The 71,372-nt window shown below is 33.6% G+C and overlaps 7 protein-coding genes, 1 long non-coding RNA gene and 1 pseudogene across 8 annotated transcripts in view; 4 read left to right on the forward strand and 5 right to left on the reverse strand.

Moving 5' to 3' along the window:
• Positions 1-1,801: 1,801 nt before the first annotated feature.
• Positions 1,802-5,204, reverse strand: LOC106400679 (uncharacterized protein At3g49140-like). Its single transcript, XM_013841043.3, has 11 exons — positions 5,012-5,204; positions 4,826-4,925; positions 4,022-4,241; positions 3,625-3,727; positions 3,472-3,539; positions 3,223-3,372; positions 2,959-3,120; positions 2,590-2,880; positions 2,365-2,517; positions 2,177-2,272; positions 1,802-2,060 (listed from the first exon to the last, which is right to left on the reverse strand). The coding sequence occupies exons 1-11, from the start codon at positions 5,073-5,075 to the stop codon at positions 1,947-1,949; spliced, it is 1,521 nt and encodes a 506-aa protein (XP_013696497.1). The 5' UTR covers positions 5,076-5,204; the 3' UTR covers positions 1,802-1,946.
• Positions 5,205-5,939: 735 nt separating this feature from the next.
• LOC106399880 (probable polygalacturonase) lies at positions 5,940-8,163 on the reverse strand. The gene is made up of 5 exons (XM_013840322.3): positions 8,020-8,163; positions 7,586-7,924; positions 7,346-7,448; positions 6,997-7,245; positions 5,940-6,773 (listed from the first exon to the last, which is right to left on the reverse strand). The coding sequence occupies exons 2-5, from the start codon at positions 7,922-7,924 to the stop codon at positions 6,088-6,090; spliced, it is 1,377 nt and encodes a 458-aa protein (XP_013695776.1). The 5' UTR covers positions 8,020-8,163; the 3' UTR covers positions 5,940-6,087.
• A 145-nt stretch (positions 8,164-8,308) lies between these two features.
• Positions 8,309-11,047, reverse strand: LOC106397067 (pentatricopeptide repeat-containing protein At3g49170, chloroplastic). Its single transcript, XM_013837614.3, has 2 exons — positions 8,954-11,047; positions 8,309-8,878 (listed from the first exon to the last, which is right to left on the reverse strand). Exons 1-2 carry the CDS (start codon positions 11,031-11,033, stop codon positions 8,397-8,399), a joined length of 2,562 nt encoding a protein of 853 aa, XP_013693068.2. The 5' UTR covers positions 11,034-11,047; the 3' UTR covers positions 8,309-8,396.
• A 1,039-nt stretch (positions 11,048-12,086) lies between these two features.
• Positions 12,087-14,718, forward strand: LOC106397229 (protein ROOT INITIATION DEFECTIVE 3). The gene is made up of 8 exons (XM_013837815.3): positions 12,087-12,351; positions 12,436-12,549; positions 12,621-12,754; positions 12,838-12,988; positions 13,079-13,266; positions 13,865-13,998; positions 14,088-14,326; positions 14,397-14,718. The coding sequence occupies exons 1-8, from the start codon at positions 12,142-12,144 to the stop codon at positions 14,544-14,546; spliced, it is 1,320 nt and encodes a 439-aa protein (XP_013693269.1). The 5' UTR covers positions 12,087-12,141; the 3' UTR covers positions 14,547-14,718.
• LOC106397228 (wax ester synthase/diacylglycerol acyltransferase 6) lies at positions 14,716-18,102 on the reverse strand. Its single transcript, XM_013837814.3, has 7 exons — positions 17,706-18,102; positions 15,971-16,588; positions 15,815-15,881; positions 15,606-15,727; positions 15,309-15,518; positions 15,073-15,210; positions 14,716-14,978 (listed from the first exon to the last, which is right to left on the reverse strand). Exons 1-7 carry the CDS (start codon positions 18,030-18,032, stop codon positions 14,817-14,819), a joined length of 1,644 nt encoding a protein of 547 aa, XP_013693268.1. The 5' UTR covers positions 18,033-18,102; the 3' UTR covers positions 14,716-14,816.
• Positions 18,103-32,347: 14,245 nt separating this feature from the next.
• Positions 32,348-38,584, forward strand: LOC111211292. Its single transcript, XR_007327687.1, has 5 exons — positions 32,348-34,099; positions 34,199-34,564; positions 34,645-34,722; positions 34,798-34,848; positions 34,911-38,584. It is a non-coding gene; the product is annotated as an uncharacterized LOC111211292 (long non-coding RNA).
• Positions 38,585-49,085: 10,501 nt separating this feature from the next.
• LOC106400992 (probable pectinesterase/pectinesterase inhibitor 34) lies at positions 49,086-52,913 on the forward strand. The gene is made up of 3 exons (XM_013841409.3): positions 49,086-50,286; positions 50,437-50,573; positions 52,026-52,913. Exons 1-3 carry the CDS (start codon positions 49,310-49,312, stop codon positions 52,721-52,723), a joined length of 1,812 nt encoding a protein of 603 aa, XP_013696863.1. The 5' UTR covers positions 49,086-49,309; the 3' UTR covers positions 52,724-52,913.
• A 220-nt stretch (positions 52,914-53,133) lies between these two features.
• LOC125591602 lies at positions 53,134-56,895 on the forward strand (annotated as a pseudogene).
• Positions 56,896-69,997: 13,102 nt separating this feature from the next.
• Positions 69,998-71,372, reverse strand: part of LOC106383217 — a 3,296-nt gene continuing 1,921 nt past the window's right edge. Inside the window, exons 3-5 of the mRNA XM_048766929.1 lie at positions 70,664-71,372; positions 70,540-70,577; positions 69,998-70,126 (exon numbers count right to left, since the gene is read on the reverse strand). The exon at positions 70,664-71,372 is cut by the window's right edge and continues 215 nt beyond it. Of these exons, the coding sequence (XP_048622886.1) occupies positions 69,998-70,126; positions 70,540-70,577; positions 70,664-71,372 (876 nt within the window). The remainder of the gene's footprint in view (positions 70,127-70,539; positions 70,578-70,663) is intronic.

A 71,372-nucleotide genomic window follows, 5' to 3' on the forward strand; every position in this document is an offset into this window, starting at 1 on the left:
CTTCCACCAGTGACGAGATTCGGCGACTCATTGAGATTTGGAGTTCGATTAGCCTGGGAAGTGTCACCGGGAAGAAGATGAGACTTAGGAGAAGCTGATTCTGGTGATTGAGGAGGAACGGAACGATACTTCGATTTGCAACCGCGTTTTCCCATTGAGAATCGATCCACGGAGAAATCGCACAGGAAAACTGATGATTGGAGCAACGAAGAAGATGAAATGGGAGGCGGAAGACGATGAGATGATGGATGAAAGTCGATGATCCAAGAAAACGATGATGAATTTTCTCGAGAAAGTGTTTTCTCGGGAAAGTTTGTTAGCTAGAGAAAGAGATATTTTTGCTCTGATACCATTTCAGTAAATAATCTCATTCTCTTTAATTAATGAAAATGTACATGTGGGGGTTTATATACAGACTCGACTAAAGGCATAAACCGAGCCTTAAACCAGAGATGAGATTACTTATGTACCGGTTTATACTATACTAGTATGTAACAGACTGATCCAACTACACTATATACACTAATAGGGTTGTTTCGTTAATATATATTCCCACTGTTCTTTAAAGATGGTTGTTTTAGTGTTTTTACAAATATTAAAAAACACATTGATAATGCATTGTTTTTAAAAATTATCAAATTCTAATGTTTTTTTAACTAATATTCTTTCAATAGATTTAATTAATTTTATTAAACAAAAAAAATATATCTTTGTCAAACGATTTTTTTTTCTAAAATTTCTATTTTAGGGCCCGACTGGTTTAAACGTAGCGGTTGCGGTTGCGGGTGCGGGAGTTTGCGGATGCGGGTGGTTGCGGTTTCAAGCGTTATTAAGCGTTTTGTATGACTGGTACAATGTTTGAAAATTGTTGCGTTTGCGGGATATTTGTGACTGGTTGATTATAAGATATTGCAGCGGTTTAATATATAAAATATGTATATATTGTTATAAAGCAAATTATGATACTGTTTGTGAATTTTAATTAATATATAAAATATGTATATATTTTTATTTATAATATTTCCATTTTAAAATTTTAATTTTAAAATTTTAAAATATTTTTGAAAATAATTTATATTTATTTTTTCATCCGCTACCCCCGGCAATCGCAAACGCTATCTGGAACCAGCTTTTGATTTTAAGAGGTTCGAAGCGATTTGTAGCGGTTTGTATGATTGTTTCAAAACGCTGTCAACCGCTACCAACCGCAAAAGCTGCGTTTGCGGGTCGCAGCGGAAAAACCAGTTAGGCCCTTAATGGAACTAGAGAGTACATAAAGAGGTTGAACAAGAAATAGATAGATTGTGGAAGCACCGTAGCATAATGGTTAAGGTTTAAAGGCTTCTACACCCAGGTATGGGGTTCGAATCCCAGACTATGCAATTTATTGCAGAATACAGGAAATTCAGGTTTCAAGTCCCGGAGACAGCGATTTATCACTGCAGACTATGGAAGAAAGACTTACAAGGAATCTTCAACATGGTACAAGTAAATCCAGTCAGACGTGGATCTTCATAGGACGGCTCAGGTGATGCAGTTAGGTGTAGATCTTCATAAGGCATGTAGTATTGTCGGTTGTCAAATCGTCTATGTAATTTTTCTCATAATTGTAATGCCATAATAAATCAGCATTAAAAAAAAAAAGATAGATTTGTCAAGTCACTGTCCGTCCACTCTCACAATTTTAAGATGGATTTATTTTGGGGTACGTCAATCTTGATGCAATAGATTTGCTAACGAATGAGTTGAAACTACGATGCTCAATTTGTGCAGAGTAAAACCCACAAACTTGAAACCACAATCACAGCGTAGAAAATCAATTGAATGCTTTATCCCAAAGATCCTACCCTTGTTCATGTTTGTCCCACAGAAAATGCATTTGCAGTTTGGATTTTGATTCATGGGACTGTTTCCTACATGCATCTTCATTAAAGATCACTACAGCATTAAGAAGACTCCGTCTGACTTGTTCCCTTGGGTTCTTCCAGTGGCTTCGACTGGTTTGTTGTCGGGAATAATAGTTCTTTTATTTGTTCCTCTGCGTCCTCTTCTGATGTTGCCTGCGCAAGAATTTTCATTGGCTTGAAATGTTATAAACTTATAATAAACATCACCTGTTTAGTTAGCACGGTTACTTAAACATCAAGAACAAAAACCAAGTAGAGAACTGACTTACTCTTGTCGAGAATGCAAACCGCAATGACTCAATCTTTGCTCCTGCGCAAAGCCTCAGGTCAAAACCAAGGGAATCTAACCCTATCATCTTCACTTCCTGCAAAACAAATATTCATTAAAATACTATTTACTGAAACTTCCTGTCAAACTTCAACTTCTAAAGTCTAAGGGTTTCAGCTAATTAGTTACCTCTGCTTGAATACCGTAGTATCTCCAGCACAAAGACCTAAGGGCTTCAGCTAGTTTATCACCAGACTCTTCTAAACGGCTTATGATTCCAGCTGATCCATTAGCAATAACATCAGGTTGTGCTTTTCTGACATCTTCCACTTCAACTTCAGTCTGTTCCAAAAGAGTAAAAGACACTACTAAGCATAAGACAGACAAAAGGGAACCATGAGGTTTACTGCATACCTGATCCCCTTGTGCTGTAATAAGCTGAATTCTTATCATCTCCAGCTTGTAAAACGCCACCACTTTTCTCGTCTTCTCAGATTCATCATCACCATCTGCCTTATTAGTGTCTTCAAGCTTCTCCTCTAAGTTTTCAGCATTCTTGTCTCCCTTGGTACTTGTAGATTTTATGTCAGCAAGTTTCTGTTGGATATCTGAATAATCTTCCACTAAGATATGACTCAACAGTCCCTGGATGGCAAGGCCAGCAGACGGCTGATCCATCCAATCTACAGGATCATTTGCAGCAACCTAAAATTGCCAAATGCATTAAGTTTGTAAAATAAAATCACAACACATTTTGTTCAGAAGATGAGACTGAACTTTAACCTCAGACATTCTCTTTGCGAAAAACATGGGATGACAGCTCCTCATTGTTTCCAATTTTGCCCAGTCACCAAGCGATTCATCGTCATCTTCATCATCATCATCATAGTCATCATCATCATCACTTTCGTCTTCATCTTCATCCTCTAGAACTGCAACCCATTCCTGAAGTCAAGAACACAGTTGCTAAGTGAAGCATGCTAAGGAATGGCAAACGGGTTCCTCGCATAGACTTAATCTAAAGGGTGAAATGAAAGTAGTTAAAACCTCCGCATCATCTTCTCCTTCATCCCCATCTTCCTCACTGTCATCTTCTCCTCCACTTTCATCGTCTTCGGTGTCAAAGTCACTATCAGATAGACCCATCAGCTCCATTTCCTTGATCATCTCCATCGTATCAAAGCCTACTATTACTTGCTGCAATGCAATGTAAGTAAGATATTCATCATTTCATTAAAAGATGATGAGATGCATGTGATATAAGTAGGATATGCATGTCATGAGGCAGCAACATACCACATAGTTGTTTTCAGAGGTAACAGACTGCATGACGTCCTCATCTTCCTTAACTTGAAAGTATAAATCTGCAGAGCATTAGGGTAATTAGACTCAATGTTACGTCGATTATATAATTAAAGGGAACTAAAGATTGACTAAACGTCCTCTTACTTCCATTCTGATCTGTAATATAAGGAATATCAGGCCAGAGAATATTCTCAAGAACTCCATCACCAGTTGAACCAGTAAGCATCAAGGTTCCTTTATTGTTCACCTGAACACGACACACTACGGGAAATGTCAGATGCACAAAACGAATCTTGGACAAATAATACAAGAAAACTGTGAATGAATAATGTACATATGCGATGCAGGCTTACACAATTAATCAAAATAAAATGATTATCGCTAAACAAGAGGGTTTCTACAGAGCAAGCAAATGTACTAAACGGGCTAACATGTGACTGCAACAATGCATTATGCATATACTATAAGGCATTGGCCCCTACAATGTTTCTTTACCAAAAAAAGAGGTAGCTAATACAGATTGAGAGACGCAGTATAACACCTCAATGATGGTTCTAGTAGTTTCTGCAGGGGAAAGCCTGGAATCTCCAGCATTCTGTGGCAGAGAGGCTCTAATATCTTCTGAAGGATGATACCTCGACTTGCCAGTTTGCTTTTCTGGGTCAGAAGCTGAATCTACATACTCGGCTGTGGCTTGAGTTCGATTCTTCCTAGGGTGTTTCTTTGTTAAATAGTCACTGTTGTGCTTCAGATATCCACTCCTAGAAAAAGTGCATATCAGTCAATTCATTTGTTTCCCACAGAAGGTAATAAGAATGTGTGCGCAAATACATAGAAAACAAAAAGAGATGACTAGTCTCCAAAAGTCTTAACAATCTCATGCATTTCATTACAAGTATCTCAGACATGAAGGATGAAACACACTTTCATGTATACTCACAAAACTCAAACGACAAGATATTCAGTCTCAAGTTATAGCATTAGGAAGTGTAAACAAGCACCTTAACATCAGCTAACAACCCAGGACCAAACACATCGTTCCTACAAGCCAGTATCCGAACAATAACTCAAAAGAAATGAACTTTAACTGGTTCCAAGGTCTAAAATGACAAGTTATCTAACCAATTAACTCTATACAGTAAAGAAATAGCCACTACGCACTACAGTTACCATTCGCATTGACAAGAAACATACTGCATGCGCATGGTAGTACAAGACTAAGAACTAGTCGCACTATAGATATGCTATTCAAAAAACACTATAATCGAACATCTTGATAAAAAGCCAAAACTCTCAGTATTACGTTGGTAATTGGATGAAGAAAGTAAAAGGAAAAGTAAAGTACCAAGAAGCAGTATTGTTGAGACGTTGAGGCTGAAAAACGCGGCGGGACGCGTAATGGAAGCAGCTCACTCCCTCCTCCGTGCTCGGTGCCGGACGATACTCTGCATATTACGAATAAGAGAGCATTTTCAGGAATTTTTTTTTTTAAAAAAAAGAGGAAACTTGAAAGAAGGGAAACAGATATTACGGAGTAACGCCGCCGGAGAGGAGAATCCGGTGGAGAGACGGACGGCCATGACCGACTCAATCATCGGTTAAGATATTTTCTCTCTGAGCTCAGAAGCTAGCGAGCGAGAGGGATTTGCAGATTAGGCTATCTAGTTTGGGGAGCTTTCCTTACACTTGATGACGTGTTATTTTATCATTGGTTTTCACGCAAGAAGATATTATAAAGCTGGTGTACTTTCATCTTGTCAAAACGCTGCGTTTTCTTTATCATGTCTTAGTGCTGGTCACGAATACTCGTTACTTGCCTTATACCCGCTACTTGATCCGTACTCGCCTCGTTTTTTCAAGTACTCGTCGTTGCCAAGTCAAGTATCAAGTCGTTGAGTTTTGCTACTTGCAAGTACAAGGCAAGTAACAAGTATCACAAAAAAAGTTACGACTCGCCTTGATATTACTCGTTACTTGTTTTACGACTAAAAAAATGATAACTAAACCATAAAAACCAAAACCCTAAACAAATATTTATTTATTGTAAGAAGTAAATAATATTTCCTTATTGAATTGCATCTTTTTTTTATATTAGGTGCAAATATTTTATTTAAAATAACTCTCGTGTTTTTACCAAGTCGAGTAAATAAAACAAACTTTCATAACTTTCTCTCGTAAAATATTATCTATCAAGTAATTTTTTAAAACTTGGAAATATATCCAAGTAATTAATAAATACTTGCAAGTAGCAAGTAATCGAACAAGGCAAGTAACTTGCAAGTAACATATTTTCGGACAAGTACTCGAAATAACAAATACTCGTTTCCGACAAATCAAGTACAAGTCAAAAAATTCATTACTCGTTCAAAGCAAGCCAAGTATCAAGTATACGTAAAAAAACAAGTAACCGCTTTGCGTCACCCCTATCTTATCTTTTAACATATAACCCACATAATATGTTTATTTGTGTATGTCATCATACAAATTTATTTATTAATATACATATAAATACATTATCGAAGTTACATATATGATAGATTATATTTGGTGTAATTACCAATCATTTTTTCTATTAGTTATTCCCTTAATGAACCTATGACACATTTACTAAGCAGTACATTTGTTCAACACAACACTCTCAATAGGGATCTTATCCGTCGGAAAATGACAGTCCATCGCAGGTCCCTTACTCGGTAACAAACTGCACGGCTCCGGCTTAACCCTGCTCGTAACTCCGGCCACATCAGTACAGTTCCACTGCAGCTTCTTCGTGGTGGGAGACAAAGCCATAGTCACATTCGACATACATATCCCCGTAAAAGGATCCTTCTTAATCCCTTCTAACTTAGCAGAGATCGTAACGTTGTCAGCCGTCATGTCACGGTAGTTGATATTTCTAATCTCTGGCAACGCATTAGGATCGAAGCCTATGGGATGAAGTTTATACGAACCGGTTATCCAGAACACGTACTTCATATTCTTCATCGTGAACCTCCTAGCGAAAATGTCTTTGACGTAACCTCCACGTCCTATGGCGGTTTTGATTCTGATCGCTGATTGTGTGTTGATCAGCGTCACGTCTTCGATTCTAACGTCTTTGATTCCTCCAGACATTTCGCTTCCTATGGCTATGCCTGCGCTGTCGGGTGAAACGCAAGTGAGACGTCGGATGGAGAGCTGTTGTGTTGGGATTGAGGTCGCGATTCCATATTGGTCGATACCGCTTTTGACAGCGATGCAGTCGTCACCGGAAGTAACGGAACAGTCTTCTATTAATGTGTTGGTGCAAGAATCTACGTAAAACCAAATCAAAAACATGAGCGTTTGTTTAAAACCAAATCAAGAACAGGAGCTAGTGTTTAAAAATAAATCAAGAACATGAGCGTGTGTTTATAAACCAAATCAAGAACATGAATATTTAAAGCAAATGCTTTTTATTCTCAGCTAGAACGTTTTGATTGGAAAATCAAAGAGATTTTTGGTATATGTTTTATAAACTAAAGTATAAAGACGTACCTGGATTGATTCCATCAGTGTTAGGAGAATCGATAGGAGCATCGATTTTAATATTTTTGATGATGACGTTCTTGCAATACACAGGATGAATGTTCCACATGGGAGAATCGACTAAATTGATATCTGAGATTTGTATGTTTTCAGAGTAGAGGATTTCGATCAACAAAGGTCTTGATATCAAATTGAAACCACCACTTCGATACTTTAACCACCATGACTTCCCTTGTCCATTGATCGTTCCTTTGTTACCTATCAAAAAAAACATTGAAATCATATAAACTAATGCATATTTTGATTCAGTCTCATATAGACCATTTGATGGAATAATGATTTTTCATGTTGTGCTTACCGGTGATAACAACATCTGTTAGGTTAGTTCCGTAGATTAAACTAGCAAACCTTGCATCACCATATGACGGCAAACGTGGAATCATAGGATATTCAGATTCAACCTGTTTGTTTTAAAACCAAACTATGATTATTCGTACACAACTTATTCATCTCAAATCAAATTAGTAATTTTTAGCACATTCATTCCTATGTAGGCTATAAATAACACTAGCTAACATTTTAAAGGTGGATATATTACCTGAGAAGCAAGAATAGTTGCACCTTGTTGGATAAACAAAGTAAAATGGCTTGTAAGGTTGAAACTTCCGGTGAGCCAGTTCCCCGGCGGAACAATGAGTTGTACACCACCGTCAGCTGCCTGCGGCGTAAGCTTGGCGATGGCATCTCTAAACGCTTTTGTGTTGGAGGTTTTCCCATCACCAACAGCTCCAAAATCTGTCAAAACTGCTTTGTGTTTCCGACATTGCATCGCCATGTACTCTATACCTTTCTTGCTTTCAACGCGTGATTCCATCATCGGGAAACCGGATACTGTTAATACCACTAGTATACACAAACTTGTCTGAATCATCTTCATCTATAAGAAAATGAATATATCAGAATTCTCTCTTTCTTTGTTTAAAAATGAGAAACGAATCACTATCAAGAAAGAAGTGAATCAAGAAAAATTACCTTTAGAATTTGAGAGATCAAGGGCGATTTACTCGATGAAGAACATATAGTTGAGAGTAGTTTTATATAAAATGATAGTCAATATAAGAAAAATAAAAGGAAAAAATAACAACAAAAAAAGAGACTAAGATGGCAAAATCTGATCTTCATACACAGCCAATCTCATGTATTTATAACATCGTGATTGTGTATTCTTGATTTACCAAATAAGCAATGGTGTTGACTTCCCTAAAAATAACTTATCTTCTTTGATTGTTTTTAGATATTCAATAACCTCCTTTGCTTCAAATGCAAAATAAAATCAATTCATTGGTAAAGGATCTACAAGCTGTCAAATCTTGCGATAGCCTCATGTGTCTAAATCTCAAAGTAACCACTCACCAATAGTCATTACAAGAACATTTTCCATCTTTAAAATGATGAAAACGATTCAAATCTCTCAACACAATCTCTCTACCAGAGACCACTGTTATATACTTCATTGCGTTATGGCAATCTCCGCATACTCGTAAGTTCTTGAACACTCTAACCGGTCTCGACTTACTCGTGCTTATAAGCCCAAATGCAACCGCAATTTTCTCGCTGTGCTGAAACAATAACCTCTCCTTCTCTACTACATCATCTTCCTCCTCTAGCTTGTGAAGAACAAGATCCGTATCCGGAACATATCCACAACGTTTAATCTCTCTGATCAATCGGTCCAGTTCATTATATATATGATGAGTATTCGGGTGAGATGTATCGCCTACGTAGAATTTATGAACCTTATCTCCCACCTCTATCCAACTGCAACCTCCTTCTTTAACCAAGTTTCTCTCTTTCATCTTCTTCCTCATCTCTGCAGATTCTTCCCATTTCCCTACATCAAAAGTCAAAACATTCAGCATAGTTTAACTTCACACCAGTTTTTTCATTGTCTGAATAGTATATATACCTGTACTAGCGTATATGTTTGAGAGCTGTATATAAGCCGCAGGCTCATTTGGGTCGAGTTCTAGGATCTTTCTTGAAGCAATCTCCCCAAGCTCTGTGTTACTGTGAACTCTGCACGCTCCAAGAAACGTACGCCACACGAGAACATCAGCCTGAAAGGGCATTGTGTTAATGAACTCAAATGCGTCAGTGAGAAGCCCGGATCGACATAGAAGATCAACCATACAAGCATAATGCTCCATTTTAGGTTTGATCTTGTGGTCTTCATACATTGATTTGAAATGTCTCCATCCTTCGGCGACCAAACCAACGTGGCTGCATGCAGACAAGATTGCAACGTAAGTGACCTCATTAGGCTTCACCACTGCCTCCATCATTTGGTTGAATGTTTCCAGTACCCTTTTAGCGAATCCATGTTTCGCAAAACCTGTGATCATTGAAGTCCAGGAGATGACATTACGATCTTCCATTAGATTGAAGACTCGTGAAGCTGTGTCAATGCTTCCACATTTGGAATACATAGAGATCAAAGCGTTGCAGACAGGTTGATTGCAGGAGAGCCCGAGTTTAACCACCTGGGAATGAATTTGCTCCCCTTTTCTTATCGAACCAACACTTGCAACTCCACTCAACAAGCTAGCAAAAGTGAAAGCGCTAACACCAAACTCTCTCTCAGCGATCTCATGGAAAAGCTCAAAAGCTTCCTCAAAATCCAAGCTCCTGCAGGCTCCGTCAAGAAATGTGTTATACGAGACCAAGTTCTTCTCAGAAAGCGATTCAAAAGCTCTCCGGGCGTCTTCCATCATATCAGATTTAACAAACATGCTGATAACCGAGTTCGCAACAGAGTTATTCGAAGCAAGCCCTCTTTTAAACGCATGACCAAGAACCTGTTTACCCAACCGTGGATCCGAAAGATTCCCGCACGCCTTAAACGCACTAGAGAAAGTGAAATGATTTGGCTGGACACGACCTTGATCCAACATTTCGCAAAAGAGCTTAATAGCCTCTGTATCTAGATCACCGCTTTGCATATAACCAGTGATCAATGCCGTCCACGACATCACACTATGATCCTCCATTCTATCAAACACCTTCCTGCAATCATCTAACGAACCATCCATAGAACATTTCGCATACATGTCAACTAAACTACACCCAACATCATCCGCCATCCCCGACCTAATCGCCCAAGAATGCAACTGCTTTCCCAAGGACAGATTCTCCAACTCAGCACACGCAGAGAAAACAGAGCTAAGCGTGAACTTATCAGCTTCAAATCCGCTTAAAACCATCTCCAAAAACAACCTAACCGCTTCATTAGGGAAGCCCATTTGCATACACCTAGTAATCATCAATGTCCAAGTAACAACATTTAGCTCAGACATTTGATCGAACACCTTATACGCATTCTCGAGATTATTCTCTCCTTTCACAAACATATCAATCAAAGAACAACCCACACATACATCTGATTCAAAGTACCCAGTCTTCATCAAAAACCCTAGAATCACTCTCCCGACGGCAACATTCTCCGGATTCGAGCAAGCTCTGATCACCGCCGTGTAACAATAATCGTTCGGCACTAAACCCAATTCCAGAAACCCAACGAAAAGCTTAATCGCGTCGAGTTCCTTCCCATTGTTACCGTAACAAGCCATCATCGCACTCCACGAAACATTGTCTCGCTTACCGATTCTACCCATGGTCTCGAACACATCCTCTGCTCGCGCCAAGTCGCCGGATTTGGAGTACAAGCTGATGAGTGAGTTGTAGAGAACCGAGTCAGGCTCGATATCGGACTCAGCTAACCGGGAGTGAACGAGTTTCCCGAGTCGAAAGTCGCGTGCTCGGATACAAGACTTGAGGAGGGTGGAGAAAGTGGCGGAGTCTGTGGGGCGGATCCCGTCGCGAGCCATGAGATCGAGAGAAGAGATCGCTCCTCGGAGATCTCCGGCATTGAGGTGGCGGAGGATCAAACGGTCGGCGATGTTGATACGGTTTGGAACGGACGGTGGAGATGTAATCGGGAGTTTGGCGGGAGATGGAAGCGAGAAGCTTATCATCGCCATCGTTCCCATCTAAACGATTCCGTTACCGTATTAAAATGATAAATCTTTTTATATTTTCATTTAACCCCTTTAGGTTTATAAAACATCTAATACTCCGCAAAACTACTAAATTGTTTCAATTAAACCCTTTTGCGAAGTTTTTTTGTTTTGTTTTGTCAGCACCCGTTTGCGAAATCATAGTGTCATTTTACAAACCCTAATTAATTAAAACATCTAATACTCCGTATCTCAATAAAATGTTTATTTATCAAAATTTTCACTTTAACCCTTTACATTTCGATAAAACTCCTAATACTCCGCAAAACTATTATTTGTTTCATCATGCCCTATTGAGAAGTAATTATCTCATTTTATAAACCCTAATTGATTTCATAATATAAAGCCCAAGCACCTAAATCTAGGAAAAAAAACGAAACCCAGCCGAAATATATGAAACCAAAACCCCAACGAATCTTTAAATACCTGAAGTTCATATATTTATATATCTGAAGTAACCGAACCGAGAACCAAATGTGCACCCGAATATGTAAAATTAATTATGTATACATATAAAATAACGAAATATATATTTATAATTCAAAATCTAATAAATAGTATCCGAATATATTTTCTTTAAAAACTACTTTACTATAAAGTATCCTACATGAGATAGTTTTATCTGAAATATCTAAAGTAATCCAAAACATCTGAGATTTTAATCCAATTCATTTTAATTATTCGATATTTTACGTGAATTACCCGATATTTTATCTAAATTATCTGAACTACCCAAAATAACCGAACCGGAACCAGAACCATGTGAGAACCTAATTTTTTTCTGGATATTTTCGGTTCCTAGTTTTACTATCTGAACCGAACCTGAAACTATCCGAACCGAACTCAAAACTATCTGAATTGAACCCCTAAGTAAGCTACCTGATACTGAAACACCTGAACCGAACGGATATCCGAAATGTACATCCAAATATCAATTATCTGATATATGCCTACCTATATCGAATGAAATATCAATTATCTGATATTTATACTATAGCCCCTTACTTTTTTATAAACCCTAATTGAAATCATAAAACCCAAACACTTCCCTCTTTCTCCGAAGAAAAGAGAGGAACTTCCTATGGAGGAGACTACTGTTATTGCTTCATCGTCATTCGACTGCGGAATCGGAAGCTGGGATCTCAAAACCGGGAACGAGCAGCTTCGGTTCAAGCAATGCGCCTCTCCCTCACACGGCCTCACCGCTGTCGGAGAGAAATTCCTCGCCGCCTCTCAGCTCCGTAACGCATCCGGCTCATCTGGCTCGGTTTTCTTCTGGTCTTGGAACAAGGTTCTTCCGACACAAACCCACTTTTGTTTCGTCTGAAGCCTTTATGTTTTTTTTGGGATTAAAAAGATGCCTTTTTGAGTGTAGCCTCAAGCGGAAGTTAAGAGCTTCCCTGTGGAGTCAATAACGGCTCTTACAGCTAACAGTGAAGGCACTTATATAGTTGGTGGTGGAGCCTCCGGAGATATATTCATTTGGGAGGTAAAGATTCTATATCTTGAGAGAGATTAAGCGTATTCGAAGTTTCAATGGTCATAACTTGGTGTGATCAGGTTGCGACTGGGAAGCTGCTAAAGAAGTGGCATGCTCATTACGTTTCAGTAACGTGCTTGGTGTTCTCTGGAGACGATTCTTTGTTGGTTTCTGGATCTCAAGATGGGTCTGTTAGAGTCTGGTCTCTTATAAGGTTAAGCATTTTTTTTTAGTACTTCTCTTTAAGTTAAGGTGTTGCCTTTATTCTTAACCTTACTCTTGTTGTTGGTTAGTTAGACTATTTGATGATCAACAAAGGCAGCACCAAGAAAGAACTCTCTATGAACACAAATTTGATGAGCATACAATGGCTGTAAACGATATTGTTATAGACTATGGTGGCTGCAATGCTTTGATAGTTTCTGCTTCAAAAGACCAGACTTGCAAGGTACATTTTTTGGACTAGTAATCTATATGCCTTCGTAAAATGTGTAGCATAAAGCCCTGATATAGCTTTTTTTTTATTTCATGTCAATAGGTTTGGAGCCTGTCGCAGGGGAAATTGCTGAGAAGTATAATATTTCCTTCAAAAATCAATGCACTTGCATTGGACCCTGGCGGCTCTGTGTTCTATGCTGGTGGCGGAGATGGCAAAATTTATATCGGTGCCTTGAATTCCAAAAGTGACTATGCGACACAGTTTCTTGGTTCAGTATCAGACCCAAGGTACTTCCTGTTCCTTACTATCTTCTTCTCTTTCGTTAGCATCTTGTATAACATAATATCTAACTTAAACAGAATGCTATACTAGTTTTATTTTTTTTACTCTGGGATGGGTTTTGTGTGATTTCTTTTAAAATAGGAATAATAGCGTGTAGTAGTTCTTGGTTCAAAACTTCAAATGATGGTGTTTATGGGATCTCTTATATAAATGAACATTAGCTTGTAGTAGTAGTTCTTGATTCTAAGATCTCATAAGATTGTTTCTAGTAGATCTCTTAACATTTTGCATCTGATTTTTCTGTTTCAATGGATCATGTAATGGACTTTGTTCACCAGTAAAAGATCTTTGTGCACAAAAGTACCTTTAGAATGTTTTGCTAAAGAGAAAAAAAAATATATATCGGGTTTTAAGTCTAGTATGATGACTACGGGTCTAAGTTCTTGTAAATATTCATTCACATAACAATATACAAACCCTACATAGTTGTTTTGCTCTTTTAAGTTATTTGCTTTCTTCGAGATAAATTCGCATTTGTTCACAACAGACTTGTACTGAGAAATTAGCATCCGTTGACTCAAATCATATTTGTTTTGAACACAGCAAAGCCATTACTTGCTTAGCATATTGCGCAGACGGAAACCTTTTGATTTCTGGATCAGAAGGTGGTGTTATTTGCGTTTGGAATCCCAGATCAGGTCAACCTGTTCGTTCTTTCACTTTCGGCCATGGAAAAGGTTTATTTTCTTCTGTTTGTAGTTCTACTTATGCAATATGATTATCTGTTATTTAACCCTTTTTCCACTTCTTTCTTTTTTTCTTACAGGACCTGTGAACAATATTCAAGTTGTCAGAAAAACGATTGTTGGTAATGCCAACAAAGCACAATCTTCCTGGAAAAGGAATGTGTCTTCATTACCTCCTCCTTTGGAAAAATACGAAAGAAAAGGAGATGATACCGTGGATGGTATAGTCATCGTTGATCCGCCGCTATCTTCTGATGTTCCTGTTTACTCTTCTTACCGCAGCGCAGACTTTATTAACGAGCAAGTTAAAGAGCTCGAGGTTTGTGCTTCTTCTGTTTCTATATTTATTTGTTTTTCTTGTATTTTCACAATTCTCTATTTGTTATCAGCAACAAGGCTCTGCAGCAACGCAGATTGAAATGGAAAGATTGAAACTTGAGTACAAAAAATCTATACTGATGAATGATCAATGGCAGAAGAACTATGAGAATTTGCTCCAGGTGGTTATGGAAGAAGAGCTAAACGGTGGTTCCAATTGAAACTTGAAAGCTTTTATTTATTGTTATTCTTTCTACATATTTTTTTTGCAACTAAAGATGTTTTAGCATCATATAAGCATTGTTAATTTTCATCCATGGTTAATTGGATAAAGACACTTGGTCCATCTTTCAAATAACATTTAGAAACTTTAATCGAAAGTTGATCATATAAGAAAAGTTTGTCAGATATTGAATAAAATACTGATGGTCCATCTGGCTTGATTTGGTAACTGGTACAGAAACGAGTAAGAATAAAAGATTTAACTCAATCTACTGATGTGTGGAGCTTCTTTCTTGGACAGCAGTTTTGATGTTTCTTAGAGATTCCTCCCAGTCATCAAGTAGCTGGTGAGGATTACTTATGACCGTTGGATCTACAGTCAACGAAATCGTCATCTTGTTCATGTAACTTTGGAAATGCATCGTCAAAGCCTAATCAAAGACCCATGAGATCATTAAATCTTATTAACCAAATTTTAAAAGGAAAACAATTACATAGAACATAATGGTTTAGCTAGAATCTTACATGGGGGTGGCCGTAAACACTGGGGGCCATGTAAGTGATAGGATGTCCAAAGAAACTAATTTCTTCAATGGGACCAATCAAGTTTGAAAAGGACATCGTTGTGTTTGACAACATTCTATTTAATAGATTAGCTGTCACCTACATTCATTTCAAATCATAAAATTAGATCAACGACCAACTAACGAAAATAAATGGTGAGTTAGCTAGGTTTAATCATGATTTTAATCCAAACTAACCTTAACACCAAACGCTTTAATCATGAATTTACCAACGATGAATGTTAGTGCAGCTTCCAACGAGTTTTTCTTCCGGTCGATGATCCCTTTGGCTGTTCCAAGATGTTCTAAGGGATCCTTTCGTAAACTGATAGAAAACGGAAACACAATGTAGCCGATCATATTACCCCATCTACACTTAGATCCTTTATCCATCATATCCGCTAGATCCTGTTTTTACCAAAAAAAGAACATTTATATATGGTCGTCATTAAAATAAAAAGGAAGTGGTAGGTAAGTGAGCTTTTAAGAAATTACCTGAATTCCAGTGGTGGGTCTTAAGTTTACAAGAAGAGCTGATCTTAGCCTTATTCTTTTAGGCATTTCATTTGAATTCTTTTTAGATTTTTGATCGTCTCCTACTACATTCTTCTTTTCTCCTATTAGTTTATCATAAGATTATTAAAATTCAGTCGTTAATAATACAATATTATATGACATGTATATGGCAAAGAGTTAGTATGTACCATATCTTCTCTCTAAGTATTTCGAGAGACCAGCCTGAGTTACTCCAATTACAACATCGTTGACAGTCTAATAAACCAAAAACAAATTAATAATAAATATATAAAGTTAAATCAACCGTCGATAATTAACACAAAAAAAATTGTAAGGAATCTTACCATCTTCATGTTAGTCTTGATTAGCTTTATGTCGTCTAAGCTTACGGTAAGATGAACCAAAGACATCCGTGTAGGCATACTTAGCCGGTAATCGCCTTTGATTGGTGTTTTGGTGTCCTTAAGGAACATTGCCGTAGCAATGAACCTCAAAGCATCACAAATCGTATTTAAAACCAACATAATCGTGGACCATAGAACCATAAATAACCACAAGAACCGGAAACCTCTCCATGAACCTCCCGTTAACCGTGAAGATCCAGATGACGTTCGGTTTTGGTACGGTAGAGTCGGGAGCTCGTTAAGGTTCGATGTTTTACGCATGCAAGCGAGGACAAGGGCCATTAGAGACATACCATCTCCTAAAGAGTGATGAAACTTCAAAACGGCGACGTTTTCAGCATCGGATGTTTTTAAATCGAGTAGGTGAAGCTCCCATAATGGCTTCGAGGTGTCTAAAGGGACCAGCGTGAGATCGGAGACGTAACTATCAAGAAACTTGTCTGCGTTTGCGTTCTCTATGTGTTGCGTTTGGATGTCTGGTACGATGACATGATTATTGGTGACCACGTTTGTCCGAACCCATCTTTGTGTTTGTTTATTTTTGTTTGTTTTGTTGACCTACAAGTAATTAATCATTTAAATATATGTTAAAACTACCGTAAATATCTCAAACTAAAAACAGATTCGGGGGGAAGGGAAAGAAAAGAAAAGAAAAGAAAAATGGTCAAGTTCAATAAAAAATTTGTAAGGACTGCAGGAGGAAAATGAGCTATACGTACATATATAAATAATGAATTACATACAAGTAAGAAAACCCAAAAAATTAATGTTAGTAGCATTAGAATAAAAGAATGATCAAACCAAGCATGATAAATATATTTTTATATACAATCTTTTAGTATTTAAAACTAAAATTTATATAGAAGCGAATGAATTGAAACATATTATATATATACATAATGTTTAGGATGAAAAATTAAATACTTAAGTTTTTAGTTGAAAAATATTATTTTAAAACATTTGTTTATTCCTAAGAAATTTATCATTTGAGAGGAATAAAATGGTACTATTAAAATGCTTTCTGCTAGATTTATTTTTGTAACCAAAATGGAACAATATTCCCCTATTTCGGAATGAAATTTCAAAATTTTATATTTCCTTCACCTACAATTTTTATATTTTTGTAGCGAAATGGAACAATATTCTCTCATTTTAGAATTTTATATTTTCTTCACCTACCATTTCTTAATTTCGTTTTCCTGTTCTAAATAGTATTTATCTTGCCTTTTTAGTTTATCTACCTTTCTAAGCCAGATTTCACACTATTTTTGAAACCTTTAACTGTAACAGTTTAATAAAACGCAATGTTTTTTTACCAGAAAATTTTAAGTTTAATCATGTAGAAAATAATCTACATGAAAACGTTTGTATTATTATTAACTCTTGTATATAAGAGGGAAAGAAAAGTATATACAGTGGTTTTGGCTCAAGTAACAGAAACTTTCAGAATGTTTGAAAAATCAGAACCAACCAAACTTTTTTGTAACTTCCAAACCAACCAAACTTGTTGGATCAAAAAGGTCTATCCATCAAAACGAGTTTAATTTTTTTTTTCCTGCCATTGGGAAAACTTATACATGCATATAAGTTTATATATACCATATCAAAACTATAAGTTACAATCTTTCTAAACGTATAAACATTTGCATGTGTATGCAAAAGTGTTTGGACTGACCATTTTACTGGAGAAACGAGGGTGTCTGATCAAAGTTTGCTTTAATCCTTCGATAATCACATCTGGCTCGATCTTCTTCTTAACACCAATCACCGTTATTACATAACAATTGAACGCCGGTGCGTGGAACACACGCGCCGCCGGACTAAGCGGTTGCTCTTCTTCTTTCGTTTTCTTCACGGTTGCCTCTGGTATGTCTCGATGTATCTTAATCTCCATAGCTTCCTGTTCGAGCTTAATCTCCATAGCTTTCGGTTCGACCTTAATTTCCATAGCTTTCGGTTCGACCTTAATTTCCATAGCTTTCGGTTCGACCTTAATCTCCATAGTTTTATCTCTCTTAACTTCGATGTCTCTATTAATATAGAGAGCCTCACATTTCTATGTTTTGTAAATCCTATATATATAAACTGAGAATCAGTATAACAACTTATGAGTTATGACATGTCTCTATCAATAGAATGATTTTTTAGAGTATTCACGCAAATAAGTTAATTCATCTAAATACATATTATATTTTCATTAAACTAACAACAAAATTAAATTAGTAGTCTACAAAAATTAGTTTTTCTTCTTTCTTTAAATAAAACATGTGGAATTACTTAATGTAAGCAAAATATATATAACAATTAATAATTTTGAATAATAAAAATTTGATAAAATTGTGTATCCTCTATCATTTATATTTTTGTATGTTATAATTTAAATTTTTAAAGACAACAGTAAATTACAAAAATTGTTGAAGTATGATTATAAAACATTTATTATGATCAATCGTTTAATTTTTTTTGTAATAACAAGATACAAATTATCATAAAACTATATGAGTAGGAAGTTTTATTGAATACATATAAAATACATAAATATTTTAACTTTTAAATTTTAGAAATATTTATCATCCTTTAAAATTTTAAAATTTTGAAATTTTAATTTGATCAAATCATTAAAATATATTTACATTTTTATAATTTTTATAAAAATAAAGTTATTTGAATTTTATAAAATATTTCACTCTGCGAAGAACACAGATTATTATCATTTTACTATGATTTCAATTAAAATATACATATAAAATACATAAAAATTTAATATTTAAATTTTAGAAATATTTATCATCCTTTAAAAGTTAAATATTTTGAAATTTTAATTAAATATTTTGAAATTTTAATTTGATCCAATCACTAAAATATATTTAACATTTTTTATAATTTTTATAAAAAATAAATTTATTTGAATTTTATAAGATATCTCACTCTGCGAATAACACGGATTATTATCTATTTTTTATTGATTTCAACCCCCCCCCCCCTCCTTTAATACTGTTGGTAGAATTTCATGTTTACCACTTTATTGGTACCATTATTCATTTTTACCATTATTAAAGAGACATTTTCAAAACTATATTTTTCATTAATTGGAAAAATACTCTTATACATTTGTTCTCTATATATATATAATAAATATTTATTTAAATAAAAAATAAAAAAAATTCCAAATTATACTCTTTAAAATTAAAAAAAAAAATTAAATATTGTTGGGAGAATTTCATGTTGGGAGAATTTCAAAACTAAATATTTATTATAATTTAAAATTATAATAAATACCCTTTAATACTGTTGGGAGAATTTCATGTTTACCACTTTATTGGTACCATTATTCATTTTTACCACTACTAAAGAGACATTTTCAAAACTACATTTTTCATTAATTGGAAAAATATTCTTATACATTTGTTCTCTATATATATAATAAATATTTATTTAAATAAAAAATAAAAAAAATTCCAAATTATACTCTTTAAAATTAAAAAAAAAATTAATTTTTTTTTTGAATTTTTTTTGAAAATCGAAAATTATGTTTGAAACTATTTTTTAATTTTTTAATATATTTTTAAGTATTTACTTATATATTTATTAGAATATGATATTTCATATTCCAAAAACTCTACTCCACCCCTCAACTCTAAACCCTAAGTCTATATTAGTTAACCCTATGAATATAAATTTCTTTTATCCTTTGTTAAAATTGGGGGTAAAAGTGGTTAGTGTAAACATGAAAAGTGCTACTATAAATGTGGTATTTGTGTTTCACAGATGGTTCCTGGAAAGAGAAAGATACTTTCTCCGGCCAGGGTTGGCACAACACTTTAGAAGGCTTCGCTGGGTTGCTGGGGGCGAGGAATGTTCGGGCTAGCCTTTCTCCTCTCCATGCGGAGATGGAAGCACTACTCTGGGCTATGGAATGTATGAGGAATTTACGTCAATCTCAGGTTACGTTTGCAAAGGATTGTTCTCAATTGGTGAAGATGGTTTCGGAACCAGAAGAGTGGCCAGCTTTTGCAAGTTATTTGGAAGACATCAAAAATCTGAGAGCAAGTTTCCTCCAATCAGAGATCGTTCATGTACCAAGAGCGCAAAATACAAAGGCGGATAGCCTAGCACGCAGTGTTAGGATTCAGCCGTCTTTCATCGTTCACATGGATCAATATCTTCCGGCCTGGTTTACAGAGTCTGTATGAGTTTGTAACGTTGACGACAAAAAAAAAATGTGGTATTTGTGTCAATTTCTCAATACTGTTTGCGGTATGAGTTAGATTGTTTCTACAGACGTAGAATAAAATATTATACTCCGGTAATAAAATATTGGGAAAATTGTTTTTTAGACCTGATAACTATGTCTTTTTAGACTAATATCTATTTGTAACATTTTTCCCTATAAAACAATTTAATATTTTTTTAAAATAAATTCAATAAATAGTTTTACAAACAAATTTTTTTTGAAAAAATAGTAATTAATGATAAAATAGCTATATGAACTTAGTGGTATTTTTTCAGTTCTAAAAATGTTTAAATCAAAATTTTCAGATTATGTTCTAAATAAAGTAGAAATGACATTTTACGAAGTAGAAAACGAAATCCACTTTTTTCATTGAATCTAGAATGTTTAGAATACGTGATCTACGTAATAAATAAGAGTATTCTAAAAATATTTAGAAAACACATTACATGCTTAACCTACCGATCTAAAATATGCAGAAATCAAAATCTACACATTAATATAAATCTAAAACACGTAGAAATCGATTTCTACAGATTTAATGTAAATCTAAAACATGTATAAATCAAAATCTACACATTACTATAATTCTAAAAACCTGTAGAAACCGATTTCTACAGATTGGATGTATTCTACGGATAAGAAATCAGTTCCGAAAAATATGGAAAAAAAATATTTGGGAATATTCAGTTTCATATTTTGAAAAAATCGATTTAAAAAAACAAAAAAACAAAAAAAAAATGTGGTAACCTTCTTCTCACGCCGTCTTCTATATTCCATTGATTGTTCACAAAATTTTCACAAAAGTTTCATATTATTTCTACCATGATTCATATCTATGTTTCATGTGGTGTTTGGGAATTGGTTGTAGCTTCAGGTTGGAGTTTTAATGTTGATGAAAAAAAGGGGGAAGGTTACTTGCTTTGGAATGGAAGTCCTCTCTAGAAGAGTTATAGAAAAACGTTATAGAGGATTTTGGTTTTGAAGAAACGGATGCCGATTTGAAGTTGAGTTACCTTCCTATTGGGTTGATCAATTCATCAGAATGTCCACCGGTGATCATTGGAAACTCACGGAAAATTCAAAAATTTCTAGGGTTTTGTAAGAAGCATCAGTCAACTCAATTGTGTGTTAGCTATAAAGCAAAGCAAGGAAATCCAAATAAGGTCGACATTGATCTTAATAAGATGCCAACTAATGCAAGTACTAGTGAAGAGAAGGAGCGAAATCCTTGTGACATTGGGGCTGGTTAGTATTGTTAAGGGAGCTAAGCATAACGAGAAGAAGAAAGGGAAGATGAAGCAAAGCGAGGTTGATGGTGATGATTATGATGCTGACAAGCATAACGAGAAGAAGAAAGGAAAGATGAAGCAAGACGAGGTTGATGGAGATGATTATGGTGCTGACAACATCAACTCTGAAAAAGAAAACAGAGAAAAATTGGCAAAGAGTCCGTTGGTCGAATTGGTTAAGACGGGAGATCTTTTTCTCAACAAAACAGTTTTGAAAGCGAGGTTTGAGTTATGTGCAATGAAGCATAACTTTCACTACACAGTTACCAAATCCAATAAATTAGTTTGGTGTATTAGATGCACTGATAAGGTGTGCTTTTGGGGTGCTCGAGCAGAGTGTTTGAAGGGCTCCACATATTTTATTATTAAAAAGTATGTCGGTGTACATTCATGCTCACCTTCATTCAAAACCAGTGCCGGTAAGACAACTTCAGCGAAAACGATAGGCGGTCTGATCATGCATAAATATGAAGGTATCAAAGAAGGGCCTAAAGCGAAAGATATTGTTTAGATTATGCGTAATGATTATGGATGTGAGATCTCTGATTCTTTAGCATGGGATTCCCGTGAATATGCAGTCAACGCTGTTAGAGGTATTCCAGAGGAAAGTTATGGGAAAATACCAAAATACTTGCACATGCTTCGAGAGGCCAATCCGGATACACATTCCTCTTATGAGACTGGCGTCAATGGTAGATTTCGATATCTGTTTATAGTGTTTGGTCAATCGATCAGAGGCTTTAGCAAGGTCATGAGGCGTGTCATTGTTGTTGATGGAACATTCTTAAAGAGTAAATTCAAAGGGGTGCTACTGGTTGCAACTGCTATAGATGAAAATTAAAATTTATATCCTATTGCATTCGGGATAGTAGTAAAATTACTAAGAACATCATCAGAATGATATATACAAAGGAATAACATAAGCTCGTGTATCTTGCTAGTCATGCATCCTCTTAAAATCTGCAGGAGGCACAAACACCAAGCAGCGATCAGGTCATCTTCGCCGTATAGCTCCATATCTAGGTCATCTAATCGTCTCGTTGGCATCTTCAATGATTTCGGAAGTTCCAACCAATCCAATGAATCTTTGACTTTAGCTTGAAAAGGATCGAAACCTTTAACAAATGTGTCTTGTGAAAGGTTCATGCAACTTTCCAAAAACTCTTGTGTACCCATACGAAGATCAATAACTGATGATTGAGTGAAGGTTTCAACAGGTAAATTGACACACAAATCAACAGTCTTTAACTCTTTGTTATTTACAGCCTGTTGACAAACACAAAAGGATATTAAAAAAAATAAATGTCAACTTCAAACTACATCCATAGCATAAATGTCAAGTTCCAAATACAAATTAAACATACAAACTTCAAGTTCAAAATAGAGCCATTACATAAACGTCAAATTTCAAATCCATATTACACATACAAACTTCCAAATACATACTACATTAAATAGAGCCATTACATAAACGTCAAGTTTCAAATCCATATTACGCATACAAACTTCCAAATACATATTAAATTAAATAGAGCTATTACATAAACGTCAAGTTTCAAATCCATATTACACATACAAGCTTCCAAATACATATTAAATTAAATAGAGCCATGACATAAACATCAAGTTTCAAATACGTATTACCACCTAGTTCCAAGTTCCAACAACCTAGCTTCAAAGATCTACATTCCATCGCCTAGTTCCAAACTTCCAAATTCCAACAACCTTTAACACTTTCTCTTAGTAGTTACCTTTTTCTTTGATGGAGCTGTGTCTTTTTTGCTCGTGCTAGGACCAGTGACGATTTTGGTCTTGCTAGGACCGGCTGGTTGATCACTCTTCCCAACCATTTCAGTCACCACTAAAGTTTTCCTGAGCTGTGTAATCTCAGCCTCAATTTTCCCCAACCTGTCGGTTACAACTGTCTCAAACTGCTCAGTATCTCTCCGAAGCTGTCCTGAGCTGTGTAACCTCAGTCTCAATCATCCCCAACCTGTCCCGGAACTACTGACAGAATTTCTCCCCAAAAGTAGTAAAAAAAGCTTGTACCTGACCCTCCAAGAAGTTTTTCATATCTGTTTCAATGTTCCCTTTCGATGAAGCAGCTAGCTGGCACAACACCTTCTTCTTCCTTGAATCTGCTCCTCGGTCCGCACGCTTTCTCTTGTTTCTTCCTGAAACATCAGCTGTGTCATCAACATTCTCTGCAACATGACTATTCTCGCCAATCTCAGTATCAGCTGCTTGATCATCTCCTTCCTCTTTGGCAGCTTCCTCAAATTTGGAGCTGGTAGCTTCTTTTACTCCCCAAACATGATTGTTTCAATCATGTTTTCTTTGGATCATATCCAAAATGCGATCCACTCTTTCATCTTTTTTCTCATCCTTCCTTGCAAAATCGGTAGCCAAAAAGACAACTCCATCTATGTGAGATTCCATAAATGAATGCAAAATCCCTGAAAAACAATCAAATCATTAGTAAAGTGAACAAGACAATTGAAACATTTTTATAAGAAAAATATATGCATACCTTTTCTGGAAATAAATTCTCAACGCCAATAATATCTTCATAAGAACATTTTGCACATATTATCCAATTACCACACAGAGGACCTGTAAAATTTTCGCTGATATTTGTGCCACAAATCTCTCATAAAGCAAGAATAGCTTCCATTATCTAAATCTGAAAACCAAACAAGAATCCTTCCATCAGATACCCTTCCTTCTGCTCTAATTTATCCATTGTTTTATCAATCTGCTTCAGCAGGAAATCAAACGAGTACATACCCCATGGATAATTCCAAAGCTTCTCCAAATCCATCGCCAACTTCATGTACAGATGTGGGAAATTCACCTTTTCATCCCTTCCCATCACCACACCCATAATTAACGCAAAGATAGGTCACCGTATAGACGACTAGGCAACTCTAACTCCATACCTGAAAATTGAACACAATAAAATACAGTAGCTATCAATAACCAAAATCACAGCTAACTAAAATAATGTCTCTTAATACTCTATCAATAACCAATGTCAATACCAATGCAATTCAACAACTACCATCAAAGGATTAGTATTCTCACGGTATCAATTCCACTTTTCGAATCTTTTAATTTTTTTTAAGAACAAAACCTAAAATTCCTAAAACTACGATTTAAGGCATGGGATGTGTGCGAAATCGTCTCTAATCATCACCTTAACACACAATTGAAGCCTAAATATCCTAACAAACTCAAAAAATTGTCCTTTTACTTTTGTATTTTCAAACTCTAGAAGTGGAGATAGAGTTTCATACCTTTACAGATCAAATGAATGAGTGATAGATTCGTAAAAAGCTCACGAAATCGTATGGTTTAGGCTCAAGAATCGTTCAAATCAGAGTGAAATTGAGCCAGTTAGGGTTTACGAACTTGGGACTTTGTTTTTCTCCCATTTGTTCGTGGAGGAGATGAGAACTAACGGGTTTCATCCCCAAAAAATCGAGTTTAAAGACTTGAAATCGTGTATGGTCGGTTCAAATCAAGTGGAAATCAAACCGGATATAACCGAAGAAAACCAGAAAATCGATTACAATTACTTACCTGGGCACGGGATCGATCGGTCTACAAATAGAGATCGATCGATTCGTATGAAATCGACTGTTGCTGATCGACCGAAATGGATCAGGTCGATCAATATATGGTCCGCGTTTTTTTGTTCTGCGTAATGATTGGAATCGATCGATCTAATCATTCTGCTGATAAGGGATCAATCGATCTCGCTTTATCGACCACATTATCCATTATATTAATTACGAAATTTTAAGGGCATTATTGCCATTTTGACAATAATAAACCTAATGGGACATAAAGTATATGTGTTTAGTCTAAAGTGACATAGTTATCATTTTTTTTTTGTCTAAAAAAAACAATTTTCCCTGAAATATTCTACTCTGGTGATTAAATAAAAAACTAATTCTATGATATGCATCCTCTTCATAAATGACAATTACACCGTGTAGTCTCTTCATGCGTTAATTAAGTATCTTGGGTTTAGAAACCACGAAATAGACCAATGGATATTAATGTTTTGGAGTTAATGCACATTTTTATAAGTTTTTTTATTAACGGTTTATAATTTCTTTAGCTAGTAGCCTTGCTGTTTATGGTGGACAAGTTAAAAAAAATATAGTTTATAAATAACAGAGTTAAGAGAAGCTCTACTGCTTATATTTTAAACATTTTAAGAATAGAAAAATTTCATAAAAATACTTCAATTAAATTTTACCAAGCTTTTTAATATCCAAAATTTTTTTGCTACCCGGTTTAATTTTTAAATTAATTATATTTTTCATTTTAATATATTTACTTTTAAAATTAGGCTCATTTTAATACTCAGACTATGTTTAAGTCAAAAAAAATTGAATATTTTTAAAAGGATATTTTAAAAATATCCAAAATTAAAATATAAATTTTCAAAAATCGTAATTTTATTTTAAGTTTTAGGATTAACGGTAATTAAATTGTGGATAATCTTTGAAAAATTATAATGTTCGTTTTAGTTTTAATTTCAAATTTAGTTTGTTTTCTAAAGTTTAAAACTAGTTTATATATTTTATTCAGAATTAAGTTTTTCTGAATTTTAAAATTTTACGGAAAATAGTCTTAAAACTTAAAATAAAATTTGAAAGTTTTAAGATTTTTTTTTATTTCAGAGTTTTTTAGTTTTGTTTGAAACTTATTAATATTTTTGATTAAAATAAACATAGTTTTGATATTAAAATGAGCACATTTTTAAAAGTAAATGTATTAAAATGAGAAAAAAAATTTGGGTATTGAACCTGTTAAAATTTAATTATTAAAAAATTTAACGAAATTTAGTTAGATATTTTTATGGAACTTCCCTTTTTAAAATTGTGTGTTGATATATACTCCTTTTGTTTTTATATATAAATGGTTTTGGATGACTTTTTGTTTTATAATGTAGTTTGTTTTCAAATCTAATGCAAAAAGTTTACTAGTTAAGTAAAATTTATTTTAAATTTAAAATTTCAAAGTTTTGAAATATGATTTATTATTGGTGACTCTTTCTTTAATTAAATGGTTAAACACCGACCAGTGTTTCTTTTAAAATATGTGTTTTAGGTAAACAACTTATAATTTAAACAAATAGTATATACAATATCTGATTACAAGCATTACAAAGGATCAGAGCTGGTTGTCGTACAAAAGAACACCAGAGTTTAAAGCCGGCTATCATGTACAACGACACCACAGTCTACAGCTGGTGGTTTAATGGATATCTTAGACATTATCTTAAACTAAAGGATGGTTAGTAACTACCTAATAATAAAGTTGATTGACCTCTCCTTTCAAAATTATATATAGTGTTCCGAAGTTCAAAAGAGACTGGTGACGAGGCTGTTCCATGTTTTCTTAACCGTATGTGATTACCTCATCTCTATCCGTAGCCAAAGAGACCACCAATACATGATCTCCTGAAGTTGTTGTTTGATACTCGCCGCTAAGTTTTGCTTACTTCTTTTCTAATTCTGTTTCATACATTCCTACAATTCTTTTAGAACATTTCAGTGTAGCTACAGTTGGTTGTAAAACAGTTTTATGCACGTTTTTTGCAAAAGTAAATGAAAGAGAGACTTGAAAATATCTTTGGCGATATTAGATTTAGGACTTAGGAGGTAAATAGAGAAGTGAAGAAATTCAATCGCCCAAAAGTTTAATAGTTTCTCTCTTAAACAAAGTGGTCAGTCAGTTGAAATAAACCCGATTAATATTGTAGTCATATTCTTGTGGAGGTGATTCTAGATTTTTGGTTCGCCTCTAGATGTAAAAATTTAGCTGTAAAACTTTAGTCGTAGGTAAGTTGGTTGTATCTGTAAAGTTGTTGCTATAGATTTTGCTGCAGAGATTTTTACTATAGTTAAATTTGTTATAACTGTAAGATATATGTTGTATATATTTTAAAATAAAATATGTAAACTACGTGACGTATATATGAAATATATTATTTTTACTAATTAAAATAATTTATATTAATATTTTTAATAATTACCAAAGTTTACTATTATTTAAAATGTGATGTGCAAATAATATTTACAGTTATAAAAATATTCCAGTAATTTAAAAACACCCAAAATTAAATTAAAATAGTTATAAATGTTTTTATTATGATTATTTTATTTCTTTCATATTATAGATAGTTATTTTCATTTCATAGATTCTACAGCCTATAAAAATAGGATGTAGGTTTTCTGCCTAAAATACAAAAGAATAAAATTTGCTTTATTTTTTTTGTTGTAGCTTAAAAAATAAAGCTAAACATGATTGGTAAAAGCTAATAGAAATCTGATGTAGGATTTAATTTTTTAAAATAAAATACAACATGATTGATAAAATTTAGTGATTTAAAAAAAAAAAAAAACTAAAGTATGGAGATAAAGCCCAACCAATCACTCATTTTGTTAATTTTTTTTGAAAAAAACTGTTTCACACTTTGTGTTGCGTTGGTGCATAGTTTTTTATATTGCTAAAACTGTAACGCTATTACTATCTTGTGGCAAATCAAATTGCTAATCCTCCAGCATAAGCTAGGCATCTGTCATTGGTTGTTTTCCATGCTTTCTTTGATTGTGCTTCCGCCAGATCTCATACAATGTGGTTTGGAAGACATATCGCACGATGAATACATTAATCATATCTCAGTTTATATTAAGAAGTTGTAGAATTGATTCCACTGGCTCGTGTGCCAGTGGATAACAGTTTTTGTTTCAACCATTTCCAGGCTGTTTTCTAATACTGACATGAGGCATGAAGTGAAGTTGCCGTGAACTGGATTCACAAAAAGTGAATAACACGATCAAACCTGCTGTTATACCAGCTGTTATTCTTGATGTAACCAACGACGTTCAAAATAACAACAAAATGATTTGACTCACAACGACCAAAATCACTAAAGTAAAATGACAGTAAATGACAATTAGATTCATTTGTATTTTTTTTTTTACTTTTGTATCTAATTAAGGGTGGGCATTTTATCCGTAAATTTTGATTTGATTCGTTATTCTTTTCGATTCGATCCGAAAAATTCAGATATCCGTAAATCTTCAAAGCTAAGCAAATATTGAAATTCAATATCCGTTAAAAACAAAACAAATCACAAATACTAAAAAAATTAGAATTGGATATCCGCTCTGCTCCGACTTTTATATAAATAGATGTATATCTAAAATTAAAGACAGAATTTTAAATGTATAAGTTTATATAAATATTATTTTAACATATAATTTTATTTAAAAGTTACTTATAAAAGTATTAAATTAAGAAAATAATATAATTTTTAAAAAATTACAATTTTTCTAAACTTATAGGCTTTATAAAATTTTAAATAATGTTAAAAATTATGGACATATAGTTTCACTAATCTTTACTTTTTTAATTTTATATTATGTAAAAGATACTATTTGAAAACAATCTCATATATTTTTTTCTAGATTTTGCTTGTATTTAACAAAGTAGGTAAAATATCCGTAAATATTCACAAATATCTGTAAATTTTCCGGATATCCAAAAAAACAGATATTCAATTTTTTCCGAAGCAAACTAAATCAGAATATTAGATATCCGTTAAATACGAAACAAATCACAAATACTAAAAATTATGGTAGTATTCGATCTGTGTTCATCCCTACTGTATCCAGTACTAAAATCTATTTATTCCTTATTTTCTCGTGACTTTTGGTTTGTTTTGTTTAGTTAATAGCTTGGATCAAACATTTAAATATTTATTCAAAAACTATTCTATTTTTATCTGAACGATTATTCATATTTATAAAAAAAATCAGTTTTTCCAACAACCAACCATACCTTGATTTTTTTATTGATCCAGAGTATGTCTAAGTTTGTATTCCCGTAGTTAAAATCCTCTATATTTTTTTACTTAAACAAAACCTTTAAAATTAACAGCTAATTATTACTAACGAAGTATAAATGGTATTAGTATAAATAGTTTATCAGTAAAAGAAATATCATTTAAATAGTAATAAGGTTTATAGGTTGAAGTAGGGGTGGGTGAAAAAACAAACCGAACCGAATCAAGCCAAACTGATCCATCCGACCCAAACCAAGCTAAAGTATATATCTAAATCATTTCGTTCAAAAAAAAAAATTCATTGAAATATATTGATCAACAAAAAACATATTTACAAATATGAATTGTATACTGTAGAACCCTGAGGCAGGAAACTAGGAAAGCATAAACTACAAACCCACCCAAAGAGAATAAAAAATTAAGTAACTTCAATCCATCTGCGCAAGAGACCTATTAACTTATGTGGAAATCTGTATCCCAAAGAGAATATTCTGTTTTTCACTGCTTTGATAATGAGTCTTGAAGTCTGCTCATGTGGGATCCAAGGTCCTTCATGTCTCCTGGTATTTCGCTCTTGCCAGAGGCAGTAAACCATACACAAGAGTATCTGATCCATCAGGTTGCGGCCTCCCAGGTTCAAGAAGTTAAGCGTGTCCGTCCAGTCAGGAGAGGCTTGATCTGCAAGCAGTCCTCCTCCCACTCTCAGCCAAACTGTGAAGGAGTAAAGGCAGGCAAAATATAGATGATCCCGAGTCTTGTCTGGCTCACCGCAAAGCATACAACCCTGAGTTTGCCCCCATGATCTCATACGGAAACCTGTAGACAACCGGTTCCATATCGCTAATCAGATAATAAAAGAGTATTGTGGAACGCCCTGCGCAAACCAAATGATTCTCTCCCAAGAAACTTTAGGCTTTACTTGTCGGAGCTGCTCCCAGGTGTGAGACGCACTGAAACTGTCGCAGTACTCTCGCTGTGAATGGTGCCAAAGAAATTTGTCTTTGTCACCAAGGGCTGGAACAAAAGGTAGTGCCAGGATTTCATTTCGCAACGCCGGGAACTGTCTGACATGCGAACAATGCGCTCGCCAACGCTCCTTGCCTAATGCATAAGCTACTTTTACATTAAGAGGAATTCCTAACAAGTTAGGACCAGAAGGACCCGTGATGTCAATCAGTTTTCCCAAGTGTAGCCAGTTCTCATGCCAGAAGAAAGTATCAAGACCATCTTTTACCTCAAAGCGAAGGAATTGACAAGCGATGTCTCGAAGCTTAAGTAACTTCTGGCAAATTCAGGACCCGTTTCCCATTTTGTTCAAAATTTTATCAACTCAAATGGTTTGGTTTTGTTTGGTTTTAAACCGATCCAAAAATTGAAGTGTTTTTAATTGGATTAATTAAATATACTAATAATATTAAGCATTTAATATATTTTACCATTAACCTAAAAACTAAATATAATATATCATTTTACTTCTAAAATAATAGAAAAACACAACTAAAAATAAAATAAAATAATATGAATCTCATACATTAACATGATAAACAAAAAAAAATAAAAAATAAACACATTTAATGAATTTCCTAAACTGAGTAATTTTATTGATATACATTTAGTATTTTTCAAAAAAAAATCCAACTTAAAAAATAATACATGAAAATCGTATGATTATGTTTTAATAAGATAGATATATATATTCTCTTGTAAAATAAATAAACACATATAATCAATTTCCTAAATGGTGTAATTTTTATTGTTGTACATGTAATACTTCTTATAAGATTGTCCAACTTAAAAAATAATACATGAAAAATTGTATGATTATATTTTAAGTTAGATGAAATATCTGTTATCAATAGATGAAGTTTACATGTTTTTAATGTCATTTATGAAGTTTACATTTTTACTAAGATTCTTAAAATATAAGAATAACTTATGTGTATTATCATTAGTAAATTTTTTAATTAATAACATAACTATAAATATAAAAATAGTTTCACATCAACTTTAAATTTTTATAAAAAAATTGTAGATAATTATAGTTTTATCATAAATAATTAAATTTTTAGTTGTACTTTAACTTTAAGTAAAGACAACTAAATATGTTTTCAAATTATTATGTTTTTCTTGTATAGTCGACATAAACTATTTTGTTCAGCAAACGTTATACGATTCACTAAACTAATTATTAAATTAGTTGTTACAAATTTAATTTATTTAAATAAAATAAATTAATAAATAAATTTAATTTATAATAAATATGAAAATATAAAGTAAAATTTTTTAAAATAAATAAAGAAATATTAAAAATAATTATTTAATTTTTCATACTGATAAAACTAAAATCTAAAAATAATACTAAAATATATATTAAATTTAAATTTAATAAATACAAAAATAACTTTTAAAAGCTATTATTAATGTGCTTGGCGCAGGAAACCTCCTAGATCCATAAAAATATCCAACTAAATTTGTTAATTTTTAGTACCAAAATTTTTTTTTATCCAGTTTAATATATAATTATACTAATAATTTTGTACAGTATCATTATAATACTCAAACTATAATCATTTTAATTAAAAATATTACTATCTTTAAACGAAACTTAAATTTCTCTAAAATTTAAAAACACTTATTAAGATTAACCACAATTTTGGATAAAACTTTCGAAATTTTGGAAAATTTAATTCTGAATAAAATAAATAAATTAGCTATAAACTTCAAAAAATAAATTAAATTTGAAATAAAACTAAACTATCTTATAATTTTTAAAGATTAACCACAATAAATTCTAACTTAAAATAGTTAGGATTTTTTTTAAAAATATCCTTTGAAACATATAAATATTTTTGATTAAAAACTTAAGTTGAATATTAAAATGAACACAGTTTTAAAATTAAATAAATTAAAATGAGAAAATAATTAGTTTGAGTATTAAACTAGGTAGAAAAATTTTGGATATAAAAAAAATTAGGGCACTTCTCCTAAATAGATTCTTTTGAGTTTTTGTCTCAAAAATAGACTTTGAAATGGAAGATCACTTAAATAACCTTCATTAACTGTTCAAAAGACTTTAATACCCTCAATTAATAATATATCAAACAAAACAAAAAGAAACGAAAAAAAACTCGTCTTATCTAGCTTGTCAACGTTCTCTATCGCTCGACGGTTACGACGTCTGCCATCGATACGCCGGAGACAAATCGAACCACTATGTCACAGTCTTTACAATCAAAATAGGAATCTATAGATGTAAGTTCTGAATGTTTTCTCTTCAAAATCGAAATCAGGGGTTTTGATTGAAAATTTAAGAATTTTCTCTTCTTAGTGTTTTTGAATTGAAAATTAGGGGTTTCGATTTGTTGTTCTTCTGATAATAGATTTGAACTTGTTTTTGTTGTTCAAATCCAACAGAGAGAACATAATCAGAATTACAAAGAAGGAATCTCATGAAGCTTCATTTACAGAATCAATTGGCTTACCGAAGAAGTTGAGTTCGTGACCTTGCTTTTTGGTAAGCCATTTTGAATCTTTGATGTTCCTAGTTTGTTTTGACCAATGATTTATTTCTCTCAGATTCGAATTTTTTTAAGTCTGATTGCGTGATATGATATCGTTTCAAACATGTGTGTGTCGATGTATTAGTTCTCTTGTTCCTCTAAAAATTGTATCTTTTTCTTGTTAAGAACACACATGAAAATTATTGCTTTTTCTTGTTCTTGTTATTCGCAAGTGTAATGTGCCTCATTAAACTGATTGGTACTGTTTGTAGCTGAAGAGAAACATCATTACCCGAGAAGTTGTTCTGGTAAAGAGAAAGCTCTGTTGCGTTTGTTGCCAGCGAGGGAAAGGGGCTTGGAAGTTCTTGGAGCTCAAATCAAAGGCTGCTTAGTTGGTACCTTCGACTATGTTGTTTGCCAGATATAGTTGAGTTACATCAGATGCTATTTTCGAGAACCAGCTGTGTGGTATTTTTAGTTGTTTGGTTTACGTATGTTTGCTTGTGCTTGTGAAACTGTCTAGTGTTTTTTAACTTTCAGGAAGAATTTGGGTAGTTTTAGGAAAGCTTTCCCGAAAATCCGATGTTAACAAATTTTAAACTTTTTACGCATGTTGATATCTTTAGTAGGCTCATGAATTTGCTTATGACATTGTTAGTCTCTTGTTGCTTGTGCTTGTGAAACTGTGTTGTGTTTTAAAAATTTCAGGAAGGATTTGTGTAGTTTCAGGAAAGCTTTCCCAAAAATCTGATGGTAACAAATTTGATTTTTTTTTTTTTTGCTTGGTTACGCAGGATAGTAACAAGATGAGAGAGTAACAAGATGAGAGATTCATTACCTCTCAAACTAGCACTGCCTGGGCTGAAGTACCCTATTGGTTCAGAACCAAAAGAAAGATTGTCAATAAACCAACATTCAAACAATAAAAATAAAATATTGGTACTTACATCATTATAAACATGTTTTTCCAGGATGCTACAGAGCCTTTGACTGTTATCATTTCGCCAAACAATAAAAAGGTAAACACAAGTAATTTTTGTATGCTTTTGTACGTGTTCATGATCTCCTTCCTGATTTTTTTTTGCATATGGAAACAGAGGCAACAAATGAGAAACTTGCCTTTCCATAGCTCAACCGAGTACTGAGACTCCATTTTTTATTCCAAATCAGACGCAACAGGTACATGCTCAAAATCTTGGAGTTTTCAAGTAATTTTTGGAAGCTTTTGAACGTGTTCATGACCCCCTTCCTGATTTTTTTTTGCATATGGGAACATAGTCAATGAATGAGACACCTGCCTCTCCAATAGCTCAACCGAGTATTGAGACTCTAGTTTTTACTCCAAATCAGACGCAAGAGCTATATGCTCAAAATATTGAAGTTTTCAAGTAATTTTTGGAAGATTTTGTACGTGTTCATGATCGCCTTCCTGAGTTTTACAGAACGAGGTGGAGCCATCATATGAGACGCCATCCAAGCCGAATCAAGCAAAAGAAAATCTTGACGATGAGGTCAAATGTATTCTTAAATTATAGTTGAATGTATTTTAGAAGAAGAACTATTGGTATCTATATCATTATGAATATGTTTTTCCAGGATACTATAGAGTTTTTGACTGAGATCATTTCAACAAACAATGAAAAGGTAAACACAAGTTCGTTTAATATATAAATGTAGAAACTTTTTCATAACTACAACTTAAATTTTTTTATTTCTTTTTATAGGAAAATACACAAGCTTTGGATAACCCACATGCCCCTACAATGTCCACACCAATTCTTGATCAAAATCAGAATGCTGATGTAAGAAAATATCTTTAGTAAAAATGGCTTGTTATTTTCTACATAAACCTCTTACAGTTTTCTTTTGTTTTATAGGCTGAGACACAGACTGGATCTCAAGTTCTTCCACCTAAAGTGACACAACAAGTATGCTTGTTTTTTACTTTTGGAATTTTCAATTTATTTAGGTTGGTTTTGTACATATACAGGGCCTTCCTGATTGTTGCAGCAAGTACCAATTTTTTTTTCGTCAGAGAGAGGGAGAGAGAGAGAGAAAGAGAGAGAGCCATCGGATGAGATGCCATCCCAGCCGAATCAAGCAGAAGAAAATCTTGACAATGACATAAGATTTATTCTGAAATTATAGTTGAATGTATTTTGGAAGAGAAACTATTGTTATTTATATCATTATAAACATGTTTTTCATGGATACTACAGAGCCTATAGAATTATGAACATGTTTTTTTCCAGGATGATACAGAGCCTTTGATTGTGATCATTTCGCCAAACAATAAAAAGGTAAACACAAGTAATATTTGAAAGCTTTTGTACGTGTTACTGATAAGCTTTTGTACGTGTTAATGATCCCCTTCTTGATTTTTTTTTTTGCAGATGGGAACAGAGGCAACGAATAAGACATCTGCCTCTCCAATAGCTCAACCGAGTACTGAGACTCCAGTTTTACTCTAAATCAGACACAGCAGGTACATGCTCAAAATCTTGGAGTTTTCAAGTAATTTTTGGAAGCTTTTGTACGTGTTCATGATTCCCTTCCTGATTTTCTTTGCAGATGGGAACAGAGGCAATGAATGAGACACCTGCCTCTATAATAGCTCAACCGAGTACTGAGACTCTGGTTTTTTACTCCAAATCAGACGCAAAATTTTTTACTTTCCAATAGCTGAACCGAGTACCTACCTTTTGCAGATGCTAGTGTGTGGTTCGTATTTCTATGTGTTGTATCACATTTATGCTCATGCACATATTTCTTAACCACAAAAAAAATCTGAACAAGCAGTTTAGTGGCACGCATTCTCAACGAGCAATTGTCACCAACACACCGCAATACAACTCTTGACTTGTTAGAATAGAAAATCTTGTACTCAAACTTCCACTCTAAAGCCCATTTCTTCATCCTAAACATTAACTCTCCCTTGCTCTTAAAATAATTATTCACCTTAAGAGCGCCATCTTCTCTCGTGGTTGGTGAAAGTACAATATGGACATGACTAAAATCCGGATTAGGATTAAGAGGAACTGCAGAGATACCTTGACAAGGAAGAGTCGCAAAATTCAATTTGTTTAGGAAGGATTAGTACAAGATTAGGAAGGCTATCATGAATAGTATAATAAAGAAGAAAATCAAACAAACACATAAAGAGATTTGAAACAATGTACATGTTGTTCTCTCTGTACAGTAGAACCAAAATTTAGAATAGAATTCAAAAGAATTGGAGAAAACCATGTATCTCTAGTTTGCTTGTTAGAGCTAGCTGAATCATGAAGAACCTGCAAGATTCAATGTTTTTAGAAGGTTTAATACATAATTAGGAAAGCTATCCAGAATAGTGCATTTTTATATTTGTTGATATAAAGCAAAAACCTTTATACACAACCGACAGATTCTTTCAAATACTCTAATCTTTCTGATGAAACTTCTTAGTTAGCGAGTGTTTCCAATGGAAGTTGGGGAACATCTTCAATTGTGCTTTTCAACTTTAAAGAAATCTCATAGCTCCAGGTAATGTCTTCCACTTGAATAAAGAAATTTTCAGAAACCATCTTCAACAAATCTTCATATTGAAGATCTTCTTCTAAATTAATAAACGATGCAGTCCTGTTCTTATCCACAACAAACTCATACAAGAACACATTTTACGTATTTTGGATGACTTCATAAAAACCAAAAAAAAAATGTTATAGACGTTGGATTGTAAATTTTTGGATGGATTTCCAGAAATATATATTAGTGTATTTCTGTCTAGCAAAGTTTAAACGATGTATAAAACTACATCAGTTAGTGTAGAAACATCAATGAAGTTTTGAGAGTATCAGAAGCTTCAGCTATCTTGAAGCATTCTTAAGAATTTTATCAAGAAAATCATGTGATACTATTATAAGGCATATATGTTATCTAAGATATCCATCAAAATATTTTAAAGACAAAGTATTGATCTCACATGTGTTCCATAGAATAATAATGGTCACAAAGAAAAATGATTACTTTTTTGGAGCTGATGAGGGTCTCTCATTTTTGTATATGTTCTGCTGATACACTTCGTCTCTAAAAAGAACTAATCTCTCCTCACAATAGAATTGTAATATCTCTCTTAAGTTAGCTTCACTGAGACACTGACCAGTCGGGTTTCTGGGTTAAAGATCAGCATTGCCCTTACCTGCCATTAACCATGTCTCTTAACCAATAAAGAAGCTTCTGCATCAACAGTTCTACTCACTGTTATTTCTTGAGAGCGAGGCTGAGCAACAAAAAGCTTCTTCCTTTTTTGGGTTTTCCTTTGCTTAAGTTTTGTAGTTGGTGAAGCCGGAGTATCTAGCTTCTTTGTTTTCTCATATTTTGACTTCATGTTCTTCTTCTTCTTCTTTTTCAGTTTCATCTCTGGTAGTTTCCTCTGAAGCTTGTTTCCGGTAGGACCAAGAACTGATCAGAACTCCCACTCACCGGAATCGGGACGGAACCGGCATTGACCTGATTCTCACCTGAAAAAATATGCTTCGATATCCACAAACCCAACAATGAATCTACTAAGTTTGTTAATTTCAAAACAAGTTTAGAGAGTGTAGTATTGAAAAATCTGCACTTTAACAACACCACTTTAAGGATCCTTCTAGCAAACCAAACCAATCTTCTTACATGTGTCACGAGAAAAACAGTGATATAAACAATGAGAGAAAGTGATGAAAATCACAGAGAATAGACTTGGAACTGTGAAGATAACAACACCCTTTTGACTTCGGAAAATCAAGAAAAAGAATAAGCTTTCTGATGAAGAGAGAACCTCTGATTGTATACTGAAATTTCGTCACGTCTCCGTTGAGGGACTCGTAGTCTACTAGTTTGAGAGACATTTTCAGAATTGACTTTTCACACAAATAGCAAACACGCTTATCTCGATTGCGGAGTGAAGGTGGAGATGATTAAAGTGGTGATGATGGCGATGGAGATGAGCGGCGCCGAAGATGATGACGGACGAGATGATCAACGCCGGAGATAATGACGTCCGAGATGATTGACGCCGGAGATAATGACGGCCGAGATGATCTACGCCGGAGATGAGGCAAGTTGTCGCCGTCGATTTTGTGATTTCAATTTTTAGAAAAAAAATATAATTAGAGAAAGAAATGGGTAAAATGATAAATGTCCATATTAAATGAAACATTTTTGAGGTTTTGGGCCTTAAAATCTAGAATGAGAAGAAAAAGTTGGTATAGAGTTATCTAAGACCATTTCTCAAAATTTTTAACGAAATTGAAATTTAGTAAGAGAATTTTTATAGAATTTTTCTTTTTGTAAAGTTACTAATTTTGTCTTTACGTTTTCTTATTGACATCTTGTCTTTGTGCTAAACTTACAAGTTGTGACTTAGATTGTTATGTTTTGATATCATCACAACCAAATAACATGCCATGTATTTCCATCATCATTATCGTTATCATTATTTTGCCAACATTATTATCAATTTATCACTGTTTTGTTAAATAACGTATTTCCATTATACGGTTCCTTTGTTGTTGATATTATATAATATAAAAGGTCACATGTATTACTATTATCGAACATGACATAATATAAGGATTATTAGAGCGGAAGCTAAATAAAATTTGGCTGGATATTGTAATGGTGCTGCATCATGTTTTCTTTTTTGGTAAAATTTTAATTGATTACACCAAAATGTTCGTATGTTACAACTTACAAGGTTGGGACTGAAATGGCTCGTTGCTTCTCTTTCCAAAGAGGCATCTTAGCTCTCCTAAAATCGCTATACTTGGGCAGATGATCATCATGAGGATGGTTTCACTTTTGATTTCCTCCTGCTCTGTTTTATGCTTTTTGCCCACTTGTTTTGGGTTATTATTGCCTATTGGCATTTGTTTTTGCTTGAACTACCTCTAGTCGTTTTGACTAGAATACTTTATGATTTTTAATCAATGACAAAAAAAAAACAGTTACAAAAGGATATTAATAGCAGAAAACTGGATGAAACTAAACAACAGAGCTACTCAACCACATCTTAACTTTGAACAAAGACTAGAAGGTAGACAGTAGAGAGGGAAACCAACGAAACAAGCTTAGACCAAGGAATTGGTAAGGACCGCAAGAACAAATGGGTCGCAGCGAGAAAGAGAGAGGTGGATGCCCTCAAACCATGTTGCAACACCTTCCTACAGCTCCCATACCGACTACAAATCACAGACCACCCCAAGAATTGTCGCAGTTGCTTACTTTCTTCGACTATTCTGTACCGCCCTTATGCAGTAAAGAAAGCAAGTGAGGACTCGAAAAATTGGAGCACAGCTATATACTGTGTAGTGCCTGCTTCGTAATTCTTTGCCCCACTCACACAGATTTGATCCTGGCTCAGAAGATCCGAATAACCGACGACAAACAATCGCAACCACAAGCAGACAAACCAACCCGAGATCCACAGACCCCGGCGACACGAAACAGAGATACCATCTGATGACGCCGTCGTTCGGTCTGAGACTTAGAGATTACCGCCTCCAAACCTCTTTACTGGCACCGTTACACACGTTGAACCGAAATCCCATATAGAGCAAGCGGACCGGACAAAACCCCCACCTCCACAGCAGCTTCACCGAGAGAGAGAGCAGCCTGAGCGCCCAACTGGAGACATGTCTCCAACCAACCCAAGGCTTCACTGCTTCGACGACAGCTAAGATGCGCTGAGAAACAGCAAGGAGCGAAGGACAGCGACAGTGATGCCACACCGTCGAAACATTTCAACCTTGAGGAGAGCGGACCCGCAAGACACTTCAAAGAGGCAGAGCCAACATGCCTCCACGCGCCGCCACCGGAACTAACTCGGAGGAGAAGAGAAAACCCACACTGACAAAGAGCTCCATGCGTGACCACCTCAGGCCACCGGTGGCAAAAAGCTGAAAAAGAACATCTGAGTTAATGAAACCCAGATCTGAGACCTTGAGGGTCTCACCGACAGACCACGCGCTGCTACCCGAGAAGAACGCCGAGATCTGAGAAAAAAATATTTCCGACCAAAAACACCAAACAAATCTGGAAGAAACCGCGGATAGGGGAACACACCGTCATCTAGCACCTCTGTCCCCGCAAGAAACAACACAGATCTACTTTTGATGCCTCAGATCTGCACCAGGAGAGAGACCTCAACGCTTCACCCCCGCCACAACGACAAGAAAGCCACATAGAAAAACATAAAAAAGCGGAGAAAAGGGAAAACAGAGGGGGGCTTCCGACGACTGCAAAGAAGGACACGGCGGTCACCGGAGCCAAGTGATTCATGATTAAGAGCATCTCCAAGCTCACTCCATAAATTACTGCAAAATGGAGCGGGAAATGGAGTGATGAACAATCAAAAAAACTATTACTCCATTGCAGGAATCACTTTTTTTTTGTTCATCACTTTATTTTCTACTCCATTTTGCACTAAATTACTCTATTTTCCACTCCACTCTATTTTACAGTAAATTATGGAATGAGGTTGGAGATGCTCGAAGCTTTAGAGAGAAGAAAGAGGAAATATTTAAAGAGAGAGAGAGAGGAGCTTTTGCGTCAAGTGACTTATATATGGTTATAAATAAGGTGAGGTTCTTAGCGAAATATAAAAACCCGTCTCTTAACTTTTAACTAAAAAAGTTAAGAACCAGCTCTTAAATATTTTATTTAAGAGCCGGTTCTTAGATTTTTAGTTAAAGTTTAAGATACGGTTTCTTATATTCCGATAAGAACCTCTTATCGTATCCATACAATCTTGCACTTCTCGACAAATCTAATATCTTTCGTTATTCTAAGTGGTTATTCCTTTTGGGGTAAGGAAAAGCTTTTTATTCTCAATTCTTGGGTTCAAGAATTCCTATATAATTTAAGTGATACAATTAAAGTTTTTTGGATTCTTTTATTAACTGATTTATGTATCGGATTCCATTCGCCTCACGGTTGGGAACTAATGATTGATTATATTTACAAAGATTTTGGGTTTGCTACCCTAAGAACATCACATTAATCATGTTCTTATATGCTGCTGCGTCATGTTGATATGTTTATATATTACATTGTGTATATGCATGCATGCGTAAAGCTATGGTAAAAGACTCAAATTATATTGACCTTCATGAAACTTTGGTTTATTCGTTTACTGATAAAAGTTGATTGATTCGCTATATCATATTATTCCCGAATATGTTATATTATTTTCTATACATGAATGATTTACAACTCTATTTTTTTAAAAGCATCTACTTTTATGTGTTTGTAAAAGGAGATGATGACTACTTTTCGTTTGCTTAACCCCGAATCGTAAGTAAAAAGTGGTTTGAACAAAAAGAAGAAGTAAAAAGTGGTATACCAAAAAAGTGAAAAACAACTACTGCATTCACCGCTCTCTTATAAAAAACTTTTAAAAACTAAAAACAGGTTTGCTATTATTTATTGATTTTTCATTGAGATATATACATCGTTTTATCTCCAGACAAAACTACTATATACAAATCCATTTGTGCAAAAGCCATGCACTAAAAACATAATAAGAAATACAAAAGGCTTATATGACTATGTCAACATTATACTATACTAGATCGAATCCTTAGTGGAAAAATTGTAGTCGATCAAAAGCAAGTTATCAATAAAAAGTAGATCATGATTACGTGAAAGGATTTTTAACTAATCACTATAATGCAATTAAATGTTTAAAAGGAGTATGATATTATTAGGTCGCTATTAAGCGAGAAGCCAGAGAACAAAACCTTTGGTGATAAATTTTTGATTGATGACAAAGCTTCAACTTCCATGTACTAAAATTCCATCTGCAATCATTTAAATAAGCACAAAACAGCTTCATATATAATTATTCTTGGTAATTTTACACTGAATTGTATAGCTGTCAACTTATATATGGTTGTAAATTTATAATATTTCTGAAAATATTATATGTAGAAAATCATTAACAAAGAAGATCGACATAAGGAGTATGCTGTCTATCCAACAAAATCCACCTCATAGAGGATGGTGTGTCATGTGATAAAATGAAAGAAGAAAAAGGTTTAAGCAATTGGCTGTTCTAGAAGACATTAATTTAGTTTTGTTGCTTTATATGTAAATATAGCGAGACCATTTAGATTTGGGAGGTCTTTCTCTTACTCCGCTAACACCACTAGAGCCATAATTTAGTTTTTATCTTATGGGCTATTAAATAACTGGCTCTTTAGCATTCATGTATTACTTGCATGTGGCACCTCTTTTGTTGTCTCAATTCTTTAAGAAACCCATAGTCTGTAAATACAACAAAAGTATTTGGTTTTGAATACATTTAAATTCTAATTTTCTCAAAGTATTTGGTTTTGAATACATTTAAATTCTAATTTTCTCAAATTAAAAATTTATAGTAGCAGGACCATTTTCACTATTTTTGATGATTTTAATCAAAGCAATTTTTAAATATATTTACAGATATTTTGAAGGAAACAATAAAATAAATGCAAGTGTTCTACCAAATTACATATGATCTCTATGAGAAGCATAAAACTATGAAACAGAGAAACAAACTTGCGTTTTAACTTATAAATAAAAGTATTAATAAAGAATTGTAAGAAATCCTATTATTTAACAGGTTAAAGCAGAAATAAATACGAAAATATAGAAAGAGTTAAACACATGTCTATTAAATAACCAGACCTAACTCTATGACAGGCCATCTCTGGAATAGTCATACAAACGAATTCACAATCGTGGTGAACAGAACAATGTGATTTAATTTTTCCACCGGATAAAAATGTATTTTCACAAAACAAATTACGAAAATGTAGTATAGAATCTCCTGATTAAATAAAATTTGTATCCATGATAAAAAAAATTGGTATCCATTTTTATCTTATTTTTTGTATGATTGTGTCAATTAAATAAATCACACATTTAATTTGTGTATCTTATTAGTTCCTCCATTCTCCCATAAAAAAATAAACAGCTAAAATTCTGTTAAGAAATATGTTTTAAAAATTAAGAAACCCATAGTCTTGAATAGAGAGATAGATAAATAAATAATATTTTTTTATTAATTTAGAGTATCCCAAATTTGTGGAAAAGACCAAACTAATCTCCAAAATAAGGTGTAACCTATGATATATTTTTTTCTCCATGTATCATAATGAGCTAAAATCAAATATTCATATTCATATGGGTATCTAGGACAAAATGGCTTAATTTCACGTAATAGATAGATCGATTCTCAAACGTGTTACCGTCCAAAATCCATCTCGTTATCGACCACAAAGTCCCGGACAAACTTATAAATCTTTTCATTCAAGCAAGAGTTACAAACTTTTATCTTATCTATGCATGTTACCTTTCTCATTTCTTTTAGATCAACTTTTTCTAATAGCATATATATTAATAAATTTATCCTGAGCAAGTTCTCTGCTACGTTTATTAAATGCGTCTTTAGATGATAAAAGGTAAATGAATGTTACATTCTTTATATAGCTTTATACTAATACTTTTTGAACTCAGTATATACTTTGGCTTATGAAAATGAAACTGACGCATATAATTTTTTTGATACAGAATTGTCACACGGGATGAAAAATTGCCGCAATAAATCAAAATGATTTTGGTTTAGATGGGAGTATTCAAATGAAATTCCGATTCTGAATTGATATATATACATATATATATATATATATATAATTTAACTTACTTCCTAAGTTAGCAACTTTTAAAATATTAAAGAGAAAAGCGAACATAACTTTCCAAACATTATTGAGCATGTTCTGATTCTTCAGTAACCATATTAAACAGATGGCATAGTCACTTTAATTACACAACAAAAACATCTTATCTATTCATATTCTATTTTACAAATCTTTTTAATATTTATTCTTTCACTTGTAATTGTACTCTTTGTTGGTCACTAAATTTAACATTTAAACAAACATATATTTTAGTTTATCTATTAACGCTTATGTATATTATATCTTGTACAAGCAGATATGCTAAATGCTAATTGTGTACGCCAGTCCAAGTCTCGCCGCATTGCAAACTAAGAAACAAGATTATATATACATTCTTAATTAATATATAACAATTAGTTACTCACATAATATCATTTAATTTGTAAATTTTATGAGTTAAGTCCGAACAGTTACTTGTAATAGTTTAATAAGAAATCGAACGACCATACTGATGTTTCATTACGGAAGTGTAGACACATTTATTAGAATAATTTACATTAATTTAATTTAAATCACTCGGTTCAAAATTATGTCAAGGTTTGAAAACAGAAAAAGAACAACGTGGGATGTCTATATAATCAGAAACAATGGGGTCTTTTCTAGTCGCATTCTGGCATTATCTGAGTCGTGTTTTTCTGTTAGATTGATGTTGAAATGATATATAGATTTAACTAATGACAATTAACTGTTAAGAGTGATTTATAAACGGTTTCAAAAGAGTTTTAAAACAATACAGGAACAATCGTATATTAATGGGACTATTGTAGTTTCACGATCATCTCTCATCAAGTTTAAATAGGACTGGGCATAAAATATAGAACCCAAAATCCAAACTGAAAAATCTAATCTTTATTAGATCCTAAATGTGAACTATCTAAAACATATCCGAAACGGAAGTGTTATTAACCGAAATCAAACGGATAATCTAAAAAATGTAAAATTAATACTCAAAATAATATTTGAAACATACATAAATACTTTATCAAATGATCAATTCAATGTTTATTTTGATATGATATATAAAATAAATATAAAAATTTTAATAAGTACTTTAAATATCCAATTACCTATAAATAAGTACTTCATAGTTTGCTATTTGAAATAATAAATTTACTTTATCTAAAAAGTAATGTATATTGTTTACAAACTATGTTTGTTTTCATGTTTGATTTAACTTTTTTTTTAGTTATTATTTTATCAATTTAATGTGTGTTGGATTATTTTCTATTCCGTTTAACTGTTTTTATTATGTTTTGCTTTTAAATTTTGTCTTTTATTTCGGATTCATCTTAAACCAAATTGATATGATACTAATGATAACAGTTACTGTATAGGTTTTAAGTGTATTACGAATTAGAGCCGTAGAATGAGATCTAAAAAGATGAATCCGAAAATCTAAAAATCCAATATTCTTAATTTGAACTCAAACGCTCGTCGAGCCTAAGGGGGTGGTATTGAATTCAAGAATTTGAAAGAATTCACAACTAATAACTTTTGCAGTATTTTAAATGATTTTATGAGATTTTAATGCAATTGTCTAATTCTTATGTTTATCTTTTGCCATAGAATTTAAATGAATGTAAATAAATTTGATGGAATTCAAATGGTAATACTAACGCCATCACTACAAGAAAACAGCGGCATACTGAGGGAAAAAATCGTCGGTATGTCGTCGGAATAACGCTATTCCGACGACATACCGACGAAAAAAGTCCTCGGAAATAACTCCTCGGAAATTCATCTTTCCTCGGAAATCCCTCGGAAATTTCCGACGGAATTCCGAGGAAATGAATTTCCTCGGAATATTCCGAGGACTTTTTTCGTCGGAAATTCCTCGGAATATTCCGAGGAATATGTCGTCGGAATATTCCGAGGGATACACTTCCTCGGAATATTTCCAAAATTCAAAAAAAAAATTATAAATTTATTTTTTTAAATTGAAATTCAAAAATATAAAATTAAAATTGAAATAGAAAACATTTTTAAAAATACAAAAAATAATAAAATAGTTTTTATAAATAAAAAAATGTTTTATAAATACAAAATTAGTTTTAATAAATATAAATATTTTTATAAATATGAAATCATCTTTTTATAAATACAAAATAGTTTTTATAAATACAAAAAATAATAAAATAGTGTTTATAAATAAAAAAATGTTTTATAAATACATAATTAGTTTTAATAAATATAAATATTTTTATAGATATGAAATCATCTTTTTATAAATACAAAATAGTATTTATAAATACAAAAAATAATAAAATAGTGTTTATAAATCAAAAAATGTTTTATAAATACAAAATTAATTTTAAAATATGAAATCATCTTTTATAAATCCAAAAAACGAATTTATATACAAAGAACGTTTTGTATATTTAAAAATAGTTTTTATAAATACAAAAATAAAAAAAATAGTGTTTATAAATCAAAAAAATGTTTTATAAATACAAAATTAGTTTTAATAAATATAAATATTTTTATAAATATGAAATCATCTTTTATAAATCCAAAAATCGAATTTATATACAAAAACGTTTTGTAAAATCGAATTTATATAAATGTTTTGTAAATACAAAATAATAAACAATTTAAAAAAAATTCTAAATCAATTCAACACAACCAAATCACAATTCTAAACCTATTACACAACAAATCACAATTCTACCCAATCACCCTAACAAAAATCTATCAAAAAACTTCTAAAATCATCAAATCTACTTAAAAACCTAACAAATAGGACCTAAGAGAGTGGGATAAGGTCCTTACATGATTTGTAAAGGAATGGAAAGGATTCGCCGGAGAGATCGTCGCGAGAGAAGGTGGAGAACGCCGGAAGGAGAGAGAGATCGCCGGAGAGGAAGAAGAGAGAAATGGGGAAGAAGAGAGAAATGGGGAAGAAGATGCGGTTCGAGTTTATAAAACCTTGGGTCTGACGGATATTTTCCGTCGGAATTCCCTCAGTATTTTCAATTTCAATTTTCGCGAAATATTTGGCGGCTTGTTTGCCCGGTTAAATGAAAATATTCCGAGGAAATTCCGACGGCCACTTAAATATCCGTCGGAATTTCCTCGGAATATTTTCATTAATTCGAGGAAAAAGAATATCCTGTGCATGTATTTCTATTAATTTATATTGTTCCTCGGAATTTCCTCGGAATATTCCGAGGAAATACCGAGGAACTAGTGTTTGGGGTTTCAAAACATCAATTTTTTTTGTCGTATTTCATTTCTTATACAATTGTAATGCATACCATTGAAGATTCTTTGTATAGATGAGCATAAACCATGAAATAACAAATTTCAAAACGAATTGTAAGTATTCCCTATACCGTTCATTAAAGTGTATAAGTGTTTCTCTTATGTTGTGGGGATTTCGTTCATACAATCGGAAAAGTGTTTATTATAGGGTAATGAACAAATTTTTGACTTCATAATGAACGTAAGACACTTAATAAGGGTTATATAGGTGTTATTCAAACCGTAAAACGTTGTTTTCGGTTTAAAAACCCTATTTCCTCGGAATTTCCTCGGAATATTCCGAGGGAATTCCGAGGAAACCCTTTTCTTCCTCAGAATTTCCTCGGAATATTCCGAGGAAATTCTGAGGAACTAGTGTTTGGGGTTTCAAAATCTCGAATGTGTTTTTATAAACGGATCGATCGATGTATTTATGTCCAAAAACGCATCGATCGATCACTAAGATGGACCAAAGCGTAACAATGTGATCGATCGATGAGATTATCCCATCAATCGATCAAGGATATCAAGTGTTCCTCGGAATTTCCTCGGAATATTCCGAGGAAATTCTGAGGAACTAGTGTTTGGGGTTTCAAAATCTTGAATGTTTTTTTATAAACGGATCGATCGATGTATTTATGTCCAAAAACGCATCGATCGATCACTATGATGGACCAAAGCGTAACAATGTGATCGATCGATGAGATTATCCCATCGATCGATCAAGGATATCAAGTGTTCCTCGGAATTTCCTCGGAATATTCCGAGGAAATTCTGAGGAACTAGTGTTTGGGGTTTCAAAATCTCGAATGTTTTTTTATAAACGGATCGATCGATGTATTTATGTCCAAAAACGCATCGATCGATCACTATGATGGACCAAAGCGTAACAATGTGATCGATCGATGGGTATATGTCCAAAAACGCATCGATCGATCACTAGTTCGTCGGAATTTCCTCGGAATATTCCGACGGATTGATGTTTCCTCGGAATTCCGTCGGTATATTCCGAGGAAATTCCGAGGATTTCATTTTCCGTCGGAATGTCCGTCAGAATACCGATGTTTTCTTGTAGTGCATGAATGATAACGGAAAAATACACAACTAGTAGTTAACTCTTGGAATTTTTTTTACCAAAATAAAACACTTGCGGAAATTTTACTTTTTGTAGATAGATTTTTTTTACTAAAGAAATCTTTTTGAGTGAACTAGCCCTGAGCATTCGGGTTGAGTGGAACTGGTGACATTTTATCTTATATCAAAGAACTGAAACTTATTATTTTTTCTCGGATATTCGGGTATCGTTCGGTTCCGGTTCCGATTCGGTTATTCAGATATAGAAATATAGAAACCATTCGGGTGTTTGAGGCAGTCCGGTTTTGGTTTCGGGTAATTCGGTTTGGTTCTAGTTCAGTTTTTCGGTTCCAGTTTTGGAAGAGGAGAGACGTGGAGTTGGGCTGGTATAGGTGATATGTCTAACGTAGTGGGTTACCATGGGTCAACTTGGTTCTAAAAATAACAAATCCTTTCATAAAAGCAAGGAATTGATCATTTGCATTTTACATTACATTTTTCATTAAATTCCTTTCAAATAATATTCCTATTAAATCTACCAAATATTGAATAACACTAGAATTTAAATGAATTTGTAAAATACACAATTGAATAACACAAAAATTTGAAAGAATTAATAAAATACACAATTGAATAACACTAGAATTTAATGGAAACCAAAATTCCTTCAAATACTATCAAATTTTTAAATTCATACCCCCGCCTAAGTTTAACTTTGGTTGGTAGGTGCCAGCTCAAGCTCTTTAAATAGGCACACATTGCACACATCTAATGTAATCAATTTCAATATTTATTTGTACATGTTTCACAATGAATTACTACACGTTTCGAGCCAAAATAATTGAGCGTGGTATTTATAACCAATTATTTTCCTACCAACATTATTTTGATGTGTACGTTTTTGTAGGAAGATAATAAGATGAATCGTCTGTAAAATTCTTAAAAAGAGTTCTTTCACTAACAAACGAAGAATACCACAAGCAACTGAAACTGGAACACAAGAAAATAAATAAAGAAACTTTGTTGTTATTTTGTAATATTCTAAAAATGTGACAGGTTTTGTTGTTTTCAATTGATCTTTTTAACTCATGTCGACCAGTAACAAAAGGCTCACTAACAAACGATGATTATTAACACAAGCAATTAAAACCCGAACAAAATAAAAATAAATAAAGCAGTTATATTCTTATGCTAAATGAATGAATAAATGACGCGTGTCCCACCAATAATCACCACCACTCTCTCTTAATACACTTCTCTCACTCATTACTCATATATATACGCACTTACGTCCTTTGGAATGTAAAATCACAAAAGAGACTAGAACGAGAACAAAATGGGCTACGAAAGGCTCGGACCGTCGAAACCAAGTGGTTCGGTCGCAACCATCACAGCTCCGTCTCCGAACCTAAGCCAAGTCCCCACGACATCACAACCGGATAATACTAGTCCGAGAAGAAAGAAGCTTCTTGTCTCATCACTCGTCGTAGCTTTCGCACTTATCCTCGCCGCCGCAATTTTCGCCGGAGTCCGATCACAAGTCAAATCTTCCCAACAGGTTCCAGGCCTAGCTCGAAAACCAAGCCAAGCAATCTCAAAAGCTTGCGCGTTGACTCGCTTCCCCGAGTTATGCGTTGACTCACTCATGGACTTCCCCGGCTCACTCGCCGCCTCCTCCCCGAGAGATCTGATTCACGTGACGGTGAACATGACGCTCCACCACTTCAGTCAAGCACTCTACTCATCGTCCTCTTTCTCCTTCCTCGACATGCCGCCACGTGTCCGCTCCGCCTACGAGTCTTGTGTCGAGCTGCTAGACGATTCCGTCGACGCGCTCTCACGCGCTCTCTCCTCCGTGGTCTCCGTCTCCGGCGGCCAAACGAAGCCGCAAGACGTCATGACATGGCTGAGCTCGGCTCTGACGAACCATGACACGTGTACGGAAGGGTTCGACGGCGTCGGCGACGGCGGAGTGAAGGATCAGATGACTGATGCGCTGAAGAATCTCTCGGAGCTTGTCAGCAACTGTTTGGCCATATTCGCGGCGAGCGGTGACGGCGACGATTTCGCCGGAGTGCCGATACAGAACAGGAGGCTTTTGGAAGTAGGAGGAGGAGGAGACAAGGACAAGAAGTTCCCGAGATGGACCAAGAGAAGAGAGCGGGAACTACTGGAAATGCCGGTGTCTCAGATACAAGCTGATATCATCGTCTCCAAAGACGGCAACGGCACGTGTAAAACTATAGCGGAAGCTATCAAGAAAGCTCCTCAGCGCAGTACTCGCCGGACTATTATCTACGTCAAAGCCGGAAGGTGAATTTACGGTTTTACCCCTCACGCATCTCGTGTTTTTTCTCCATGTTTTTTTTTCAACTTTTACGTCCGTGAATATAACCAAAGTAACCTCTCGGGTTAATCATTGCGTTATATCTCAGTGAATTTTCTGTGTTCTATTTTGGGAAGGTACGAAGAGAAGAACCTCAAGGTCGGTAGGAAAAAAATTAATTTGATGTTCGTTGGAGATGGAAAGGGTAAAACTGTCATCTCAGGAGGGAAGAGTATTTTTGACAACATTACCACTTTCCACACGGCGTCGTTTGGTAAGATTTGTTCCTTCCCCTTGCTCCTTTTTACTTACCATACCTTTTTCACTTTTTGGAAATAATAGTACGATAATGATAGATAGTTAATAAGTAAAAGAACGCGTAAATTCAACATTATTATTACAATTAAACAAATTTCAAAGAACTAAACTTAAAAGGTCTTTCTAGCGTCGTAACTAAAATAATTAAAAGATCCTTTTTGTGGTGATTACAGAACAAAGTCTTGCAAAAAGCTCACTGAAGGTCAACATTTATGATTATATAATATATCTCGTTTTCTCATTGATTTAATAATATTGGATGAAATATGTAGTATATTTTTGACCGAATATAAGTGTATAAACAAGTTGGGAAGGAAAAGATGTATTCTAAGGAAAGTTCTTGGAATCAGATACTCTGAGGGGGGCCATAAGCTAGCTGTATGGATTTAGCATTGATAGGTTTAGAGTGTCCGACAGATTCTCTTAAAAGTCAGAGTCGTTTACAAAACTAGTTGTCTTTTACCACTTGTATTTTATCCTTCATATGTATTAGAAAACTCGTATGTATTATGGACCACAAAAGATTAAAGAAAGCTAGTTTTAAGTAAAAGTCGTAAATAGTAAAATTAACTGTTTTCGTTAAATAGTAAAATTAACTTTGATCTGAGCTTTTAATGCTATGTATATCACTGTTTCTGGACTGAATTTTCAATATGATTAGGATCGAGTTCGATTAGGTAACACACTTGCACTGAATCGAACATCCTATGTGGTGCTGCGCTTATCTAACCAAACTCACATGCATAGTGTTGTGGTTTTAATGTGCATTAAATGCATTTTACACTACTCAATTAATAAAACACTACTATACACTACTCAAATCATAAAACATTCTTTGGTAAGACAAGATTTAAATACATTACAGTGATTACACTCATGACTAATCTAATACTCATTTATATATCACACATCCAAGTATGCACGTCACTACATCAGGAAATGCACGTTCCACATATGATAATATGCATATAAATTCATAGAGATATGCACACTTATATTTATACATACACTTCTAGAAGGATAAACACCTTCACATGTACCGTATCTTAAAGTTGGAGGTAGGCCGCTCAATTACTGACCCACATATTTGTATATACATACATGCATGATGGGAGACAGAGAAGAGTTGCATTAATTTATATATATTGTTGGATGTGGGTCATGGCTAATATTGTGGTTGGACGCGTTAGAGACCACTAGTTGCATTAGCATTTCTAGGTAGACATTTCCAAATAGTAGTAGTTAGATAAAAATACAATTTAAGTTTGTCTGACTGCATTTGCTGCATATATATCTAGACATTAAACACTTAATGATGACGAGTAAACTTAATTACGTTGGTTTCTTACGGGTTATTAAAATTACAGAGTTATTAAACGTAAAATATTTGCTTGTTTGTTATTTTTAGCCGCAACGGGAGCTGGGTTTATTGCAAGGGACATTACATTTCAAAATTGGGCTGGTCCAGAAAAGCACCAAGCGGTGGCCCTTCGCGTTGGAGCTGACCATGCGGTGATCTACCGGTGCAGTATAATCGGTTACCAAGACACACTTTATGTCCATTCAAACCGTCAGTTCTTCCGCGAATGCGATATCTACGGCACAGTTGATTTCATCTTCGGTAATGCAGCCGTAGTACTACAAAACTGTAGCATCTATGCACGCAAACCTATGGCTCTTCAGAAAAATACAATCACAGCTCAAAACCGAAAAGACCCGAACCAAAACACGGGAATATCGATACATGCCTCTAGAGTTTTGGCAACACCTGATCTCCAAGCGACCAATGGTACTACCCAGACGTATCTAGGCCGGCCATGGAAGCTATACTCTAGAACGGTTTACATGTTATCGTACATAGGTAATCATGTACACACGAGAGGCTGGCTTGAGTGGAACACAACATTTGCTTTAGATACTCTATACTACGGTGAGTATTTGAACACGGGACCAGGGTCGAACATTTCACAACGTGTGAATTGGCCAGGGTATCGGGTCATCAATTCAACGGCTGAGGCAAACCGGTTTACGGTGTCGGAATTTATATATGGTTCGTCGTGGTTGCCTTCAACCGGGGTTTCGTTCTTGGCCGGATTAAACCTTTAGCTAGAGAAAAATAAAGTGATTTTCTTTCCGATGCATTGTTTCATTCTTACGTCCCTTATACTAATGGACATATATATATGAATAATCCTTTTTATATATAAATTAAATTTTTAATTGTATGATATTCCGGATATATGTTATCCAACAAGTGACTCGGCGATAATTATATCTGCCATATCCTTTTCGATTATACAGATTTGCAATTCGGTGCTATGAAAAGTAAACGATGAGTGACCCATTGTTGATTTTAGATTTTACATAATTTTTGAATAGAAATATACAGTTTATTTTGCCATTTAAAAACAAATATAAAGTCGAACAACACTTTTTCAACCGATTGAATGTTTTTAGAGCTGTAACGAATAATCAAACATGCATTGTTTACAAAATAACTCTTTAACAAAAAAAAAAAAAACAGAAATGTGACGGTAACTATCCCGACGGAGACGAACCAAGGTCATGGCCCACGACCGTCACCGACTATGGGATCCACAATGTTTGGGAACTTTGGTTCCAATTAGTCCAGGTCCGATTCACTCACTAGTCAGCAATAATAATGGCAAACACCAAAATGTTCTCTTACGTTATAGTACATGATAATTCAATTTAAACTGAAAAGGAATTGATATTACAAAGATTACCTAATCAATGTAAACTACTGTTTTGGTTGCTCAACGTGAAGAAATGAATAAATTACACTTAATAGTGAAATAAAATAAAATAAAAGTCGCCAAACTATAGTTTTTTCGTTTTCGTTACATCATCATCCGCCGAACTATAATCATGGGTGGAAATGAGTGTATATGATTATTTTACAACCGTCCTATTGTCTCCAATCAATTATTATCATGTGATATGTAGGTGTTTACTAGATAAAAACGTGACGCCAGCACAAGCCTAACGGACCGATTTATTGAGCAAAAATGGAAATCCGCATGCTAGTGTTAGCTGTTTCTACGTAGCTGGTTTTGAATGCGATTTTCTCTAAAAATTCAGAAAATTTTGACAAAAAAATTGAATATTTTACTGACCAATACAGTTTTATTTGACAAGGCGGTACCCAATAAAATCATTACAGTGCGTTAGGCAAAATTTGAAAATTACTTTTTTCACAATACAAGTAATATGATCATCATTCAAATTTTGTTATATATTTTGTTTAGGATCAATTATACTTGTTCAATGGTTTGTCTAATCCCTTTACTGCACAACTTTTTCTACAGCCACCAATTCAGGATCTAGTAACTAATCTGCTAATATTAATATTTCATTTCAACTCTCATTTCAACTCACCAATTATGTTTGAATACATATTCATTTCAACTTCTCTGAAAGGTTTCTTTGGTGTAGCATGTGCAGTTAACTTATAGACGTAAAAGTATCCCAACATATAAAAAGGATCGAGGGAGGCTTTTTAAGCTGTCCACGTCGGATTGGAAATTCAGGCCAACAAGGAAGCTTAAAATCGACAAGTCACTAATGCTGACTAAACTGGGATTCTATGTAGATTTTCTTTAAATTTTCATCTGGCCCATCCAAGCCCATGCCGAGAAACCTGTTTCATCTTCGAGCGTTGAGACCCCGACACTTCCACTTCATCTTATCGTTCTCATGAAAAAAACCCGGGCGTTCTTCAACTGAACTGTTCTTCCACTCTAATTCTCATTAAATCCTCTTCTTTATTCTTTCAATCGAAGACATGGAAGCGTTCTGACTTCTTCTGTTTCTTAGCTTATATAAACTCGTATTAGAATCTCTGCTACATGCACAAACCAGAAAAATTCTAAAACCACATCAAGCATTAGCGACCGTTTCCGCAAAATCCACCGGGAGGCTGCAATGGCTCATTTTTTAGTGACGTCTCATTGGCTTAGCTGAATCAGATATCCATTTCCGTTTAGTACATCTTTTGAAAGCAAGAAACATAAATACATGGGAAGTTTAATTGAGCTGGAGCTGCTTATAATTGTGAAGAGGTATGAAAATAGTTACCAGACTTAGTTGTATGTATGAAACTCATATTTAAGTTATTTTTATTGCTAATCTAATATGAGACTTCTCTTTCTGGTATATAGTGATTGCAGTTTGTCAACGTGGATTAATTTTCCACCCAAGAAGATTCAATAACGCTGCTTGGAAGTTGGAATTTTCGTCGTAGATTGCTCTTCCTCCTCTTCTGGTATGTATCTCCTACAATCCAATTTCTCTAAAGATGTTTGCTATTTTTTATTTTTTTTTAAGTGCTTCTTTCTCTGTTGGGAATGTGGAATAGATGAAAAAGTTTCCAGCTTTAGGTCATTTCGCTAATGATCGCAAAGAGATCAATGAATATGTACCTTCAGTTAATAGAACTTTTCTTACATTATTAACAGATTTATTATTGATTAACATTGCTAAAGGGCAAGCAGGAAGGTATACGGCTATTTACCAGAAGCTCGCTCTGAAACACCCTTCCTTCAGAGACAACACTGATCTTATCATGGTAATCTCTTTGCAGCCTTGGCACCGTTCATACCAGACGATGTCATTTGTCTTCTCGGCATTCTCACTCCTTTACCTGCCTTCGGTGTCCTGTTTGACAACGAGGGAGTTAAAAACCCTGTAATCCAGTCTCCCATCGGGCCTGAAGAATATTTAAAGTGATTGCACCCTACTGATCTTGAGAAACTTCAGTTCGTTGGAGACTCTCTCAAGATTCTGAGACAAGAGGTTGAGAAACAGGCTGCGGTATTGGGTTTCATTGGAGCGCCTTGGACAATCGCGACTTATATCATTGAAGGAGGAACAACTTGTACATACACAGTGATAAATAGTTTGTGCCACACTGCACCAAATGTACTGAGAGCTCTATTATCTAAAATATAATCAAAGTCATCACGGAGTAAATTGTGTAACAATTTCAGCACGTAGCTTACTGCATACAAATATTTGATTTAGGGGTGGACAGTTGACTCCCGAGATGTGGGAGCATTGGTCCAAACCCTACATCAAAGAGGTATAGTCTAAGTACTTTCCATCTTGAGTACTTGAAAAAATTCTCTTTTGGTGTTTTAACGTTTCTTTTTTTTCTCATTTGGGCTTTCCAGATCATTCATGCTGTAAAGAGAAGATGTTCAGACACGCCTGTTGTTTTCTACATAAATGGAAACGGTGGCGTTCTTCAGCGGATGTTATTGGACTTGACTAGACTAAGATATGGCCGATGGAAGGAGGCGATTGTGGAGTGGTGTTAGAGTCCAGGGAAATGTTGATCCATCTAACCTATTATCTCTGCTTCCTGCTTTAACTGAAGAGACTCAAAAGTGAGTAGTTTACTTTGTTGAGCTGAAGGTAATAATGCTTTATATTTAATTCGAGAAACTGAAAAAAAATGTCTTATACGTATTTATGTGTCTTGCAGAAAAGCTAGACATATATGTCTTCCTTGGAGATTTTAGTTTTCTGTACAGATTGTATTATACATATTTATATGAACATGTATCCATTTAGATTGTTTGTTTCATAGTTTTGTGTGTACGGGTCCTTGCTAGATTGAAATTCACATGTTGTAATTTTGTGTAATGCAGATGTTATTACCGAATGAAAAAAAACAAAAAGCACACTAAACTTCTGGATCAATTGTAAATTTGTGTTAAATTATTTTATATATTTAAAAATGTTTAAATTGACAAGAACCAATAAAAAGATATTTTATACAAAATGTTAATTTCACGTGTACTTTGTAGAAAGATTAGCAAAACATTTTCCATGCTATGATGGACATGTCTAAAACGATAATTTTCTTTCTCAGATTTACTTCTATATATATTTGGAAATATAGTTAGCCAGAAAAAAAAAGTGGAAAGATAGTTCACCTTAAAAAAAGTGAAAATGTAAAATTATAACCTGTCACTTCAACAAAATGCAACAATGGGAGGAACCAAAAGTAAACAAAATAACCAATTTAAATAAACAATACTTCAACAAAATTTAGTCTGTAAATTTTTATTGCCTAATCATTGACTATTTCTGATTAAAAACCTGATAAATCAAATCATGTTTGTAAAAATCATTGATCCAAATATTTATATATAAGTAGAAAAGGAAAAAAAACAATTTCCATGTACAATATTGTTATTTTTTTTCTGTCAACAAATGATTTATCTTCAAATATATAAAAAAAGGTTTTATTTCAACAACAAGAGGGAAATTACCATAATTTTATGATGTCTTTGGAATTAACATACAGCTATGACAAAAAAGAATTTCATCAAGTGACGAATTAACAAAGTTGAAGAACAAAGACACACCACACATGCCATCTAATTTCTCTGGTGTTTTTCAATCTTTTGTTTCTGTTCGAATATTATGTAAAATTATTTCAAACTTTAACAAAATTTTAAAAGAACAAAAATTATAAGATGTAATCCGCGTGTAGCGCGGACGAGGCTCTAGTCTACTTAAAAACAATAAAATATAAAACATTTTTTGTCAAATAAAAAGTTTAAAACATTAACTTAAGAAAGTTAAGAATGAGTAAATGAAAATCCTCTATATATTAATACTGGAGCATTGGTTAAATGACAACTTTGATGATCATGCTTACGTGTCAAGCTGACAGCGCTCCTCAGTCTTTTTTAATTAGACCGATCTTACTAGGATTATTAAAAGAGTGACATTGAATAGACCATTCAATACTTTACTACTAGGTAATAACCCGTGCCTTGCGCGGAATGTGATTATTAGTTTCGTTATTTTTAATAAAAAAAAACATTAAATCTGTTTAATCTGGATATTGGTTCGGTTTTAAGTTTTTTTTTTTGGTTTTTAATCTTCTAAAATATAACTATTATTTTAAATTAATATTCATTTTAGTTTATTCGGTTAAAATGTTTGATTTTTTGGTTTTTTGGTTAAAAACCAAAAATTAATATTATTTGTTTATTTTGATGTTATGAATTTTAGATAGTCGTCATGTCGAACCAATAGTTTCATATTACATTTTCTAAACAGATAATAGTTTAAGAAAAAGAAAAGAAAATTAGTATTTCACTACAATTTGGTCGGTAGTGAAAGAAGCATTAAGAAAAAATATTTTAACTTTCAAAAAAATTAGATACTTCAGTTGTGGTGAATACTTAGTTATAAGGTGGTCACATCAAGGTGCCCATGTATGTGTATGTAAAAAGTATATAAAAATAGTTGAAAAATATATAAAGATATTGTTAATTAATATTAAATTACATTTTTTTTCAAAATAATACATGAAAGAAAAAATTAAAATTAATTTAAATTAAAAAAGGCATTGACATTAGTCATTTTTTACATATAAAGAAAATAAAATTGTATCCGTAAATAGAGGTGGACACAAATCGAATATCTGGGTATTTGGAAGCATTCGTGTCGATTCGATCTTTAGCCACCTAGATATTTGGTGACTCTGATATCCGAAATGTTTTAGAATTTTACAGAATATCCGATTTGATCGGTAAATAAAATAAAATTTTAAAAATAATTGAAATTTTTAATAATAAAATTTTATTACAAAAATAAAATATTATTTAACTTTTTAAATTCTAGTACCTAATATAATAAATTTAATTCATAAAAATATTGTAAAACTGATATAAAGTGTAATATATATATAACGTATATATATAATTATTTACATATATGTATATATATATGCATATAACAGATAGAATTAGATACATGTTCCTACAAATATTGGTATTTGTGATTTGCTTCTTTTTTGGATATTGTATTTTAGTATTTGATTTATTTCGTAGAGTTACGGATATCTAGTTTTTTTGGTTCAAATCAAAACGGATAACGAATCGAATCAAAATTTATGAATATTTTGCTCAATTTTATCCGTAAACAATAAAAGTAATATATATATATAGTTTGGCTTTTGATTCGTTATCTATTTTTATTTGAACAGAAAAATCCACAGTTTTATTGGAACCTTGTATGTGAGTTTTATATTTAAAAAAACGCAAAGTACATAGTGTGAACACATTTATGAATATAGTGTGAACGCGTTAGAATATTTATTGTCAAATCATTGTGAGGCTGCCACATGTTTATTATAGTGTGAATGCATTTACTACAATGCTTCTATTTTAATATATAAGGGATATATCATCAACTTCGAATATGGAAATAAATAAATATTAAACTTTTTCCTTGGATGTTTGGTCATTTAATGTATTAAAATGAAAAACATGATTATTTTTATGAAAAAGAAGACTGAAAAATAAATATGAAGCTGGAGGAATTCCTGCAAATTTTATATATTTGTATATATAATGTTACAGAATAGTTTGAGCAAAATTTAGTTGCATAACCTATTTTTCTCTTTTTCTTTGCTTTGCCAACAAATAATGATTTCGATTCTCTCCATTGAAGATCTGAAAGAAAATGTATGTTTTTAGTTTAGTCCATCTAAATTCATTTTAGGCTTAACATAGATTTTAAAAATCTATAAAATTGGCTAAACAAAATTGAATGTAAATTATATTACGTTTTTATAAACGTAAAATCAATTATGATGAGGTAAACAAAAATAAACTCAGTTTTTTAAACAACTACCACCATTAAATTACTAAAATAAAAACAACAAGAAACATTATTTAATATTTTGTGTTCTTTCTATGTTTTATTAAATTTGAAACATATTCTTATACGTAGAGAAAAAATTGCAAATACATAATTGATTTTAAATTGCAAGTATGTCAGTATTTTAAGTATTTCATCTCGGGTTATCACCTAGTGGAAATTATAGGGTCCAATTGATGACATAGGAAATTAAGGGAAATAGTCTATTTCTACTCATTCCTTAAAAATTACACCATTTATGAGGAATTTTTGCTGCGTTTGATTCTTTGTCATTCCTTGAATTTTAAGGAACATCTAGAGCTTGACCCGCGCACCCGTGCAGATGTTTGTTTTTATTTTTTATAAGTGAAAATATATTTTAAAATTTACCCGTTTAAATAATTGTTTAATATAACATTTCTAAACACATTAATTTTATAGTTTATATCGAGTAATTTTGTTTTATCTTGTAAACCATCAATTGTATCATCCATATTTTTAAAATATGATCCGTATATCCACACAAATGTATTTTTATTTTATGGATCAAAATTTTATGGTAATGCATAACTAAATGGTTGTATATACTGTTTAAAATATATGGTCCCATATATTTTCTACTTTTTAACATTTATCATACTGAATTTACATTGGACTATTATTTATATAAAAATACATGTAACATAATATATTTATATATTAATCTATATATTATATAAATGTTTTTTACTAGTTATTAGTTATTACTTATAAATAATAAAAATATAATTATATAGCTTTTAAAACAATATTTTTCATTAACTATTTAAAGTTAGATAGAGAATTAATAACTCTGTCCGTCCCCAAATGGGTTCCAGGTTCTTCAAGATATCCGTGAGGAAGGTGAGATTAGGATGTGGAAATGGAGGAGGAAGGGAAAAATTCAGAAGAAGAAGTCTATGCAGAGGACATAACAAAAAAGACTTTGGTTGCAGTACACAGACAGGGTACAACTCAGCGTAGCAGAGGGAAAAGTTTGAGGAGGGCAATAGTAAACTCACGCGATCTGGTTCAGGCTGTTACTCAGCAGAAGAAGGGGCAACAAAATAGCAAGAAAGATTCCCTCCGGAAGCACTGATGTCATCTATCTTCGCTTGGAACATGCGTGGGTTCAATCAGCCACGCAAACGCAAAGCTGTAAAGTACTGGATTACAGCTACGAAACTCTCCTTTGGTTGTTTACTGGAGACGAAGGTTCAAGTAGGAAGTTTTTAAAAAATCTTTGATGCAACATTCCCAGGCTGGAGTTGTCTACACAACTACACTCATCACCGCTTGGGAAGGATTTGGGTTGTTTGGTCGGAGGAGATGGAGGTTTGTCATGTCTTGACAAGCGCTCAGATGATAACTGTGTGGGTAAAATATAAGTCAACAGGAGATACGTTTCTCTGTTCTTTCATTTATGCGTCTAACTGTGCCATCGAGCGACGTGAACTGTGGAGAGAAATAGAGACGATCTCAAACACAGTGGCGGGAAGTTCAAACCCCTGGATTATCCAAGGAGATTTCAACGTGGCTTTGACCGAGCAGGAACATTCCCGTTTTACAGAGACTAGATCAGACCGCAGCTCAATCCGGGACTTTCAGAATGCAGTCCTCCAGTGTGATATGTTGGATTTAGCTCAGGTTGGTCCTTGTTTCACATGGACTAACTGCCAAGATGAAAACCCAATCAGCAAGAAACTCGATCGGGTTATGGTCAATAGCTGTTGGTTAAGTGCTTTCCCTCAGTCTTATGCAACCTTTGAATTTGGAGGTGTGTCAGATCATCTTCGTATGCACATTCAGCTCCGGGCTGCCCCTAAGGGAAACATGAAACCTTTCAAATTTTTCAATCACACGGCCTCTCACCCGAGATTCCTTGAGGTAGTTGCTAGTGTTTGGAATGAGTCTGCCCCTCTCTATCACTCACGGTCAGCTCTAAAGTTTTTCCAGGAGAAGTTCAAGTCTCTGAAGTCGGTGTTGCGTGGACTTAATAGGGATATGTTTGGTGATTTGCCTGGGCGTGTAAAACAGGCCTATGATGATCTGTGTGCAAAGCAAAATGAAGCTATGCAGGATCCGAAAACTGCGACATTTGAAGCAGCTTCTGATGCATGAGAACATTGGCATCACATCTCGGGGATTGAGGAACAATTTTTCTTTCAGAAGTCTCGGGTGCAGTGGCTGGGGCTTGGTGATAGAAACTCTAGGTTTTTTCACAAAGTGGCTCAGAGCAGAAATGTGAGGAACACCATAAGACGGATAGTTACAGCAGATGGTCGGATTCTAACCTCGTTACCGGACATTAAATCAGAGGCAGTCTCTCACTTTGCGACTTTCCTTAATGGGTCGAATAGTGATCTCCAAGGCACTTCGCAAGAAGAGCTTCGGGAACTATTGGACTATAGGTGCTCTTTTGACGATGCAGCGCTCCTAATGAGACCAGTATCTGCAAATGAGATCAAAGATACTCTTTTCTCCATGCCAGCTAATAAAGCTCCCGGACCTGACGGTTTTCCCATGGAATTCTAAAAATCATCATGGCCAGTGATTGGTAAAGATGTTATTACTTCAGTCCAGTCCTTCTTTATCTTTGGGTTTATGCCATGTAGCATTAACGCAACCCTACTGTCTTTGGTACCAAAGACGGCGGATGCGGAGAAGTTCAGTGATTACAGACCCATAGCTTGTTGTAACGTCATCTACAAGGTGATATCTAAGATTCTAGCATCGAGATTAAAGGCCACTCTACCGCAGGTAATTGAGCTAAATCAGTGTGCATTTGTGGAAGGGAGATTACTTTTGGAAAATGTGCTTCTGGCCACCGAGCTTGTCAAAGATTATCACAAGCTTTCAGTCTCCTCCAGAGCTGCTGTTAAGCTGGATATTTCTAAAGCATTCGATACGGTGAGCTGGTCCTTTATAGAAGATACACTGAGAGCTATGAATTATCCTGATTTATTTGTCACCTGGATTATGAGATGTATTGACACAGCAGCTTTCTCGGTGTCTGTCAGTGGTGAATTGGAGGGTTTTTTCACTAGCTCTAGAGGCATTAGGCAGAGCTGCTCTTTGTCTCCATACCTCTACGTGATTATTAGCAACGTTCTCTCTAAACTCCTGAACAAGGATGTTGCTGAAGAGAAGATTGGTTACCATCCTCAGTGCATGGAAGTAAATTTGTCTCACCTGAGCTTTGCTGACGATATTGTTGTATTTATGGATGGAACGCCGGAATCTCTTCGTGGTGTTCTTTCTGTGTTTGATGATTTCGGAAAAAAATCAGGTTTAAAGATAAATGTAGCTAAGTCAACAGTGTTTGCTGCGGGTAGAGGGAAGCTTGATCTTGAGAGGGAAGCAGGAGTGGTAGGCCTCTCTGTCTCTGCTCTACCTATTAAGTACCTTGGGCTGCCTCTGACTACGAAGATTATGACAAGAAGCGACTATGAGCCTTTGACTGTGAAGATTCGCAACAGATTACTCAGTTGGACGAGCAAAGCTCTTTCTTACGCAGGGAGGCTGCAGCTTATTAAGTCGGTCATTGCCAGCATCACTAACTTCTGGTGTTCTGCATTCTGTCTACCTCAATCTTGCATCAACGAAATTGAAAGCATGTGCTCGGCCTTCCTATGGAGTGGTTCTCCAAACATTACTACTCGCGCAAAGATTGCTTGGGAAGATGTGTGCTGTCCTTATGAGGAAGGAGGCCTGGGTATTAGAAGAATAAAGGATGTTAGTACTGTCTTTGTGCTGAAGCTCATCTGGAGGCTTTTCTCTCAGGCTTCTTCGCTCTGGGTGACTTGGGTACATCATTATCTACTCAGACAGGAGGTCTTTTGGGATGCAAAAGATACTGTGATAGGATCGTGGGTTTGGAGGAAGCTGTTACGGTTTCGTACTCTTGCAAAAGGTTTCATTCGTATGAAGATCCAGGACGGTTGTAGTGTGAGATTCTGGACAGATTTGTGGCACCCTAAGGGCCGACTGATTGACCTAACGGGTGAAATAGGGACTCAGAAACTGGGTATTGGAAGGAGTGCTAGGATCTGTGACGTGTTCGTAGATGGTGAGTGGAGATTTCGTAGATGTCGTGACCATTTCCTTCAAGATCTGGTTCATGACATTCGAGAGCTCCCACTAATTTTGACTGCAAACGTGCCAGACAGGGTGTTATGGAGAGATGGAGACGACACCTATAGCAGCAAGTTTAACTCCAAGAACACTTGGACTAATATTAGAAAGAAGAAGGATCAAGTAATGTGGAGTAGGCTGATTTGGTTTCAGCAAGGAGTGCCGAGATTTGCTTTCATCACGTGGTTGGCTGTAAGAGACATGCTATCAACTGGACATCGCACTGCACAGTGGGGTCAAGCACAATATTTTCTCTATTGTGGAGAGCCAGACGAAACCCGAGATCATCTATTCTTGATTGTCCGTACACGTTCACACTTTGGCTCAAAGTTGCAGGAAACTTATTTGGCATGGACCCGGATCCTGATTGGGATACCACCATCACGAGGCTCTTGACAGGTCACTATGATCGGCTTACATTTATTCTGCTCAGACTTGTGCTGCAGATTACTATCTACTACATTTGGAGAGAACGGAATGAGAGACTCCACAACCATGTTTCAAAGCCGGTTGAGCACATTGCTAGATTGGTGGACATAACGGTTCGTAACCGCATCATGTCTACGCGTTATTACTTAAGGCCAAGGTTGCAAGGTCTGATGCAAAGGTGGTTTGGAGCTCATGATACTTAGTTTGGTTGTTTGCTCTTATTATTCAATTGTAACCACATAGGCTTGTACATATATTATTTCTAGTATGATCAATAAATTTGAAATTTCATCAAAAAAAAGAATTAATAAGAAAAAAAATCATATAAGGTAGGTTAGTTAATATGGAATTAATTATTATGTATATATGGAATTAGTAAAATAATTACCATATAAAGTATGTATTTAATTACGAAATGTATATATGAAATTAATTATTTTAAAACACACATATTAAATAGGAAAGACAAAGAATATTAAAAGCTATGTTTATTAATTATTGTTGCCATGGTTTTTTAGTTAAAATTTTATTTTGAAAATGCATTAATTGAAGAGAAAATGCAAAGATTCTAAAAAGTAGGTTAATTAATAACTTCACTAGCATGCCATTGTAAATATAGTGAAAAGCTAAGAGGTAATCTAATTTTGTACTCCTTTTTAATGGATTAGATAGAAGAAAAACATTCATTATCAAAATTGATATGAAACAAAAAAAAATATTCATTTTTATTCCTTGTATTTTGTTCCTATTTATTTTTTTTTCTACTCATTCATATTCCTATTTTAATGGTCGTTAGTTAGAGCTAAGAGAAACACATCTATCTCATTAAAGTAAAGGTATCTTTAGTATTTGTTTGGAAATATGGATAGTAGTAAAAAAATAAATATAATGTTGTTTGGAAACATGGATAGCAGTAAGTTATGAAAAAAAATGTAATGAGTTTATGCTATTAAAAAAAAATAGAAGTCCATTACATTATATTAAAAAGTAATGGGCTTATGTTTCTTGATATACATATTCAAATCAAAATAATAATTTAAAATTGATTTATATCAAAAATTTATTAAAAATATACATATATTCAAAAATTGATTTTTACTAACATATTTTCCAATAACCATTATAAAAATGTTTTCAATATGTATAAGAAAAATACAATATAAAGCTCAATTTCAAATACCAACTTAAATTATAGTTTTTATATTTCACATTGAATATAAAAATATAATATATGTGATTATATATATGATTGTACGTATAAAATATTATTAATTATAAGATTACTTATTTGATGGTACATATAAAATACGATTGATTATATGATAACACATATTTTTGTAACCTATGATGACACATATAAGATATATAATAGTGATTAGGGGTGGGCGTTCATTTTCGGGTATGTTTAGGATTTCGTGTTCGGTTCAGATCTTTGAGGATTCGGTTCGGATTTGGATAACCAATTTAAATTATTTTAAAAAAATTTAAAAATATTATATGCTTTAATTTTTAAAAAAATGTAAACAATAGAATATATTACATATAAATATGAATAACATATGCCATAACATATGCTAGAGTACCTAACTTAGCATATAAATTGGTTAGGTTTGAATATTTGGATAGAGAATTAATAATATTTAATATTTTTGGAGTTTTGAGTATATTTTAACTATTTTAGATATTTACGTTTGATTATTTTTATATATTTTCAAGTATTTAAACGAACTTAAAAGTATTATATATATATATATATATACATATTCTGGATGTGTTTATATATATTAAATCTAAAAATAATTAATATATATAAGTATATAAATCTATTTTTGGATACCCAAAATACTTCAGTTCAGATCGGATTAGGTTTCAGTTATTCAAATACTAGAATTTTGGATAATTCGGATATTTAATCAATTTTGGTTCGGATTTGGTACTACTTATTCGGATTGGGATCGGTTCGGTTCTTCGAATTCGAGTTTTTTTGTCAAATTCTAAATAGTGACATAAAAAACAAATAGCATCATATTTTTTTTTAAATAATTTCGCGCCCCCGCGCGGATCAAAATCTAGTAAATAGTTAAGATGAAAGCGTTAATTTGAGCGCAACCAGTAGTGCAAAAACCATGTGTGTATCTATGTTGTTCAAAACCGATGATATGATTGCATCCTTAGTCATTTCTGGGATAAAGACTACTGAAATCAATATGATTATGCGATAGTTAGTATTCACAAAACCGTTATGTCGGTTTACTGTGAAATACTCTGACCAAAGCAAACATAAGATTCAAATAAACGATGTGATATGTAGTTAGTATGTACAAAGAGTATCAGCTTAAGATTAAGAGCTAGAAATCATACTAGCATCAATTCAACCTATCAATTAAGAATAAGTAAATGAAATAAGAAAGTACTCCATAAGAGAAGTGCATCAGTAGTTATTCGTTAAGATGAAGCATTACTGGAAGTTGGAACTTGTTTCTTAGAGACCTTAAACAACAATCGAGAGAAAACAATAGTCGAGAGGGAGACTGAAGTTTGTATGTATCTCATCATACCAATAACAAACATCGCCATATACGTCCTATGAGAATATTAATCGAAATCCAATATTTCTGTTCTTACAAAATCATAAATTTTAATAAATTGTTAAATAATAGTAAATTCAAAGTGACAAATACCAAATAGATATTCTGTTTGGTCTTGTCTTACAATGGGTCTTCCAAAGGCTCGACGGTTTCTCCTTGGGTTAAGGATCATGTGTGGTTCAACAGGTTACTTCATTGCTTCAAGCAGAAGCCTTAGCAGCTCCTTCAGCTCTCCTCCACGCCAAGAAAATTGGTTTCTTCAAAATCTGTATCAAATCTGATTGTCAAGTACTTCTTGTCAAAGCAATCTCTTCAAGCTCCATCCGACTAATCTCCTCAAAATCACCCAGGACATTAAAGCTTTTTTTTTGTCAGGACATTAAGCTCTATCCTCTTTTTCAGCTCTTTATCTTTTGTCTTTATTGCAAGGAACTTCAACACTTTAGCAGACTTCATTGCTAAAGAAATTATTTGTTAGGCTTGGGCATTCGGGTCGGGTTTTGTTGGGTCATGATCCTTCGGATCTTAGATATTTGGATTCAATAGGGTAATCAGAATTTGTCGGTTCAGATTCGGTTGGGTTCCTGTCAGATCCGGATCGGTTCGGTTCTTAAATATTTGGGTCCAATAAGATAATTATAATTTGTCGGTTTGGATTCGGGTCGAGTCTTGTCGGGTCCCGATTGGTTTGAGGATTAAAAGGGATTTAATTTTAAATATCTTTTAGAATTTTCATATAAATATCCATATATTAGTTATTTTGTGGGATAATTACCAGTGCTTTAATGTGGTATGGTGGTATTTTAATAGGAGTTTGAAATGTTAAACTTGGTCGATATAAGCATATATCTTATTATATAAAGTTTGGTTCTTCAAAGTTGCTAATTAACATGATCGCGACACATGACAATCATATATTTAAGATTGTGACATATGTTAATCTATCTCATAATTAAAAATAAATATACTAAGATATTAACAAAATAATTTTATCAAAAAGTAATCTAATTATATAAAGCTTGGTTCTTCAAAGTTGCTAATTAACATGATCGCGACACATGGCAATCATATATTTAAGATTGTGACATGTGTTAATCTATCTCATAATTAAAAATAAATATATTAAGATATTAACAAAAGAATTTTATCAAAAAGTAATTATAAATATTATTTAATAGTAATTTTCCTTTTTAAAATGTTAATCAAAATATAATTGCAAAAGATTATTTGATAATATTGTGACATGTGTTTGTATGTATAAGACAAAATATATAAATAATTTAACAGTATGTATAAGACAAAATATATAAATAAGTTAACAGAATTTTTTATGCTAAAAATAAAATAGCTATATAAAAATATAAAAGAAAAACTAATTATCAAATAATTAGTTTTCCTTTTAAAAGTCTAAATAAAATAAACATATAAAAGTAATCTTATTTTTCTTATAGTTAACTAACTTTACTTTTTAATAATTTTGTGTTAAAGAAAATAAAAACCAAAAATAACTTCAAATATTTTACCTGATATGATTGTGACATGTGTCAACTAAAAAAGTTAGATAGTGAATGTGTCAATAAAAACTGTCATTATGTGAAAATAAATTTTTCTTTTTCTAAAATCCTAAATAAAAGAGATTTCTAAAAAAAATTATTTTCTAATCTTAACCAATTAAGATTTTTTTTTTATATATATCCAGACCAGAGAGAATTGTAAAATTTGATTTAATAGTAATTTTTACTTAAAACAAATTAATGATAAACATGATAGTAACAATTATTTAATTAACAAGGAAATTGTAAAAATATTAATGATATTGAAAAAAAAAAAATTCGAAATTGGCAACTTTTTTAAACAAAATTAATATTAAATATAAATATTTATTTGATAGAAATTTTATTTTTCTAAATCCTAGACAAAATATAATTGTAAAAGATTATATAATATTAATTTTCTTTTTCAATATCCTAAAAGACTGTAAAAGAATAGTTGTTAGTTGTTTTGTTTTTTATAAAAAAAAAAATCCTAAACAAAAGAAATTTGTATCATATTTTTAAGTCCTAACCAAAAGAGAATTGTAAAATTTTATTAGATAATTTTTAAAAGAGTATTTGATGATGAAAATGATACTATAAATTATTTAATTAACAAAGAAATGTAAAATTAGTATTAATACGAATTGTAAAAACTGTAATTTTAAAATTATATATTAATAACTGAAAATAATTATTTTATAGCAATTTATTTTTTTCTCAAATTCTAAAGAGAAGATAATCGTAATAGGTTATATGACAATAATTTTCCTTTTCTTAAAATCTTAAACAAAATTGTAAAATAGTATTTAATATTATTTTTTTTATTGTAAATAAAAAAAAGATTTATAAAATAGAAAGTTTTTATTTTTTAAAAAATCCTAGCAAAATAAAACTTTAAAGAATTATTTAATAAAACATTAAATTAGTATATAAAACGTGTATAATATTGTCATTGATTAGTATTTGACTTTTATTTCTTTTTACTTTTCATTCAATTTCTTATTTCAAGTTGTGTTCAGTTTAAACGTTTAGGTATAATATTTTCTATGTACAAAGTTTATAACAATTCATCTATGCACCATGATTATAAAATACAAATATTAACTTGAACTTATATGTGAAAACGAGTTTTTATTATAAAATAAATCTCAAACAACATATGCAAAAAACAATCATAAAACTATAATAAAATAAAATAATTTATTATTTTATGATTTTTATTAAATTAAAACATCAAACAAAACCCGTTGCAACGCAGCGGGCTCATATCTTGTTAGAAATAAGTCATGCTACTATCTTGAATCAGCACTTGAACGAATATAGCCAAGAACCATCATTTTCGGGCCTAAAACCAATTAAAACGGGTTATAAACCTGTTATTAATCAGAATAATAACGCCTAACTAGATTAAGTTTCGGGTACTCCATAGGATCTCGGGTGCGGTATAAGACCAGCGGGTTCTCTACTGCAAGACCCAACAGAGTAAAATGGCATTATTCGTGCTCGACTCAGACCGATCTTTTCGGGAACTTTTAGGGTCGGTTTCGGTTCAGGTTTCGGGTCCGGGAAAATGTACATGCCTATACTTTTTAATGCTTCATTAACAAACTAGATTTGAGCTTTATTAATATAGTTGATGTTTTTTTTTTTTTTTTTTTTTTTTTTGACGTCGAACGGCCATTCTATTACTCAAGCTTGAAGTGGTCTGGGTAACCAGACCGGAATAGAACAACCAATGAAAAGTAACTCTCTACGAAAGGTCCTAGCAGTCTTAGCCAAAAAATCAGCAAACAGATTGCGCACTCGTGGCACATAGGTTATTTTGAAGTCCGGGAAGCAAATCTGCAGCGTTTCTATCTTCTCCAGTTCTGTCGCAAAGCTTGGCCACACATGAGGTTCCTTTATCATTGAAATCAGCTCCTTGCAGTCTGTTCCAAAGCTCTGGCATGGCGAGTGTTGAAGCATATTCTCCATCGCCCAACGCAGTGCTTCTACCTCCGAATGCAAAGCTGATTCACATCGAATGAAATTCCGTGTTCCCATAAGTTGTGTGTTCTCCCCGCTATCCATCCAGACCCATCCACATCCACTAAAGCGATCTGAAGCTGTCCAAGATCCATCTAGTAGACAAATATTACCCAAGCTTAAGAATTGGTTTTCCTCATTGCTGATGGCCTGAACTACTGGCGATATCATCTCGTTTGCATTGAACCAGGCTTGACATTCACTTTCTGCATATCGAACTATTTCCAAGGGGTCTCTATCTATTCCCCTAAAAAGTTTGTCATTACGAGCCTTCCAAATATACCATATTAGCCAGGGATAAGGATCCCTGTCTTGGTCTGGCGCTAAGATTTCATTCTTCCTCCAGAATAGGTAGTCCATGTTTGTGTAGATGCTTGCCACTGGGAATATACCTGGGCTCGTAGGAGTTGCTGATAAGGACCACACTTGGAGAGCCGGAGGGCATTCAAATATTGCATGTGTTACAGATTCCTCTAGTTCTCCACACCTTGGGCAATAATTATCGCACCTCATATTCCGCCTTGCGAGATTCCTCGTTACTGCCACCTGACCCGTTATCAATTGCCATATAAGATGGCACATCTTTCTTGGCGCTTTCAACTTCCAAGCAAAGGCTTGGAGTTTAGTAATACTTGGTTCCAGTATTTCCTTTTCCTCTTCTGGCTTCATCAGATTTCGAGCAACCCAGTATCCAGATTTAACAGTGTATTGGCCATTCTTCGTGTAGTTCCAGCAGAAGGTATCACGGCGATGGGTAGAACTTATAGCCATACTACGAATGAGTGGTATGTCATCGGGGTGGACATAATTCTCTAGTAGCCCTACATCCCATTCCTTCAATTCTTGGTTAATGAGGTCACTAACTCTCATATTCGGATGCATTACAGGTGCTACAGGTGTAGCTGGTCTAGCAGGTATCGTTGGGATCCATTGGTCCTCCCACACCTTGATCTCATAACCAGAATGAATCTTCTGTCTGATCCCGAGAAGCAAAAGCTTTCTTGCAGCGTAAATGCTTGTCCACACATATGATGGGTTACTTGCAGAGACTGCTCGTAATGGCGAGGTCATCCTATAGTACCTGCCTCTCAAAACTCGGGCAACCAGTGAATCAGGGTACTGAGTCAATCTCCATAATTGCTTTGCCAATAGTGCTAGATTAAATTCATGGATTAAACGGAAACCAATCCCGCCCTCTTCTTTTGGTAGACAAACCTTTTCCCATTTCGCCCAATGTATTCCTCTTTTTGGTGGATTTGAGCTCCACCAAAATTGTGCAATGGCACTAGCGAGGTTCTCACAAATCTCCAATGGGAGCAGAAATGTTGACATAACGTATGT

The sequence above is a fragment of the Brassica napus genome, chromosome C8, assembly GCF_020379485.1.
Source record: "Brassica napus cultivar Da-Ae chromosome C8, Da-Ae, whole genome shotgun sequence".
NCBI classification, from domain to species: domain Eukaryota; kingdom Viridiplantae; phylum Streptophyta; class Magnoliopsida; order Brassicales; family Brassicaceae; genus Brassica; species Brassica napus.

Bases quoted from the DNA above. Each gene is read 5' to 3' on its own strand.
- LOC106400679 (XM_013841043.3), bottom strand. From the start codon at position 5,075: ATGATTGAGTCGGTCATGGCCGTCCGTCTCTCCACCGGATTCTCCTCT. The intron at 4,242-4,825 runs GTACTTTACTTT...CACTTTTTCTAG, and splicing joins CTCAACAATACTGCTTCTTG to GAGTGGATATCTGAAGCACA. The intron at 3,373-3,471 runs GTATGTTGCTGC...ATTGCATTGCAG, and splicing joins CCTCTGAAAACAACTATGTG to CAAGTAATAGTAGGCTTTGA.
- LOC106399880 (XM_013840322.3), bottom strand. From the start codon at position 7,924: ATGAAGATGATTCAGACAAGTTTGTGTATACTAGTGGTATTAACAGTA. The intron at 7,449-7,585 runs GTAATATATCCA...TAAAACAAACAG, and splicing joins CAACTATTCTTGCTTCTCAG to GTTGAATCTGAATATCCTAT. The intron at 7,246-7,345 runs GTAAGCACAACA...TTTTTTTGATAG, and splicing joins AACAGATGTTGTTATCACCG to GTAACAAAGGAACGATCAAT.
- LOC106397067 (XM_013837614.3), bottom strand. From the start codon at position 11,033: ATGGGAACGATGGCGATGATAAGCTTCTCGCTTCCATCTCCCGCCAAA. The intron at 8,879-8,953 runs GTATATATACTA...CTTTTGATGTAG, and splicing joins AAACATATACGCTAGTACAG to GGAAATGGGAAGAATCTGCA.
- LOC106397229 (XM_013837815.3), top strand. From the start codon at position 12,142: ATGGAGGAGACTACTGTTATTGCTTCATCGTCATTCGACTGCGGAATC. The intron at 12,989-13,078 runs GTACATTTTTTG...TCATGTCAATAG, and splicing joins CAAAAGACCAGACTTGCAAG to GTTTGGAGCCTGTCGCAGGG. The intron at 13,267-13,864 runs GTACTTCCTGTT...TTTTGAACACAG, and splicing joins GGTTCAGTATCAGACCCAAG to CAAAGCCATTACTTGCTTAG.
- LOC106397228 (XM_013837814.3), bottom strand. From the start codon at position 18,032: ATGGAGATTAAGGTCGAACCGAAAGCTATGGAAATTAAGGTCGAACCG. The intron at 15,211-15,308 runs GTTAGTTTGGAT...AAATGAATGTAG, and splicing joins TTAAAGCGTTTGGTGTTAAG to GTGACAGCTAATCTATTAAA. The intron at 14,979-15,072 runs GTAAGATTCTAG...GTCTTTGATTAG, and splicing joins GTGTTTACGGCCACCCCCAT to GCTTTGACGATGCATTTCCA.
- LOC106400992 (XM_013841409.3), top strand. From the start codon at position 49,310: ATGGGCTACGAAAGGCTCGGACCGTCGAAACCAAGTGGTTCGGTCGCA. The intron at 50,287-50,436 runs GTGAATTTACGG...TATTTTGGGAAG, and splicing joins ATCTACGTCAAAGCCGGAAG to GTACGAAGAGAAGAACCTCA. The intron at 50,574-52,025 runs GTAAGATTTGTT...TGTTATTTTTAG, and splicing joins TTTCCACACGGCGTCGTTTG to CCGCAACGGGAGCTGGGTTT.